The sequence below is a fragment of the Pyrus communis genome, chromosome 6 (genome assembly GCF_963583255.1).
Source record: "Pyrus communis chromosome 6, drPyrComm1.1, whole genome shotgun sequence".
Lineage (NCBI taxonomy): Eukaryota > Viridiplantae > Streptophyta > Magnoliopsida > Rosales > Rosaceae > Pyrus > Pyrus communis.
The window spans coordinates 22,543,269-22,610,970 of NC_084808.1; the positions used below are offsets into that span (position 1 = coordinate 22,543,269).

Genomic DNA, 67,702 nt, shown 5'->3' on the forward strand with positions numbered 1-67,702 from the left:
CCACCCCGAGCCTCCTAGGGACCTCACCAAGCTACCTACAAGCTTGAAATTCCCTAAAACGTGAGAAATCACGTGTGAATGAACAGTACCCAAAATCGGGCATCGTGGGTTCGACGTGAAAACGAAGGTGTTCTTACCTGAAATGGGTATGGTTGGACTCCTACAAGCCTCACGAGTCTGAATATATGCTTGGATTCTTCGATCTGTGAAGGTTTGATGGGTGTGTGGGTGTGTCTGTACGTTTCAAAGGAAATGGGAAGGGAATGGGGACTCGGGACAGATGCAGGGAAAGGGAGAAAACAGTGAGGGAAATGTGTGGTCCACCATTAGCCAGCAACCAACCAAAAATAACCACAAAACGTAAAGAAATCGAACTAGGGGCAATTTTATCTTTTCACACGTACGTTGTAATATTTTTGGGACAGGCTGTCACAGTGAAGGTAACATTCACATGTGTAATTATTACAATGTTAACCTCTCGATCAATCTCTCAAACTATCCAATTTACGGAGAACAAAGGGGACATATATATATATATATATATATATATGTTTTTTTTTTTTTTTTTTCTTATAAGGCCTACCACAATGGTTTATCGAAAAATTTGTTTGCCATTGTAGTGTGAGAATAATAAGGGTAAGCTTTATAATTACCCGAATCAAAGTCATGGTACTTAATTCTTATATATAAACATCAAACCACATAAATCACCGTGGAAGGCTGAAAGACCTCAATTCATGTATGCAAGCCTGCCCTCTGTATAATTACAACTCCAAATAACAAGAGCTAAGATTTTATTAGGCAAACGCACTGATATGTTTGGATAAGGAACTTCCAACTTTAAGATAGTCATTTGCAAATCCCTCTCACATGCTGTTTATAATGCTCATATGGTGCATTTTCTAATTACTCAAATCTCAATTTCTTCATCACCATTTACGTAAATCCTTTGAAATTTAGAAGTTTCTTTGCCAAACATACCTTCAGTTACACGAGTGAAGAGAAAATGAAAAAAATGTTCAGCATTATTGAGCACTCTCTATATGGTTAAGAGAAAAATTACATTAGTATATAAACAGGTGTGCCTCTGAATCTGTTGGAGTACTGAGTTTGTTTTATGTGTTTACATGTTTGGCGTTAGAAAATCTTGAATAGGTACGTATATGAGAACTCGGCAAGTGAGAATGCAGATGTTACTTAACATTAGAAGAAAAAAGCTCATCTATCACAGTGGATGCCCGTGATAAATTGCAGTCTACCACGGGTATTGTGCCCGTTAGTATTCTAGATGTGATAGAAAGTCTTTGTTTCTACTACGGACTATGCACGTTGTTAAATGCAATGTAACCACGGATTGTGCCCGTAGTAGATTGAGATCTAACACCACATGCTATGGCCATTGTGAATTACAAATTGATCACAGCTAATGCTCATTATAAAAAAATTTCCAAAAGTAAAAAAAAATTTTAAAAAAAAAAAAATATATATATATATATATATATAAAGATATTTATATACAAAATTGCAAATTTGACTTTATTAAAATTCATATATTCAAATATTACACTAAAATTAACAACAAAATGAGTAGTTATATTAAGAAATATACCAAATCACCAAAATATGTAGAGACTTTACTTAACACTCTAAAACAAAACTCAAGTCTTAGTTCCAACCTTAGTCCTCCAATGATATTCGTCTTCTCTGCAATCGTTTCTTCAAGAAGACACACATCTCCTGCAAGCCAATCACACTTTAAATTTGTAGGTGGCTGTAAATGTAGTTGATATTTGAGTTATAAACCCTCATGAATTAGACCCACCAACCACCTATGAGACAAACAAGGAAAAATATAAAGCTTAGAAATCAAGACCACCTACACCAAATGAGGACATTTTAATTCCTTCAAATTGTTCATGTAAAAAAAACACAAAATTAAATGAGGGGATCCATACCATAAGACAACGGAAAAACAAAGGGAAAGACTCTTTGTCAATTACTGCAGATCTCCCCATTCTCCCTCGTCCTCGTTCTTCTTTATCTGTGCACAATTACATAAAAACCGTAAATTAGTGGTTCAATTTGCAATTTAAATTAGTGGATAAAATAAAAATAGAATGAGCACCTATTTATCCAAACTTGAAAGTAAATGAACCAAAAACCTAACGCAACTTTTAGGAAGGCTAGGTGGAGGGATAGTCTATAGTTTGCATGCTTTTGTACTTGCAGCGATAAGTAGCATATGAGAAAATATCGAACTTGTAGTGCCACAACTTATCATGATCAATAACTGAACTAAAAAGAATATATATGAAATTATTCTTATAAGATTACAGACTGAATAAGCAGCATATGAAATTATTATGAGCGAGAGTGACAGAAAAGCAACACGTAGGGAGAGAGGAGGGGAGGAAGAATATACCTTTTTGAGAGATATTTGTCATGTTCACGCAACACAATTTTGATTCTAAAAAGCTGTCATGATTCATAAACAAAAAATAAAATCCGAGAATAATTTCAAAAGCACATAAAATTTGTGTAAACAAATTTACTCTCTTGATGACTTTGCTTGCTTTATGTTTCTGCAGTGAACAACAATAAAAAAAATTATAAATAACTTGAGAGAAAAACCCAAATGAAAATTAAACAATACCAGCAGTACTCCCTGCATGCGTTTTCAATCCCTCTACCCTGTTCTTGGATTGCTATGTGGACCATAATTGGGAGAGATAGTAATGGGTATCATTCGCTCCTGATAATTTGAGTAAGAAAAGAACCTGAACTGATGGAAAACTTTGTAGAACGTGGAGGTAGTTTTGGATTTGAATCCCACGATCGGCGGTTATCTCTTTTCTGCAAAACTCCTTCCCTTTACACGCTTAACCCACATGGCTTTAATTCATTTTATTTAGTCTCTTTTTAAAAAATAAAAAAAAAATTTGTTTTTATTTTTTATTTTTTATGACAAAATTACCCATGAGAATTTGATTCTATTATTTTCAGCCAGTTTTGGGTTTTTTTTTTTGTTTAAGGGGCTTTTTAGTCTAATTATTTTTGGTGAAGTCTTGAGACACCAAACTTGATTTCTGGCTTTCTAATATATAATAATATATATATATATATATATATATATTAGAGATTAGAGATACTAGTTGATTAAAAAATAAAAAAATTAAATTACATAGATAACAATTACAGTCTGTCATAAAATTAAAAAGGCATTGTTGTTAAAACTTTTTGCAACCACGGACTTTCCTCGTGTATATATTTAGCTAAATTACAACGGGCTTTAAACATGCGTTGTTATTTTAACCATTTCAACCATAGGTTTGTTTATGCCCATTGTTATAATAATTATTTACAACTAACTTCAAATGTCCGTGGTTAAATTTGACTTTTTATAACCGACTTTATACGTCCGTGATCAATTAGCCGGGGTAGATGTAGTGTTCTGGTGTAGGTATTAGGTAAACGTAAGACAAACCCGATGTGATGACAACTAACCCAATGGGGGCACATGCCCTTCACAAGTCCCCACGTAACTTCATCTTTGTCTATATACACTACGATATACTACGTTAAAGGGTGGAAAAGATAAAGCTAGGCCACATAATATGCGATTCATAATAATGAAGTATTAAATTTCTTATTCAAGTAAGTCGAACTTAAAATTTTTCATTAATAAAGAGGAGGAAGTGTTAGTGGTTAAGACTTCATAAATTTAAGAGTTTTTTTTTTTGTCGTGGACTAAGAGTTCTTTTCACTAAATTTCAAAACACAAGGACCAAATTTTTATGATTCATTAAGAGCAAAATTTATGACTTGAAAGTGACTCTTCTAGTGTAATTATTGCTTTATTTCTGGTTCTTTTTCTCCTCCTTGGTCGCTCCAGATTCATTGCAAAAATTGTATTTCTCGATTGCAGCACATGATTTTCTGTTGTTTTCATATATTTTGAGAATAGAATACTGATAGATTAGTTAATTTAGGGTTTCTCTTGTCTTCATTTGTTTAGCGTGCCGCTCCTCTTATAGGGATCATTTCTTTTCAGCATTCAGATTTCTTAAGCATACTAGCTTACATGCTTGTCTCCCTTTTTAATCTATATTCCCCGTCTTTTTCTCGTATTTAGAAGGAGTAGCTGGACATTTCTTTCAGTGCTTTTTGGCCCCTAAGAGGCCTTATTAATCTATTTGGTCTATCGAAGAAAATAGAAGAAACTATGGTCACAGGTAAGAAGCAGAGTTGAGAACAACGCTAAGTGAGTAACCTACCTACCACCTAGGGAAGTTGGTCCAACTAAAACAGCAGTGGCTAACAAGCGAGCAAGTAACTTCCTCATTCACTCACACTAAGATATAAACAAAATATCCTCATTTTCAAGAGGATAAGGTTTATGAAAAAAAATCACACTTTGAAAGGAATGTATCCAACCTAAACGTAAAGACGGGCCTATAGGCAAAAGCTGTTAACCTAGTAGAAAGCGTGAGGAGGAAGACTTCGATTCGGCCCACTGAATTTGACTATGTCTCCCTCTTTTTATATATTTTGTTTTTTTACTTTATGACGGTATCGTTTATGTCTCTTGACTATGTGTAAATTTTCTCACACCATCGATGTTCTTTAAAATAAAATAAAAAATTACCTAAAAAAAATACATTAAAATAATAATATACCAAACTATTCATGCGACATGTGAAACTTATGTCATTTTATTATCCGAAGCACAACGATAGTGTTCTGGGTACATAAGTTAGTTGTTTTACTAAATCACAATGGTGCAAAACTTAATTACCAAAACAGAAAGATAACAGTAATTAACATGCTAATGCAGACGTCGGCACAGCAAAAAGGTTGACGATGGTGATGCTGATCACTAGTTTAATCGAATAAGCCGCATCCCTTACGATATTTTCTCCGAGACCTTTTAATAATAATTGAGCGTGTCAGCAACTTCCCAAGATAGTAAGAAAGATTTGCTCTTACTCATACATACACTCCGCTTACCATTTACACCCCTTTCCATTTTAGCAACAAAAATAATATAAAAAGGTAAAAAAAAAAATCAGCATCGCGATCAGAAGCCAAAATTGAAAAGCACAAAACACACTCTTCCTTTTGTCATTTCTTGCTCTCATAATTTTCTGCTCCGGAACCTTCAAACTATTTTTTTTCAGATTCTCAAAAGGGTTTTGAAAATCTCTCACAAAGTTTGAAACTTTGAATTTTTCTGCAAAATTTGGAATAGTTTGATACTGGTAGGTAGGAAATTAGGGATTTTGGAAATGGTGAACCCCAAATCTGGAGGTGTAGAGGGGGTGCCCTGCGATTTCTGCAGTGACCAGCCGGCGGTTCTCTACTGCCGGGCAGACTCCGCCAAGCTCTGCTTGTTCTGCGACCAGCACGTGCACTCCGCCAACTTGCTCTCCCGGAAGCACGTGCGCTCTCAGATCTGTGATAATTGCGCTTCCGAGGCCGTCTCCGTACGCTGCTCCACCGACAACCTCGTTCTCTGCCAGGAGTGCGATTGGGACGCCCACGGCAGCTGCTCTGTCACCGCCGCGCACGATCGCACCCCTCTCGAAGGATTCTCCGGCTGCCCCTCGGCGCTCGAGCTCGCGTCTCTTTTGGGTCTGGATCTCCAGGATAAGAGTCTACTGGCTCGACCCGACCCGCAGCTCCAGAACTGGGATATGGGTTTGCCGTCCATGGATTCGTCTTGGAATGGGTTTGGGATGCAGGACTTGATGGTGCCCATCCAGAACGGCGTCGTTGACCTGACTGGTGATATGAAGAGGCAGAATAGTGGGGGCATAAGCGGGAAACAGAAGCAGGGGATACAGAAGCAGCTGTTGGACTTGCTTAAGAGGGACTTGGATGGCAGCGGTGACGGCCGCGGCGGAGGTGGTGGTGGCAGTGAGAATTTAGTGCCAGGGACGCAGACGAGGAATGGTTGGCAGGAGGAGAATGGGAATGGAAATGGGGATGTAGAAGAACTTGCTTCGATTGATGTGAGGAATGAGAAGGGTGGTGTTGGTGGGGTTGCAGCTCGTGCTGCCTCTTTGGAGACGGTGTTGCAGCAACAAACACCCTTTTCGACTCTGCTCAAGATGCCAGAAGAGAATCGTGACGGTGACATGTTGTGGGATAGCAACCCCCATGGTCAGAACACTCAGGTGCTGTCCTGAATTTGCTTTTGGTTTGTTGTCTATTTTACTTCATTACCGAATTGAACTTGGTTAAAACACATCGATAACGAATCAACATTGTTTATTTCATGACAATGGGAACAATGTTTAACCGAGATTTCACCCCTGCGTATTAATATGTGTTACGTGTTTCTCTTCCAGCTTATCACTTTCTTCCTTTTATATTGAACAACTCTCATTCTTACAAGTTCCACTAGTATAGACCACACAGTGTTCCTTATAATTCCTGCATCTATCTACTTCTAACTCGAGAACTTCGTATAGTGGGAATATGAGAGCAAAGAGCAAAGAAAGTATTTCCTTTCGTTGATAGGATTTCAGTTGTGAGCTTGTGCCACTCTGGTTCCCAGTTTGTTTTTGTTTACTTCCTCTGCAAGTTATCTTTAAGCTTTGATAGCGCTGAATTCTTTTCCAGTGTTATGGGTTTTATATGCTAGCTTGCTACTGGCTCGCAGATATGGGATTTTAATTTAGGACGGTTGAGGGATCATGAAGAGTCAGGTCCATTGGAAGTCACATATGGTTCAAACGTTTCGGGATTTATGATTAAAGATTTCAGTGAACTTATGAAAGAACCATCTTTGACTGATACTAAAATGTTAAGAGATATCTACCAGATGAACTGCCCTGTTAGACAAGATGATACAAAATTCAATGTAAGTCCTTTTTGTATTCATTTTTTGTTAAATCAGTTCTTGTTTAAGTTCTCTGAGGCATTGTGTATACATCAGTACCATTTTGTCCTTGTGTGAAACCTGTTGTCATGTTCACGTATCTTGTATGTCAATCAATCTCGACAGTAGTGGTTGTGATTGGAAAATGTTACAAAATCAACATCCTCTAGAACCCCCTGTATGCGATTTTTTGAACCTCACTTTCCGTTTTAGAGATGTATAAATTCCATATGTGGTAATTCCTCTTACTTTTCATGCATCGTAACTAGAAATTTAAAATATTAATGTATCAAGTACGAAACCAACGTTCTATTACTGTGGCACAAAACATTTGATGTTTAATGTAACAAGATGTTTGAGTCTTAACAAAACGGTCAAGATTGTAAACAAAACGCTGTTTGAGTGCTTTGCAAGTGGTTTTTTGATGATTGGAACTCACATATTTGAGACATGGATATCAAAGCATCTGTGACAAGTTTTATGCATAACTTCTCGTATGTAAACTTGGTTCTTGAACTGTGAGGGCTGCAGTTGAATATTGTGATCTTTTTAATTCAAAAATGCAGATCACCTCTAATAACCCAGCAGGCAGTCTGGGTCCAGCAACATCCGAAAGCAACAACATCCCTATTGGACAGCCTTCATCAGGGTCGGTGTTTGGCGATGACAAAGGTTCTGGTGCCTCTAATGACATCAATTTTATGGAACAATCTTTTCTTATGAGGGGTGATGGTATCAGTATGAGAACGTTAGGAACAAAAGCGGACATGGAGTTGCTTGCACAAAATAGAGGCAACGCCATGCTTCGTTACAAAGAGAAGAAGAAAACTCGAAGGTATGTTTCCTTTTTATCTTCTTTTACTTACCCCACCCCACCTTCACTGTATAACAGAACTTGTACCATTTTGTGGATAGATACGATAAGCACATAAGGTACGAGTCGAGGAAGGCAAGAGCTGATACTAGGAAGCGAGTCAAGGGTCGATTTGTGAAGGCTACTACCGAGGCTCCCGATGGTTAGATCCGCGTCGAGTTAGGCTTCTCCTAGCTCTATGTTTGTAAATATTTGTCACTTTCGTCGCAAGGCAAATTTATAATTATGCACTCCCCATGGAATCAGATATTATTGTTTGGTCTATCTGTCTGCGACGTGCATGCGTGCATATAAACAGCTCCGCTGTTCTCCCAAAACAAAAACAATAAGTGGAAAATAATCAAAGCTATCCAATAAAACAATACTTTCTGCAAGGTCAACACTTTGATTCTTGACAAGGAATCGAATGAGAAGGCCGACAATCCAAGTTGTCATGCTAAAGACAGAGACTTCCATTGAACTGGTAAACACCCTCGGAATGTTTACTGGTTTACGGTTTCTATCTGGGGGGTTGGCGGCTTCAGACTAACAAGTCGAAAACTCACGATGCATTATTTCAGAATTATTAAACATTTCTTCGTTCTAAGAATTAAATGAAACGGGGGCATGAGGTGGTGGCGTCCAAAACCTATTGTGGGTCGCCAATCGGGAAAAATTAAAAGATATGGTGACATGTTCTTTTATTTTTTGAACAAAAGATATTATCTATACGAAAAGGTGGGGAGTAGGCTAAGCCTCGCAATGGGTCAGTCATAATAATGTGGTTCAAAATTGTCTTTGTGAGAAGCGAACATAAGACCTTCACTTATAAGTGAAAAGGAATATCACTAAACCGTAGTAATAAGTGGTGACATCATATTTTGGATATCTCCACCTTAAAGTCTCGTTTCATGTGCATCTCTCCCCTTACCCTTAGACTCCAGATTGATTGTGGACTTTTCCTCCGGTCAACCTTCACTCCCGAAGCATCCCGCTGGTCATTTATATAATAATCCTAACAACATCCGGTGCTGTTAAATAATCCCCCATCATTACCATATTATCAATGTCAATGCTGGTTCATCTTCCTTATAAAATCTCAGTTCCTCTGAAAAAAAATAATGATTCAAGCTCTACTCTAACCTTATCATTTAGACTCAACTGATTTGTGCGTAATGAGTTCTCGAGTTCTGCTTGTTTTGCTTCTTGCAGTAGTAGCAATTGCATCAGTGGATTGCAACTCGGAAAGTATGCATATTGACTTTCTATATTCAGGCAAATTCAAGCAAATTTATGCTGGCTAAGGCTTAATTATTTTCAATGATTTAATTCATGAACAGGAGATGCTCTGAATGTCTGGAAACATAGCTTGGTCGACCCAAACAATGCCCTCCAGAGCTGGAATTCAACGTTGCCAAGTCCATGCACCTGGTACCACGTTACTTGCAATTCCGAAAACAGCGTTATAAGGGTGTAAGCAGTTTAAACTCAGTTCATTACTTGTTGCTCCAATTCCTTCAACTAATTAGCCCCCGCTTGGAAGTTTGGTAACTAAATAAGATTCGTCTATATGCATCTGTATATATGAAGGGACCTCGGCGATAATAACCTGTCAGGAATTCTTGTCCCTGAGCTGGGAATCTTGGCCAACCTTGAGTAGTTGTAAGACCATCTTCCCCAATTCTCAAACTACAAACTAGAGTAGTTTTTTTTAGTAGAATAAAATAAGTAGGTAAATATGTTTGTTTTAATTAAATATTTTCACTGCAGGGAGGTATATGGCAATAACCTCTTTGGATCTATTCCAGAGGAAATTGGTAACTTGAAAAAACTCGTCAGCTTGGATCTTTACCAGAATAATCTCACAGGGACAATTCCGACATCTTTGGGACAGCTCAGTTCCTTGAGGTTTATGTAAGTACATATTCCCTTTATAAACAATGTTCTCTGAGTTGTTTGAATTCCATCAAGCCATTTGAATTGAATTTTTAAATGAGCTTTTTCTATGTAAATTATGTATCACTAAACCTGTTAACAACAATTCTGGTACTGTTGGTTTTACTGATGCATGGCTGTATGTTATTTATACTGACAGGAGGTTCTACAACAATCGTCTGACCGGATCTATTTCTCCTAGTCTTGGCAATTTGACATCTTTACAGATCCTGTAAGTTTAAAAATGTCCATCTCATCCATAAGCCTGTGAAATTAAGTAGAGCTGAGTGATTAGAAGCATTTTTATCGGATAATATGTTTTCTTACTCAGTCGTCCATGCTTGATTTCATTTTTAGGGAATTAAACAGTAACTTGCTTACTGGCACTGTACCAGTAGGGGTCATTAATCTCGTTCAGTCTGGCACGTATCTGTGAGTTCACCTGGTCCTTGACTACATTTTAAAGTCTCAAAATTGTGCTTGTTTCCTCATTGATCTAACGATTAAAGATTACATGATTTATCATTTATCTGCAGCAATGTATCGGACAATATGTTGCAAGGGACTGCAGACCGTTCCAATTCAACAAGTAATCGAGCAAACTACTGTTGCGAGTTGTTATTATTTAGGATTAATTTGTTTGTTGCGCTAATATATATTAGCCTGTTTTAGTCTTACTGTAATTAGGTTCCCAGTAATTACTTGTAAAGCACTCATGTAAACCTTATATATACTCCACTTTGGAGAAGAGTAATACAATGAATAAAAAATTCTCCGTATTCAATTTAACTTAGAATCAGAGTAGTTCGCTCTTGGTGACCTGTGTGAGGTGACGTGTCGTGTCGTGCCCTAATTTGTTGAACAATACTGTTTATGCTACATTTGTGCGATTTGTGATGTACTGGACTTGTGAACAATGTTTCTGCTACAGTACACGTGAACAATGTCTCTCGTGAGTGTTCTTTATATACAATTTTGTTGTGTATTTCTTGAAATGGCACCAAGTGCGAGATTTGGTCAAGAAAAAGAAATTGTTCAAATATATTTACTAAATAGAAAAGAAGTATTCTATAACCTATACTAACCCATATTTATATTTTCATTGAAATACTAACCTATATATATAACCTAATTTGTATTCGGAAACCGATGTATATATATAACCTATATGTTGTGTTGGTTTCCGAAAACTTGACCCCAGGATCTAAAACGAACAGCCAGCATAATCGTTGAACTCTGAAGGAAAACTGGATTAAATTGCAGTACTCACAGAGTCATCACATGCATGTCTTATGATCTTAACGTATGATTTATATATGAAGGGACCTTGGCAAGCTGGACTATGGATCGGGAATTACTGTCCCTGAGCCTGGAAACTTGTATGGCCATGAAAATGCATTTGCGTTCATCTTTCTCTCTATTTCTATTTCTATTTCTGACATGAAATTGAGTACTGCTCAAAATATCACTGACCGAACCAATTCCTTCGTCTGTCGGCAAATAAAAAAAATTACAGATCATTTAAGTAGTGTGTACACCTGTTTAGGATAGGTTCTAGAATAACTAAAAGTGTTTTTTTGAGAACCAATAAACGCTTTTAACTACACTTGACACAATAGTTCAAAAACGCTTACATTATGGTTAGGTGAAGGATTTATTGACTAATCTCAATTTGAATTCTAGTGCCTTGTTTACTATACAGGTAAAAAAGAATACCTTCTACATAGTCAACATTCTGGATGAATTGAAAGAGAAGACAATCCTGCTAAGACAAAAGAAACTTCCGTTGAACTGGTAAACACCCCTCGGAGATCTTATCTTCACAATTTTTAGTCACAATTTCTCTGATTCTTTTATTGTTTATGGTCTTATGTCTAGAAGTGGAGTTGCGGCTTTCGAGTCACAAGTCAAAAATTCGTGTAAATTATTTTGGATATAAACTCAGTATAGGACATGAAGTAAAGATGTGTTGTCAGGAGAGACAGTTGAAATAAATGACAATGCATGATCGGTTTAAAATGTCAGGTGTCTCAGACCTATCACTCATTGCCAAGTGGAAAAGTGTTGAAGCACAAGGCGAATGAAATGTAACAGATTTGGGACATAACCAATTTGATATCTCTGTTTCATGTAAGTCTCTCTCCTAAACTTACAAATGATTATGAGTTTTTCCTCCGGTCAACCTTCACTGTTGAAGTATTCTTCTAGTCACGAATTTAATAATCCCAATAACACCTCGTCTTCCTAGACTTTTCCTCCATCTATATCAAAATCACTGTCAATGCTGGTTTATCTTCTCTATAAAATATCAGTTCCTCTGAAAAAAAAAAACAATGATTCGAGTTCTACTCTAACCTTGTCGTTTAGACTCTACTGATTTGTGCGTGATGGGTTCTCGAGTTTTGCTTGTTTTTTATCTTGCAGCAGTAGCTATTGCATCAGTGGAATGCAACTCGGAAGGTATGAAATTGACTTGCTATATTCAGGCAAATTCAAGCAAATTTATGTTGGCCAAGGCTTAATTATTTTCAATGCTTTACTTCATGAACAGGAGATGCTCTGACTGTCTGGAAATCCAGCTTGGTCGACCCAAACAACGTCCTCCAGAGCTGGGATCCAACGTTAGTAAATCCATGCACCTGGTTCCACGTTACTTGCAATTCTGAAAACAGTGTTACAAGGGTGTAAGTGGTCTTTTTATTAACATTGACTCAACTCCTTGCTGCAAATTCCTTCCACTAATTACCCCGGGAAGTTTAGTATTTAAATTGGACTTATCTTTCTGCGTATGTGTATATATGAAGGGACCTCGGTGATGCTAACCTGTCAGGACTTATTGTCCCTGAGCTGGGAATCTTGGCCAACCTTCAGTACTTGTAAGATCGTCTTTCCCATCTCTCGAACTACAAGTCAGAGTAGTTTGAGTAGAATGAAATAACTAGGTAAATATGTCTGTTTTAATTAATTATTTGCACTGCAGGGAGGTATTTGCCAATAACCTCTTTGGATCTATACCAAAGGAAATCGGTAACTTGACAAAACTCGTCAGCTTGGACCTTTACCGGAATAATCTCACAGGGACAATTCCGACATCTTTGGGACACCTCCCTTCCTTGAGGTTTATGTAAGTACATATTCCCTTTATAAAACAATGTTCTTTGAGTTGTTTGAACCATCAAGAAATTTTAATTTTTCAAAGATGAGCTTTTTCTATGTAACTTGTGTGGCACTAAACCTGTTAACAACAATTCTGGTTCTGTTGGTTTTTCTGATACATGGGCTGTATATTAATCCTACTGGCAGGAGGGTCTTTAGCAATAGTCTGACTGGACCTATTCCTCGTAGTCTCGGAAAATTGAAATCGTTACAGATCTTGTAAGTTTATAATGTTCATCTCATGTTGTCATTAAGTACAGCTTAGTGATCATAAGCATTTGTATCAGTTAATAATTTGTTTTCTTACTCGGTCGTCCATGCTTAATTTCTTTTGTTAGGGAATTAAACAGTAACTTGCTCACTGGCACTATACCTGCAGAGCTCCTTTATCTCGTTCGATTTGGCAACTTGAATCTTTTGTGAGTTCACTTGGTCCTTGACTCCATTTTAAAGCCTTAAAAAGGTGTGTGCTTCCTTGTTGATCTAATGATTGGGATATTATGATTTATTTGCAGCAATGTATCAGACAATCTACTGCAAGGGACTGTACACCGTACCAATTCAACAGGTAATCAAGCAAATTATTATTTTATTTTTACCAATTTACTGTGAGGTTTGAACTTAGAACTTAGGAAAGGAGTCTATCATCCTTGTTTAAAATTGATTCTTAATTAAATTCTATTTGAAAATTCAGTAATCCGCTGCTTAATCTTTTTTTTTCTTTTATATTTTTGGTGTTTGCTATGTACAATTTGCAGTTACGACAATAATACAAGATCCACAAGCTCGGAAGTAAGTGAAGATGGGGCAATGAATACAGAATCCCTACATAATATATCTGTGGAGTGCCTATATGTTGTTTACTAAATAAGAATTGTGATTCCTAATTCCTACATCCCAATAAACCTAAACAGATGTTGTATATGTAAAGCTTCATAGATAATCAATAAAGCCTATATATTGTTTTTGTTGATTTCAAACTTTTACGGCAATATTTTCTCCTCCTGTTGCTTGTGTAATACTCAGTTGCAATGCATCCCCATTTAATTAAGGGCAATTGTCTAAAATGATAAAATAAAAAATAAAAAAACCATTGTTAAACTGATTAGACACCCTTGTAAATTAACCCATCATATTAACTTTCATAGACCCATCATATCACCCTTATAGATCCATGATTTTTTTTAATTTGATAATTTAGCAAACAAGTTTTAGTTTTCATTATTTTAATCAATTGCCCTTTAATTAAACTCGCTAATTGCATTGCTCGGAAGTTCGGTTTCCTTGAACAAAAAATTTGTGAGTAATGATTTTGTCTTTTTAAATCTTTTATTTTGGATGGAAGTTCTAATGATGCTCCAAAAAATGACCATATTCCTCCATATTGTGACAAATTTAGAGATCAATACTTACAGATTATTAGTTCACGACTAAATCTCCAATTGGACAAAAATCTTGGAACAATGCTCAATTTTCTTTAATAAGAAAAGAAGTTACCGAATAATCTAATCTAAAACAATTTGTTTTGTTGTTTTCCAAATACTTGAGTCCAAGATCTGAAATGAATAGGCATAGCATAACTAATCCTTCACATACTTGACTCCAAGATCTGAAATGAGTCCAAGATCTGTTTTGGAGTCACTTGGAATCCCTATGCAGTGTTGCTAGCGAGAGTAAGTGGTTTAATTTTTCAGTGGCACTATACCAGGTGAGTGACAGAGGAGAGATCAAGCATTATAAAGTATAGAAATCAAACTTGAGTAGGGAAGGTCAAAAGCAGCGGGAAGCTGTTTGCCTTTTTCATTAGCATGTCACTCAGTCAAATAATGCATTACTATATTTTGAGTGAGTATTATTATTTGAATCATATTTACTAGCGGGAAGCTGTTTGCCTCAAAAATCAAATCCCTACTACCAAACATGTATCTTTACTTTTGAATCGAGTTGATAAATAGCAGACTTATTTGAGTGAGTATTATTATTTGAATCATATTTACTATTGATTACATTTTATACAAGTGAGTTTCACATATATAAATGTAATTCATTTTTAGGGTTTTTATCACAACTGGTCTCTAAAATTTGTCAAGTTTAATCCAATATCCAATATCAAATTCTATCCTAATTGAGTCAAGCTTAAGATGACCGGCTCAATGGTCACCTGTTCAGTCTCTTAGAGCAATGGGAGAAAGCTTTGTGACAATTTAAGGGCTCGTTTGGAAATACTTTTAAAATGACTAAAAGAGTGTTTGATGAAATTGATTTTGGGCTCCAAAGTGCTTCCTAAAAGAAGCACCATATATGTGTTTGCAAGAAGCACTTAAAGTTTTTTTTTTCAGAATTCAGTTAGATTTTTGCTAATGATTGGTTTTAAAAACATTTTCATCAAAAATTCAGTCATTTTAAAACAACTTTCAAACGAGACCTAAAACTTATGTGGTGGTGATCTTATGCGCATAGAAAGCTTTTTCTGTTTGAAGAAGATTAAGTGGATGGCTTTTTCTGTTACTTTGTTCCACCTTTTTCCAATTCTATGATGGAAGTGATAAAAAAGTGGGAGAAGATTTGCGATTTTAAGTGCTTTTGGGTTGGTCAAGTCACTTCTTTCAAGGAGAATGAGGTGACCATGCATGAATCATGTCTAATGTCTATTATACAATAAGGTCTTTGCCTTGCCCCACTCCCTATATATTCTATCTGTATGTAATGAATGGAACCCTACAAAACACACATGCACATGTTGTGGATCAACCAAATGAGATGTCATGGACTCATGAAGATAGATAGAATAAGAACGAAAATTATAGTATGCTCAGAATCTATGTATAGTATCCATAGGAATCTTAAGTTGTTGAATTTTCGATTATTGAATATTTGATAAAAAAAAAAATTAAATCAACGTTTCAATTTCGATATATATGTACTATGTATACTCCAAATCATATACTAAAAATTTATAGGATAAGACTACTAAATTTAGACTAGAAGATGGACCCCTATTTATAATATTACACTAGCCAATCCATTAAAAGACTAGTCTCACATGCATGCATGCCTACTGCAATCACCACACCTTTCTAATAATTCTTAGTCGTATATAGTGGACCTGATGGTCCATATATAATTACTAACTCCAAAACAAATTACTGCCCACTGTGAATCTGTGATCACATAAATGAATCGAAAACTAATCCATGTATATATGGGGTCTTTCTCTAACAGTGGATATTGGCTCAAAACTCAATCATCAATATTGTCATTGTTAGAATAGTTAGCAAGTTGGGTTTTTTTAGGGTCGATCTATGTGTATAACCATTGTTTCAATTAGCATTTCTCTTTTTTTTCGGTCACTGACTAGAGCTTCTATAGGATCTACCGTTTTGTATAAAGCAATGTTTTTTGTGTTATGTGGACATTTGCGAGATGTAGTGTTTCATTATGTTGATGTGTTGCATGTGACTGATTGTTCCAGTTGTTTCAGTGCACCTTTGTTGGATTTCTTTTTCTTTCTTAAGTGTAATTTAGATTAGAGTTATCGTTTTTAATTGAAAGAAATTATGTTGATGTCTTGTCAATATGGTCTTCTCCTTTCATTTCATTTAATAGAATATATATAAGAATCCCAACTCACAAATCAATTTTCATGATTCCTCTTTCTTTTAAGTTGTTTACAGTCACATTATTCTAACACCTTTTGCATACTTGAGAATCGAAACAGCTTCTACTAGAGTCGAAGATGGATCGAGGTCTTGGTGCAATTTGGTTGACTTTGGTAAAGCTAATGGAACTCAGTTCCTTTAAAAGCAGGCCTCTCAATGCCGAATCTAAGTATAAATATTATATGTTTTTATATTCATCCAAATTTGCAATATATATAGTCTCTGTATAGAGGTATTCCCGACCACCACAGCTTTCCAAGTTGCATTATTCCCAATGCTTATACATATGCTGTTTATAATTGTCCCTATCTATGCTTTAACCTCGGGGAATGAAACAAAAATCAAATCAAAATTCAAATTACAAGATTAATACTTGTTTAAACAACAGAAATTAATAATTAAAGCTGTATAGAAAATTAGAAATGTATTAAGTATCAGTTTGTAACAAGTCTCCTGGTGCGGCATTAGTAATCTTAGATTCTTATTGATATTGATGCAACATATCCTTCAATACAATTATGCACTGCACTACTGTGAACAGTGTTTGTAACTTTATGGGGACGTCCCTGCAATTTTGTTGTTTGAGTCCGTCCTACAAGTGTTAAGCCCTTTCGTTTGGCTCCGACAGAGGTTCAAAAGATATGTCTGGATCCTCCCACCATCTCTCTTTTCAAAGCTGCCATGCACGCAAACCTCTACCCTAATATTTGTCCATTTTTATCGTCAGGTTTCATCGTAAAAAAAATAAGAAACAAAATTGAAGACATTGGGAGGGAATGGTCCGAGACTCCGAATGGAACAAAATCATTTCGGGACACCTTTTTCTTATGCCACTTTTGCTATGCTACTTTCATTTATTCAATTCAAAAGTTAGAAATAAAGAAAGTGTGTAGGAAAAAAAAATCTTTAAAAATCATTTTTCATAGAATTTTGTATGTGACAAACATAGATTTATAATATAGTATTATACGTTTTTGGTTGTGCCACCACAATGAGTTGTCCATAAAAAAAGGTATCTAACTCATCATACCTTACATTTGAATGCAACTATCACTAGATCAATAGTCTTTTGTCATCTTTAGTATAAGCAATATTTTCGAAATTGCATATATCACTTTTTAGTTTGGAAAGACACTTAGAAATTATGCGACATACAACACTTGATTATAGAAAATTAGAAATAAGTGATCAATTTCGATTGCAAAATTGTGGCAAATGGGATAGGACAGAAGATTAGCTCCAAAATAAAACAAAAAAGGAAAAATGAGATGGGCAGATCTGTCTTATTGAGAAAAAGATACTAAGATACGGGTAATGGACAATACGAGCAAGAATATAAAGCATTACAGAATAAAAAAGGGAAACCCAAACACAGTCCCACGCCATTTAGCTTTGGTAATTACCGTTTTCCTGCACAAGGAGAAGGGCAACAATCTTTTTATGGGCTCTATAAATTCCCCCACCAAATTTTGATTCCTTGCTTCTTTGCTTTGGAGAAAGAAGTAAAAACTCACTCTCTCATACATCAGAACTCTCTCTCTCTCTCTCTCTCTCTCTCTCTCTCTCTCTCTCTCTCTTTCTGAATCTTTTTAGGTCCACTAAGCTCAGCTTTTAAGTTTCAACCCCAACTCTCAAATAATAAGCTTCTCTGTTGCAAATGGCGATCTGGGTTTTGCTGTTTCATCTTGTTACTGTTGCTCTTGTTCTACTGTCACCCACAACTGCAAACCTAGAAGGTAAACATGCAAAACAAATTTAACTGTTTAAGTCTACTGTCACCCACAACTGCAAACCTAGAAGGTAAACATGCAAAACAAATTTAACTGTTTAAGTTTAAGTTAATAACTTTCTTAAACACATGTTTTTAGACTATATATTCAGTATATATATATATACATACATATATATATATATATATATATATATATATATATATATTATGTTAACTACTAATTAATGTGTTAATACCTTTGTAATGGAATGATCAGGAGATGCTTTGTTTGCTTTGAGACAAGCAGTGAAGGATCCGAATAGTGTTCTGCAGAGCTGGGATCCGACCTTGGTTGATCCCTGCACTTGGTTTCATGTCACCTGCGACGGCGACAATCGGGTTACTCGACTGTAATCTACTCAATTACTTTTATTTTTTTCATTTATTTGTAACATTTGGTTCAAATTTTTTAATTAATTATTTATGTTGTGTACTTTTTCTTGTATCTGCTTGTTAGATTCTCTAAAGATTTCTTCTTGTTTTGCATTAACTGTGTTGCATTCTTTGCTTTTTCCTTTTCTATTTAAAATAATTATTATTATTATGTTGGTTTGTATTCAAATTAGCATGAACTTGTTAAGCTTAATTTCTTGGTTACTTGAAATTTTTGCTTGGTTGTTGAAACTTTTGTTAGTACTTTAATCATGTAATTACTATATAAATGAATTAGTATAAAATAATGTGTTGCAGAGACCTTGGAAATGCGAACCTGTCGGGCAGTCTCGTACCCGAGTTGGGGAAGCTCGAGCGCCTTCAGTATCTGTGAGTCTCACAATTTTATTCAGAAATTGCTTTTCTTAAATTTCTTGTTTCTTTGGAAGTGACTGAGTCTGTATGGACTCGGGAGTGTGGACCTGGTGAAGGTTGGATTGATTAATAAAAAGATGAATGCTAGCTGGACTCGCTCAAATAAAAAACTTGATATGAGGTTGCTGATCAATGTCACCAACCCCACCAGCCATACAGACAGTCCACCACCGTCGGATCGTGGACCATCATCATGCATCTAGTTTTTGTGACTCATAGAAAGTATTGGTTGGTGTGTCTCTGATGTATGTATTAATATTATAGGGAATTGTACATGAACAACTTGATGGGATCTCTACCAAAACAGCTTGGAGGATTGAAGAGCCTTGTGAGCTTGGATCTCTACCACAATAACTTCTCTGGGACCATCCCACCCTCCCTCTCCAACCTCTCCAATCTCAAATTCTTGTAAGCAATAATTCACCGAGGCAATGCCCTGGTCAGTTGCCCATGCGTGAGTGTGCGTTTAGGTTATTCCAATTGTTGATCAACGGCTGGAATATCCACTCTTAGGTGGACAACTGCCCGTATCGAAAGATACACCTTTACTTAGTAGCTCATGTCAGTAAGTTCAATGCAGGAGACTGAATGGTAACAGACTGACTGGAAGAATACCTAGAGAGCTTACCAAACTTCAAAGCCTCAAGATACTGTGAGTCATCTGTCTATACAATCGCCACATTACCCCTTGACTACTTTCCTTCTCTTCTCCCTCTAACCTCATTAGGGTTACATTAAATTAAATGACTTGTGCAGTGATGTATCCAACAACGATTTGTGTGGTACTTTCCCAACCTCAGGCTCCTTCTCCCAGTTATCTGAAGAAAGGTGATTAATTAACACATAAACTTGATTAATTAAAGTTAAAAACTCTGTTTTTCTTTGTTTGTTTGGACTTTGGAGGTTAGTGGGGTTTGTGTCTTCATTGTTTGTTTGGATGCAGTTTCAAGAATAACCCAAGATTGGAAGGACCAGAACTGATGGGATTTGTGAGATATGATAGTACCAGAGGAAGCTGCAAATGATGTGAACTACTAGTACAACCAGTCTACTACTACCCAAAAGGCAACAAAAGCTTGCCATTTACCAATTAGGAAATCTCCACTTGTATTTAGATAAATCCATTTTTCTATGGAAAGGATTTTTGTGTTCCACTAATCAATGTCATTACTACAACTTAATTACTACATCAAGAGAGTCTTCACACTAATTAAGCACCAATATTCTCCGTTCTCCACTCTCCAATCTCCAAGTTTGGGTTCAATTCTTACTTGTTGAAGTGGTTCGATTTGAGCCTGATTACTTTTGTTGATGACTATTTTTACTCGTAGAAAGATGAAACCGTTTTAATCAAGTTAGTCATATTCGGAATTCTCACCCCTACGATATTCTCCATTCTCCACTCTCCGATATCCAAGTTTGGGTTTAATTTTTACTTGTAGAAGCAGTTCGATTTGAGCCTGATGACTTTTGTTTATGGCTATTTTTCACTCGTTGAAAAATGAAACCATGTTAATCAAGTTAGTCATGTTCGAAATTCTCACCTCTACTATAATCTCCATTCTCCACTCTCTGATCTCTAAGTTTGGATTTAATCCTTACTTGTTGAAGTGGTTCAGTTTGAGCCTGACACTTTGGTTGATAGTTATTTTTTACTCGTTTAAAAATAAAACCGTGTTGATCAAGTTAGTTAGGTTCGGAATTCTCACTCCTTCTGATAATTGTGTTAGTAGTGTCTAAAATTATCACCCCTATTGCGGTCAAATACAGATCATTCTCAATCTACGATTATCTAAAAAGTGACCAGATAGGGTTTCACTCGATCTACAATTACATAAAAAAAATGAGTATAAGTATTAATTGCTGGGGATGAATTACAAAATTCCTCAGATGATCGAACAAGATTGGCAATTGTATTGCAATTTTATGCCATGTGCCCCAATAACACAAAATAACTAGCTACTAAAACTGACAAATAAACAAATTAACGAAAATCATCAACAGAGATATATTTACATCTGTGCACCTCTACATGTGGAAGAGAACGCAATCTTTTGAACCTCCCCACAAGAGTTTGTTGCCTACTTAGAAAACAGTTTGTTGCCTACTTAGAAACAAATGTCGCCCAACGGTGAACTTAATCAATCTCCGCCTGCATTCAACGAATATGCTTCTGACTTAGAAACAAGTAAATTCGATGCCACAAAAAACAGTAAAGAGAAGAACAAGTTGCAAGATAAATTGATATATATGTATATACATTTAGTCCCCAGAGGTTGCTTTTCAGTCATGGTGTCAGTCTTACTAGAACACAACCTCAGCATTCATATTTGACGATATAAAAAAGAAAGGGTATACGAACATTCAAATTACCTCTGAATTGAACAGCCAGTGTGACAATCTCAGAGCTGGGTGACGGTGGCTTGGCTGTGTTAGGTAAGGTTATTGGCGTCAAAGGAGGTGAATTGTCTGGCACTTCAGGAATGGGGGAAGCTTCCTGTGGTTCAGTTACATGGAACTCCATCGCTGTATGATCCCTTGTAGGTATAGAGTAACTACGAGCAAGGACCCGAGGAGGTTTGGGCAGAGGAGCTGCTTTCGGTGACACCACTGGTTTATTTGTCGCAGATTGCATTTTAAGTCTGGGCACCAAGGGAGCTGAATGACCAACTAGACCCGCAGGTCTTGAAGCCTTGGAGGCTACAGGTGGCCTAGGAAGCTCATGAAGTTCACTTATTTTAGGAGAGGACATAAAAGTAGGCGAAGCATTTGGAGATACTTTAGGTGAAGTTGACAGAGGTTGAGACCCTGGATTTCGCAAAATAGGTCCAGAAAACATTGGGTGATGGTCCGAGGGGACAGGTTTAGAAGCCCAAGGCTTACTTGTCAATGGACCTGAGAATGCTTGCCTTTTTATTTTTTTAAAGTCAGTAGCAACCAGTGGATCCTGCCCCGAAAACAAAACCTGACCTGTGAGAGGAGGGGGTAATCGATGTGGTGCAATATTATTGTTGCTCTCTTTGAGTACTGACTGCACATCTATAAAATTGGTTCCAGCAATTTTCTTCTCTCCCGTCTTTTGATTCCCCGGTCTCAAGGGTGACGAATGCCACAAATTCTGTGTTCGCTCACTTAAAGTTGTCTGTACAGTGTGGGGCACTGGCATACCTGATCCAGTAGAAACTGGACTCTTATCAATTGGTGTCGGTAGTACATATGAGTGGAACTTCCGTGAAAATGATGTCTGCCTATGTCTCATTTTATCGGCTCGACCTAAATTAGTTTCAGGAAACAGCGGAGCTGATTGGCTGACTCCTCTACCCTGAAATGAAAACGAATTCCTGCGGAGTCTGTCCTGGAAATAGGCAAAACGATGCGAGACATGTAAGCTACAACAAATTAGAAACGTGATGCATCTTCAAGATAAATTAATAAATAAATAGATAAAAAGTCATCCACATCGGAATTTACCTTCATGCAATCAATCAAAAGGATACGACAGAGAGATTGATTCCAAGTACAGTTTTATTTTTTATTAGGCCAACTTACAAAGTGCAGACCAGAATGTGCATTACACAAACCTGCAATATTTGTGAACAGATGAATTGATAACAGAGCAGATGTTTACCTTGAGAGCTTCCACCTGCGGTAATCTGGGAAAGGTAATGTCTGCCTGATCCAACTGCATTACAGATAAGTTTCATGTCAAAATAACATAATAATCATGACAAAATGTTTCAGAAAGAAACTTGAAAGCAGAACATGACAACAAGGTCACTACGTCCACAATAATAACTGCCAAATTGGGTTGGGAGTGAGATCTTTCTAGCTTACACCAATAGAAGCATTCATCATGACAAAAGACCAAAAAGAAAATCAAACTCTGGTTATTCCTTGTACCCTTTCCTTCCATATTCATCTGGATCATACACCATTATTTGCACGAATATACTTTGTAAAACTGCCTGTGAAATCACCGTTTTGCACAAAATATATAAGACCAATTTTTTGCACAATACACTTTAACAGTCCATGAGATATATAATTTTCCCTTCTTTTAGTTTCACATTAGTTTTAGTGGTTAAGAGTTTCTGCACACTTTGGTGAATATGACAGAGATATATGTCTGTGTCTTGCTTTTGAGTTGTAAGCATGTACAGCTGGTTCTACAAGCTCTATTTTGTATTCTATTTTAAATGCCTTTCAAGGGAGCAAATGCGGTTTATCATAAGTAAATTCCACTGGAGTAATACCTCCATTGAGTTTCTTGAAGTAGAAACATCTTGATCTTGATCCTGTTGTCCAAAGTCAAAGCTCAATTCTCCATCATCATTCACATCAATGCTATCATCGTCATCATTCTCATCGTCATCATTGTCACCATCCCCTTCATCATGTAGCCCATGGAACTCGTAATCAATATGCTTCTTCTCAGTTACCAGTTTCACATGTGGTTCTACTGACTCAACAGACCTAAGTGCTTTCTTGAAGAAGGACAACTGTCTCAGGAGGAAAATAAAAGGAGTACGAACAGTTTAACGATGATGAACAACAATAAAACATGCAACAACCAATAAAAACAAAGCCTTTTCCCACTAAGTGGGGTCGGCTGTATGAATCCTAGAATAACAATAAAACATGGAAGAAAAAAAAACCTGAGCAGCATGATGGCGAGCTGCCTGCGTGAGAAGACTACGAGATTGTCCTTGCTTCAGAGATTTCAACCGGAAAACAAATAATGTAGCCTCCTCATCATATTCATCGCGAGCCAATTGTATTTGCTGCATAGAAAAGCTCTCTCTCTTCCCACCACCTCTTGACCTCCCTTTTTCTTTGTATCTCTTTATCATAAAATCATATACATCCCTGTAGATCATGAGCCATATGAGAAGACATTCGTCTAAAATCAGATATGCAAATGTAATCGTTTGGAAACATATAGTGTTTGGAATACCTTTTTTCATCACATTGTTGCTTCATCTCCTGCATCAACATGAAAGAACAAACATCACTTTAACATTACGCGATAATATGTGAACACAAAAGCAATAACCCGTGTAAAATTGTTAATTAAAATATAGATTGGTAACACTTGTGCAGAATTTGTGCATGAGAAATGCATACACAACACTTCCTATGAGCTTATCAAATGACCGAGTCCAAGCAAACACACCTCAACTGTTTGAAGTTCATTCAGAAGAGATTCTGATGGAACTGCAATTGTCTGGAATATATGAGAGCGCTGCAGCATGCACAACAATGAATATATTAGTAAAGCAAACTCAATGAAAGGTTTCTTAAAATTATTTACATAAACGATAAAGCCTCACATAGCTATCAACGAGTTTATGGAGTTCATATTGCAGTTTCCCTAGCTTCAGCAGAACTGAACCTGCAAGAGAATTGACAGGTTAAAAAGGGTTAGTTACGTTTCCTCAAATTTATATAATGCCAAACAAACTTTTGATCTTACCACTTTCTTCATCATCATTTAGTGCAGTTTTCTGAAGAAGACAAGAACCCATTTCCCGCAGCGACTCCGAAAACTCTATAAACAAATTTGAAAGGTATAAGAATACTATTCTCGAAATTAGCATTATAAGAATGAAATTTAGAAACTCAATCAGAAGAATGTAGACACAATAATTATCAGCTAAAACTAATAAATGACTCAGTTTTCATAAAGAATACAAGGCATACAAATAAGTTAAACAATAACTAACAATATATCAAAACGAATAGGAAAAAAAAAAAAATATTGAAATACCATAAGCGCTATTAGCCGTGGCGGCAGCGGCAGAAAGTAAGCTGTCATAGCAGTCCCTCATATCGTGCATATCCTGCAATCAAAAACCCAATTTTCAGCAACCAATTTCAGATTACGTCAACCCTCAGATCCACCACGAACTCTCAAACCCTAATTAACCAATTCTGCCCTTTTTCCAAACCATAGAATTCCAAATTCGATGAAATTTGGGGGGTTTACGCGTCGATCGTCGTAAAGTCGGAAGCTTGCTTTGGTTTTGGGTCGTCGTAAAATCTCCGAGCAAAGAAAGAGGAGGAGGACGGCGGCGTACCTGAGAAGCCTGGGCGAGCTCGTCCAATTGCGGCAGCGGGCGGAGATCTCTCCGGTCCTTGGCATCGTGCTTGTGAAGGGCGAAACCTCGCAGCCTTCTGAGAGAGGTTTTCATTTGCCCTTCCTCACCTCTCTGCGTCAATTCACGGAATTAAAATCACCCGAACCACCCAAAAAGCTTTCCAAAAGCTCTGTGCTTTTCTTGCAAGTGCTTTTTCTGCGAATTCAATTCTACAGCCGATGGGAAGAAGAAGAAGAAGAAGAAGAAGATGAAGGCTAAAATGTTGATCTGGCAAGTTCATAAATACACTTGAGGATTGTAATTGGGTTATGATTAATTTAATTAAATGTGAAAATTAGAATATTTTATTGGTCAATTCATGAAATTAGACCAACGGAAAGAAGGAAAAGGTCGGTCAAGTTGGTCAATTTGCAGAGAGCAATTAGAGGTGGCGGTAAATTAACTGCTAATCCGAAAATTAAGCAAGGTTGACCGTCTTTTCGTTGACTCGCCATCTTCTACAGTAGAATTAATCAAACCGGCATGGAATTTTGGCGACCAGATTGAATCCTTGGGCGTCAGCATTTGCGTTAGCTTTTGTTTTCTTCTTGTTTTTTCGTCGAGACACGATTTCAATTGATACGGCAACGTCCAATTATTAATGCACCGTGGTATTTGAACACTCACTCTTTTTACGGCCATTGAGGTTTAGCTAAGTTGATCGGAATATTTTAAATTAATATCGATGGTATGAAAAAAAAATGTATAAGTAATTGTATTAAGCTAACAGCACTATAATATAGTGGTATGTGACGTAATTTTCTTACTTTTTTAGTTTTTCACGTATTCTTTTTTATTCTGATCATGAATTTATTAAATTAGACATGATTACACAAGGGTGTGTAGGAAAGAAAGAAGGGTGTGTCCTTATTATTTTTTAATAGTATTTATCTGCGCTTGTAGGTGATAAGTTTCATATTCAACTCACATTGATAACGAGTTCGATAAATATAATTATTATATAATGATCATTTTGACTTAACATAAATTCTCAAACCCTAGAATGGAATACAAATGTTATCTCACATAAGTATAAAACCTTCTCGATTGAAACTTAGTGTGTGTGTGTGTGTGTGTGTATATTTTTTTGGGAGTTGCTAAGAAAAACATGAATTTATTTGTAGCATCTTTTCTTGATGAGGGTAAAATATTGTGCGTGTTTGACAGCTACCCGAATAGCGGTGTCAAAGGTGGTGGGGGTCACTCCGTATGACTCCGCTACCGAGTCGAGGACGAAAAGCCAAATGGAAAGGAATCGGTGGTCGAATTTGGAAATACAGACAAAGACCTTGTTTGGGTCAACTGTTACACATACATATATATGTGTGTGTGTCTATATATATATATATATATATATATATATATATATGCGCGCGTTTCGTAAGGGGCAGGTCTCAAGTCTCTCGGTGTGTGTGTGGGTGTGTGTGTGTATATATATATATATATGTGCGCGTTTCTTAAGGGGCAGGTCTCAAGTGGATTTGCATCCTCTTCTGAGCCAATAGAGAGGATTTTCCTGACCAATCATTGTAAGTCGTTGAATTTTTATTTAACGATTATAATTATTATAACTTTAAAGGAATTTCCTGTTTGTAACTGTTAGATAAAAATCCAATGACCCACAATAGTTGGTCAGGAGAATCCTCTTCATTGGCTCAAGAGAGGATCTAAATCCGTCTCAAGTCTCTCAGTGTGTGTGTCTAAATATATATATATATATATATATATATATATATATATGTCTCAAGTCTCTCAGTGTGTGTGTCTAAATATATATATATATATATATATATATATATATATATATATATATATACATGTCTCAAGTCTCTCAGTGTGTGTCTATATATATATATATGTGCGCGCGTTTCTTATGGGGCAGGTCTCAAGTCTCTGGACCATCTCATCGTTCCATGCATGGTTTTGACGACGTGCTAAAAATTCTCCAGTCATGATGTTGATGCCATGCACCTTCATACGAAACAACAAAATCAATCATTATTTGTTGGGTTTTTGGCTATGTAGTACTAGGGAGATAATTGAATTGTGAATCACCCATATATATACGCGTCCGTGAAAATTATTTTTAAACAGCAAGTCTCAAGTTCGACTCTCATTATGAGTAACAAGTTTGATATACCTAGCTAATTTTGGTGATCTAGCTCAAACTCTCACATCATTGCCAATCTATCAAAAGAGTAATGTTAGGTCGACTAACCTTTTAAACCAAATTTGTAAATCATGTAATGTGTCACTAATAAGAAATAAGCTTGTTAATGAACACTTAAATAATAATATAATTATCAATAATCACGTTATATAATTTATAAAATTTAGTTTAGACAATTAGTTTCCCTAATATTACACATTAAATTTAGCGGTTGGTGTGTACTTACTAGGCTACATCTCCGCCGCGCCGAAAAATCATCTAGGTCTGTCGCTGAGCATTGTAGTCAGATTTTCACGCAACTATTATGATTTCCACACTGTTTTGGTAGGAATTCTGGGTCCAATTGAAAATTAATCATCACATTCTTTATAGACAAACGAAAAACCAGCCTTGACGAAATTCATTTGCATGATGCAGTCTCGCAGAGCAGCTGGGAATGAAGCTATCAGGTACAGAAAGTCATCGTGGGAATTTAATAAAGCAAATTAAGACATTTCACGTAGAAATTTCACTTTTTCAAACCTATGAATCACGTAACATCTCTCCGCATGATAGATTTTCTCCCCTATTGAGAGTATTTCTCACTTTTTTGTGTGAAGTTTTCAATTTTGAGCAAATTCGGGGAATTGGACCCTAGCTTCGGTTGAGATCGGTCGTTGTTCCTGTTCCCCTTTTCTTCCCCTTTCTTCTCTTTTCCTTGCTTCTATTGTTTTTTTCCCTTGCGTAACATCCCAATCTGTTCTCTTCTTCTCACCCACTGGTATCCCTTCTCCTTATCCATCCATATTCTGATTTTCAGCCATGCATCGGTATTTCCACTAGATCAAATGATTTCACTGGCTCGGGTGTTTCCAACACCACCACCTTCTTTATGTTGTCTGCTTGTACTAGCCGTGTTACTCGTGGGTTTACACGTGCTTCATCTTGATAGATGGCTTCTTTGTTTAGTTGTTGGCTATCCTTACTTTGTGGTTATGCTCAAGGAGCAAATCGGGGTTAGATGTTGCGATTGATGAGGCATTGCTCGGTTGTGGGCGTGGAATTGGACGGATCGAGAAACATTACAGTAGCAGGGGTAGCAGTAGATTTTTTTGGTTTTTGTAGTTTTGTTTTTGTTTTTTGGGCCTCAACTGTTGGTCGGCCTCTTTCAAAAACACTTAAAAGCGCTCTCTAAAAGAGTTACCAGTTATATATTTTTTATAGGAAACACTTAAAATATTTTTCCACATATCTTATTAAAAGTCAAATAGATAATTTGTGAAAGAGAAAAGTCAATCAAATAGATAATTTGCGAAAGAGAAAAATCAAGTAGATTATTTGAATCCTTAAAAGAATCAAACAGAGAATAATCAAGCAGAGAATCCTCACTACAATCTATATCAGCAATGCATGCAGTAGCCAGCCTTTTTTTTTTCTTTTTTTTTTTAACAAACGATATTATCGATATTAAGGAAGAGAGGATAGGCTTAACCTCACAATGAACTAGCAATAATGTGGTTCAAATTCGTTTTTGGTGAGAATCGAATCTAAGACCTCTCACTTATAAGTAAAGAAAAATATCACTAAATCGTAGTATTAAGGAGCCAGCCATTTTGAATTCTTACATCACCCACCACCCTTTTTAATTAAGTGGGATATTGTTTTGTAAGTTAATTTGTAGCCAACACGGTACCTATATTAATTAATTAATTAATAATCAATAAATAAACAGAATTGTCTTGCATTTGGGAATTGATAGAGAGAATCTTTAGACTGCGTTTCTTTTGGATCTAACGACCAAATTCAATACATACAAATAGAAGGTCTAGTAATATTCTTCTTCACTTGTAAATGAAAAGTCTTAAATTCAATTCTTGCCAAAGATAAATTTGAACTGCATTATTGCTTGTCCATCATGAGACTAAACCCACCTAATCCCCCTTCGTATAGATAATATCGTTTGTTCAAATAAAAAAAAAATACTAACAGACCTCTTTATTTTTTACAGTGATGCATCAGTTAAAAAGCTAAAATATAGGTGTTATTGCTTAAATAGTGTGATCTTAGTTTACTCTAATCATACTAGTCCGACTACGGAACGGACGTCCTGCACAGAATTTCTGCCAATTCTATAGCCATTGGCATCGTGTTTCTACAAAAAAAATCAATCATAATAACTGACCGATTAACTTCAAAATTCAAATATTTCCTTCTCCTTTCTAATATTTTTTTATCCAAATGATTCGTTTCGGTTCTAACAATCATAAACCTCTGCAGTGTACATCGATCACGCATAGTTAAACTGAAATTCACCAATTGGGACCAAAACCACAGGAAGGAAGGAGAAGACTGAAGCAGGTCATTGACGTTTCCGGAAATCAAGTACATGAAACCCAGAAAATGGCTTCCAAAACACAAAAGGTTTAATGCGGACAGCGAAAAATAATAAACGACAAAAGTCAAAAAAATTCTCGCCCTTGTCTATGTTCTCCCAAGTTATTTGACAAGCAGTTCTTCCCCGCACGGGATGATCTACCAGTTATTTGACAAGCAGTTCCTCCCAACACGCGATGAGGAGAGAAATAATTTACAATTTCTACAACTCCTGAAAGAAAAAATAAACAACAAACTCACACACATAAGAAACTGGCATAAACTTAGAAGTCAAAAGGTTCTATGAATCATACCATAACCTAAAACGTAAGTGAAGAACGTCGGTAAAGATATGTAGCGCAGATAAAGTACCTGTGGCATCAAATCATTCTATGAAACATAAAATAACTTATAACTAACCTCAATCCGGGGAAATTTCTGCATTGAAGTGGTAAAAATTAAGCACTTGCAGCCAATGAGGAAGATTTGTAGCACGCTCTCTTTGCTGCACGCACAATATCTTCGACCTGTAAAAACAGTTAACCAAGATGTTATTGGCATACCAACCTATAGCCGAGTTAATGGGAAGAAGCCAGCAACTGAATAACTTTTACTGACCAACTACACGGCACTTATTGACCAAACAATAAAAATCTGAAGGGAAACTCACCTGAGGAACAGCCAATCGCTCCAAATTGGCTGCATAAGGCATGGGAACATCAGCCCCAGAAATTCTCTCAACCGGTGCATCAAGATAACCAAAGCTATCCTCAACAACAGATGCGCTGTTAAGAAGTAAACAATGTTAGCATACGTGGTGTCTGAAAACCACTCAGCAGGGAACATTTAAGAGTAAAGAGACAGACCAGATTTCAGCGCCGACACCATGCTGAGGAAACCCTTCTTCAACTGTCACCAGTCTGTTGGTTTTCCTGACTGAATCATTGATGGTTTTCCTATCGAGAGGACGAATTGACCGCAAATTTATGACCTACAATATCACAAATGGTCAAACCGTCTCTATTACTAAAGTACTAACAAGATTGTGCTGTTACACAAATTTACCTCAGCACTGATTCCTTCCTTAGCGAGTATCTCAGCAGCCTGAATACCAAATAACAGAATAAATCCACTATTATAATGAAGGGAGAGAGATTCTGACTGACATCCAAAGACTATAAACAATTTTGCAAAAGTGGCTAGAGAAAATACATTTTATAACATCCCTCTTAGGACTTTTTTTTTCTTGGTCCGTGCCAAAGAAAATGTAAAAATAAAAGGAAAGTGTGGGACAAATCAAGATCCCCATTATTCATGTATTAATGGCAATATATTTAAAAAGATGAGAAATAGGCAGGCAAAAGACTAATGCAATGATGACCAAAAATAAGTAACAAACACAACCACTTGACCAATACAAAAACAAAGTTTTCACAGTTAACTCAAACAATCCAGTGACCCAGGACAATTGCACATTGATAAAGTCGCAACAACTTTGGTTGGAAAACAAGTATCCTCTATGGAAGCCCAAGCATGAGATCATTGGGCCAACTCTAAAGCTAAAGCCTTTTGGATCTAGAGAAAAGGTATGGATAGTTGCAAAGAGTCAAAATCAAGGTTTATTAAGAGTATTATCAAGTATCTAGTTAATTGGGTCTTAGGAAAATGCAACGCCTTTGAGTGGTTTTTTGTACACCAATTTTTATCTTTGGACAACCTATCTTCTTCTCTCTTCTTCCAAATTCCTCTCCTCTTCCCCGTTTGACTAGAGATTACAGCAACCACAACCTGCTTTGTTCTCTAAATATCCTATTTCTTCAAATTTCTATCATTATAAGCCCACCATACGTATATCCTGATCACCCACCCCTACTTTGACTCGCATCACATAGTCACAGCAGCAGATAAGCCTTTATTCTCAAAGCCATGATCAAGTTTCCATGCAAGATCCATTTCAATTTTTTTCCATCAGTGTATCAAGTATCAATGAGCATGAATTTGTCATATGTCAATCCATCCTGGCAGCAGAGGGAGGTATAGTAAACAAACCTGTAGAGAATAGCCAACCATTTTTGAAAAAGCTGTAATAGTGACATCCTTTCCTTCTCTCTCAATCTGTGTTATATTATATAATAATTAGAAGGCAATCATCAATGATGGATAACATAAAAAGTTGGAAATCTGAGTGGAATTAACAATCATTTTCCTATAGAATTCCATTAGCTGATGATCACCTTAGCTTTTCCAATTGGGAGGCAAAAACTGGAATCAAGAACTTCAGCTGAAACAGGAAATGACTCGCCATATCTGAAACAGAAAATTACATCAAGACATTAACGTTTTACTTGATAACAAACATAAGCATCACAATATCCTTGCAGTGGATTACTTACAACAACTCATTTTCAAGGAAAACAACAGGATCAGGGTCCCTAATGGCAGCTTTTAAGAGTCCACGAGCATCTTCAGATGAATAAGGAGTCAAAACTTTCAACCCAGGGCAGGCTGCATACCATGCTGCATAACACTAGACCAACAAGCATATCATAAAATTGTAAAAATTCATTCACTACTCACATAGAAACGAAGGCTAAATATGCTGTGGATGTGGGTAAATGGTAGATCAGGAATAAACAAAAGGTAACATATGAAAGATTGCAATGCAACAAAGTAGTAAAGAGACTTAAAAGAAGGGGCGTGGGGAACAGTACTTGAGAATGCTGGGCACCAACACCAGCAGCCGCACCATTTGGTCCTCTGAAAACAATGGGCACATTTATTTGGCCAGCAGACATATAATTTGATTTTGCAGCAGAATTGATGATGTGGTCAATTGCCTGCAATAAACACCAGAACAGAATCCTTTAATGAAAAATAAATTGGACCAACTGATCTAGAAGGATGATAAGAATCTTTCAGTTAGCATTTAGATAGCAATAGCTTCAGAGAATCGGAAAGAATATTGAGTGTCAAGACATCAACTATTAGTTATAACATTAAGACTCCAGTATAAAAGTCAATAACAGAAAAAAAAAATAAAAAAATAAAAAAATCCTCCAAACCTGCATTGAGAAGTTAAAGGTCATGAACTCTATAACAGGTCTCAAACCATAGTAAGCAGCACCAACTCCAATCCCAGTAAACCCAGCCTGCAAAAAAAATTTCCAAATAAATAAGGTCAGCCAGCTACTATCACTAATGTATATAAACGAATTGGCCCACATAGCCTCAAATTTAGGAGACAGGGAGAAAAAAGGGAAGAACGTTAACGATGTTACTGAAATGCGGAAGTAAACAAAAGAGAAGTAGCACGGCACGTCAAGTAATAGGACTAACCTCTGTGATTGGGGTATCAAGAACCCTGTCAGGACCATACTTGTCCAGAAGTCCTTTTGTTATCTATATACAATGGAGAACAAAGGGCAACTGTTAAAGACGTCAATGTTCACATGGGTTCTTGATAAAACGAAAAAAATGAAGTTTCAGTAAATAATTCTAACCTTGTAAGCACCTTGATATTCCCCAACCTGCATAACAGAATGAGCAACGATCAATGTTACGGAAATAAATTCTGTTGGTTTCTCAAATCATAAAAAATACAACCTACCCATGCATCCTCACCTCTTCACCCATCAAAAACACTTTTGGGTCCGCGGACATTTCTTCATCGAGCGCAGAGTTTAGAGCATCCCTCACTGTCATCTGTGGGCATAATTTCATTGTCAAAAAATATCACGTGCCTCTGGAATTCACAATATTCCACTGAGAACAGATACGAATATGAAAATAGCATGAATGCAACAAACATGTAGAGAAAACCAATCCCCAAAAACTGGGAGTCTAATAATACAGGTTTTTTATGAAGCATATGAACAATACGAACAAGTGGAAATCCAGAACCAACATTACCTCTTTCGCAGAAGATGCGAAACCCCTCAATGCCGAAGCGGCGGGGCAGATCCTCTGCCCCAAAATCTGAATCATCACAAATATTAGCCAATAACTCACATAAAAAATAAATTAATCAATTGTTTTACATAACTCAAATCGTAAATTGCAGAAGTATTAGGGTGTACCATAGCTGACGAGCTTCCAGCTCCCACTTTCTGCCTTAAAATCCCCAACATCTTCGTTTCTTGCCCAAAATATCACACTGAACGCCGATTTCAGTGAGGGACTGAGAAAGATGAGGAGGAAGAACAAACGATTTACTGGAAATATAGAAATAAAAAAATCAGATCAAAATTCATACGGAAATAAATCGTAGGGATTTGGGAGGAGGGCGAACCTGTTTGGCGGATTGGAGCGTGGATCGGATCGGCGATGCGATGTGTAAACAAATGAGCGTTGAGGGAGCAGCAGCAGCAGCAACCACTTTCTTTCAATTACCTAATATTCTCTATTTTTTCGACTTTTTATTTCTCTGATTTTTCTGTTTTTCATTATTCCCGCAATTCAACCAAGTACTGCGGGTTATAATATTAAGAGGACAAGGATGGTCAACTTTCTCATTTTCGATGTTCTCTTATGCTTTTCTGTTTTGTGTGTTCAACATTATATATTGTTTTTTTATCAAAATAATAAGATAAAAAATAAAAAATAATATGAAATATTAACATAGCTTAACATCACACAAACAAATGGTACGAAAGGGCACTGGAATCCTTGTCCATATTAAGAGGGATAGTGCAATTTATTTGATTTTCCTTGCTGGCACCAAAATTAATTTTAAAAGGGTAAAGGCGTAATTGTGTAGGAATGCAGGATCATATACGGAAGATAATTCAGGGTTGGCGGGCAGTTTTGGAACCCGACGCTTGGAGGCGCGGACGGCCGTGAAAAGCACATGGACACTTACAAATGATTTGTTATGTCGAGGCACATTGTACGTGTCATATTAATTAATAAGTTAATTTAGTTGAATATTGATTATATGTGTTAATTGTCACATTACATGGTACATGAATGTAATCAGAAAGTAATTTTTCTAGCATCAATTTTCTTTTATAAATTAAATAAATGAATAACAACCAAATTAATCGAACAATGTTACTTATACAACATGCGGTCACAACTTTGCTTATCACCTTTCTCATACATTGGAATTTATATACGAGATTTGTTTTGTATTAAATATGTAATCAGCAATATAATTAATAAAAATGATTCAAATTATGGCAGCACTCAAATAAATATAACGCACATAACTAGTTAACATAGCGGAACTCTTTTTACTTAATTAGAGGAGTTCTAAGTCTCATATTAGTTTTAAAAGATTGTTTGAAGAATATGCTACTTTTCTCTTTAAAAAAAGGGACAAATTAAATTGCAATGTAGGGTAGGTTGAGCTCATTTGCTAAAGGAAAATGAAGGTAGGTAGGGCGTGGATTCAACTACCAAAGGAAGCAAAGTGTTTGGTAATAAAAAAAAATCAAAAGGGTTTTTTTTTTTCCTTTCCTTTTTCTTGTTTTGAAACACGGGGCTAAAAACAAATAGCTCAACCAAACTTATTCAATAATAAATTTAAACCAGGACATATTAAGTCGATCTTCACGAATAAAATTAATTGAACAAGAAGAATAAGTATCAGAATTAAAATTACTTAAATCTAAATTAAGACTACAGATAACTAAACTGTCCATCTTAAAAAAAAATTTATCAACAAACATGTTGATTTCCCCTTTACCAACCTCTTAAAAGCAATTATCGATATGCCAAAATAAGAGGACCTAAAGAATCTTTTTGTGGAGCGAATCGATTGGGAATTCAACATCACCTAGTTGTCGTTTGTTTGGCTCTAACGATTAGTACGGTGCAATAGAAGTCCAAATTTGACTTGCAAAAGTGGGGCCCTTTGTATTTCTCAACCAAGGGCGTGCAAAGAACGTCATTTTCATGTATATTAATATTTGAAGTGACAAATTGACCCTTTTGCTAAGATGAGGAAGTCAATTTTATGTTCCTCAAAATCGGTACGCAATTTGCATTTTATCACAACGTTTGGGTCTAAAAACTAAATAAAAACAATTTGTGTCTTAAAATCATTTCAATTAATCGATCGACTTACACCACAAATATCCATTGCAGAAGGACAATAATAACTCTTGAAGAAATGATTACTAAACTCCAAATTTGGACTAAATATGTTTTTCATTTTGATACATCATATCCACTAGATCGTGATGTTAAAGCAAAATATTAACAAATATAGGTTTAGGAACCGCACAATATCTCTTCTTGCACATACCGACCCACGCCACAAGAATGGCTCTCAAAGATGTCACAACCAATTTCCAAGCTTGAATCTAGCATGAGTACAGTGATTTATGTATAAATTTGCAAAATCGACAAAAAAACCGTGAGTGTTAATCCACGTTTTTGTAAAAAAAATGCACATTTTTTATTTTCTCGAAACATTTTCCATGAGCATTAAGAAAATCTTTAAAATGTTTTTCGAAGCGGATTTGCGATTTATTGACCAACAAGTGTATATTTAGTAGAATATTTAAGCCCAAAAGTAATTAATGAAATAGGTGAAAAATATAGAGATGTTAAAATGTATATTTAGTGTATATTTTTTTTAATTAGAGATGTTAAAATCACCTGTAGGTGAGGCTTCAACAAAGAAACTGTTTTTAGTAGAATATCCAAGCTTGAACCTATTTTTCGTGAGAAACGCATCATTCGAAGAAAGAAACTGTTTGATGAGAGTGCTGGTGATGCGGTAAAACAATTAGCTATTGAAACTTCTAAAGTTGATTACTTTCTTTATATAATTGATCAAGCTCGTACTTCACTTGATAACAGATTTGAACAATTTCAGAAAAATGAAGAAACTTTTGGGCTTTTGTTTAACTTGAAGAAGTTAAAAGCTGCAGAGAATGATAGCTTGAGGAGTTTTTGTATCAATCTTGAAGAATTTTTGAAACATGGTAAGCATTCTGATATTGATGGAAAAACTTATTTCTAGAGCTAAGAATCTTGAGAGAGACTTTACCGAATGATAGTCAGGCAATGGAAGTGTTGGACTATTTGAGACAAATGGATGGTTGTTTCCTGAATGCATGGGTTGCTTATAGAATTTTGTTAACCATACCAGTTACAGTTGCGTATGCTGAAAGAAGTTTTTCAAAATTAAAGTTGATCAAATCTTATCTTCGATCAACTATGTCACAAGAACGGTTAAACAACTTAGCTATTTTATCAATTGAAAAAAAATTGGTTGAAAAATTAGATTATGTAAACTTAATTGGTGCATTTGCGTCTAAAAACGCGAGACGTGTAATATTTAAGTAATGTTTGTATTTCTTCTTTTGATATTAATTTCTAATGGTATTTGATGTTGAAATATATATATATATATATATATATATATATATATATATTGTGTATTTAGCAAATTTCTTTTTTTTATATATCAATGTACAAAAAGTCATGGGTTAGAAACCTTAAGGCCTTATCTTGAAAGCTCGCCTAGGGGCCTTAAATTCTCAGGGCCGACTATGCGTCTTGTATGCTTTTGTTTGCCTCGTTCTGCATGTATAGTGTTTGCATCGTTTTGCATGCCAGAAGCCTGCCCCTTTTTTTAGTCCTCGAAGCCCGCACCATTTTGGCGTGCACTGAACCAGTCTTGTTTTCTGTGCCCACCACGATTTATGCACCTTATAGCACCTCATTTTTCATGCACAGAGCTCGTGCTCGTTTTGTATGCTAGAAGCCTGCCCCGTTTTCTGTGTGCGGAGCCCTCCTTATTTTTCGTGTCATGGTTCTCCTTGTTCTACGCAAGCTTAGTTGGCATCATTTTGTGTGTGGCGAGCCCGCCTAACACCCACGTTTTTTTGACAAAAATTCAAATTTTTTATTATCTCAAAATATTTTTCCTAAGCATTAAGTTAAACATTTTAAGGAATTTAGAAGCAGTTTTACGGTGTATTGAGCAACAAATATATATTTAGTAGAATATTGAAGTAGGAAACTAAAAAAATTATTGAAAAATATAGTAGTGAGGCCCAGAACATTGTCAAATGGGGTTCTACACTCAAGGATCTCAACGGAAAGTCTCACCTCAATTTTTTAAACTTCACAGTAAGGCAAAGGTTAAAACAAAAAGATTGAACCATGATTTTTGTACGAATTTGCAAAACCGACTGAAAACCATAAGTGTTAATTCACGTTTATTGAAAAAAATGCACATTTTTTTATTTTCCCGAAATTTTTTCCGTAAGCATTAAGAAAATCTTTATAATGTTTTTGGAAGTGGATTTAAGATTTATTGACCACCAAGTGTACATTTAGTAGAATATTTAAGCCCAAAAATAATGAAATAAGTGAAAAATATAAAGATGTTAAAATGTACATTGACACATCCCGACCCAGAAAGTCTACTTGGATCCTGAATCGAGCTGTGCTGGCCGACACCTGGAAGGTGACAAAGCCATAAAATGTGATAGTGCATAAAAAGTGAATAAATTTGAATCTAAAAGTGTCTAAGTACCAGAGTGCGCTATGAGTGGGAGCAAACCCATTTCACACGCGATGTCAGAGCATAAGTAAGGTACAGTAGTGTGGGTAAGAATCATACCCTTAAAAGTAGCCACCAATACTAAGATTAGCTATATATCCTCGTCGATACGAACCCAGCAGTTAAAACCTGAAGGGGTACAAAACAGAAAGTGTGAGTAAGCAGTAAAACCAATCTTCCCAAAACTATTACCTTTCTAACAATAATAACCCTTCACTGTAATTCCCTTATCGTTTTCTATAGGACAGTACAACATATATACATATATCCAAACCATACTTAGAAATGACCAAAACCACGGTTTGCCATCAACTCTATCATACATTAATAAGTAAGCCAAATGAATTTAATCAATACAAAGTGATATATCAATCAGAGTCATCTAAAATGACATGTACAACTTATCCATATATCATCAATCATGGCTAGCATATAAGTCGGAGTCACCTATAGTGACCTGTACGACTGATCCATATCTCATCAATCCTGGCTAGCATATAAGTCGGAGTCACCTATAGTGACCTGTACGACTTATCCAGATCTCATCAATCCTGGCTAGCAAATAGCTCAATAAGTATACCTGCACAAGAGTCGGAACCACCTAAAGTGGTCTGTACGACAAGACTGGGTGTAAATAAATACACTCTCAAGTGCTACGATCACGTGAAGATTGAGCGAATAATCGCGGGTCACCTACGAGTCAGAACCACCTAAAGTGGTATGTACGACAGGACTGTGCACCTACCTTGGATCCAAGGTGAGCGTAAGGTGCGGGAGGTGAACATCACGTGAAGGATTGTGCCCTAGCCACGGGCGGGAGCACTAACACCGGGGCGCAGGTTTATGAGCTCTCAATGCATCTCAATATAACATGTGGAACTCATGGCAACCAGTACGACAACATCGAAGTTGCCTAACACATAACTGTAGTCATGCTATAACTCAATCGATTCAACTAATACCATAAACTCACCTGAACTTACCTGGGTGTCCTGAGTTCACCTTTGCACTTGAAAGCATTCCCAATAATTATATGCAAGTAATATACATATGGATATACCATGATGCAATCTAATACTCAACCATGTCATAGCATTTTCAATTATAAACAATACGGTGAGATGTGTACAATCAATAACGCCCTACTCCCAAACTACTTATTTTCAGGGATAATTATCCATGACAACCCAATTAACACTAATTTAGCTAACTAATTCATAAAACTAAAACTTGCCTTTACCAATTTCCTTCGCATTACTCAATTTCCCAAGCAAGGCTTTTGTCTCAAATATTTTATGGATGCATCTAACGTCTCGTTAGACTGCCTACGTACCCTAAACAGGGATCAAGCCATTCGTAGTTCATATAGTACTTCAAGCATTCACAATAATTATATATGAAAGTAATATGCCTAATCAATTTAAAAGTGTCGATAGAACTCTCAATAATATGAACGATAAAAAGGAAAATACGCACTCACCTGGAGTCCACGCTATGATTCTCTAGCGCACGCATCGAGGCGTCCTGAATGATTGGTCCCTGTGACCAATTATCAAATCACATCTCAGAACTCTTATCCGTAGAATATGTAATTCACATAAAACACAACCTCAACGACATTCTAAAATAGTTTGAGACCCATTGACCACAAGTCAACAGTCGATCAAAGATCGACGGTAGGGTTTACAACCCTGTATAACTTGACCCGGAAGATCCACATATCAGATTTCCAATCCGCAACTCCCAACGATCCACAATATGTTTCTAGAATAACATATTAAAATTTCATTACGATCCAACGGTTGGATCTCCGCCATTTGCCCAAAACCAAGTGGACGTGAACATTTATTTTACTAACTTACAAATTCAATTCGGGAAGATCCGTACATCGGATTCCCGATCCATAAATTCCTATGATCTTTAAATATTACGTATTATAATGTACCCAAGTTTGGTGACGATCCAACGGTCGGATCGTCGATTCACATTTTCATCAAGCAATGTATCGTAACGAATTTAGGTTCCAACGATTAACCTATGTCATTCAAATAACAAAACTGAATTCAAGACATTCGATATAGCCTAAAAGTAGCATTGGCGGCCCACTGGCCACGCGACGCCGCAGGTAGCGGTCGGCCGCCCCGACTCGCCGGAAAATCCAACTATTTCCAAAAATTCTCAAACTTCACAGAAATGAAGATCTCAGTGAGTGGAGCAACTTTCATACCTGCCACGAAGTCCAAAAGTGGACGGAAGATGGTCAATTTTGCCCACAAAGTCGACCGGTGCCTAAAACTTCCCGACGTCGATTCGTCGTCTACGGTGGTCCAACGGGGTCAAGGTTGGTTGGGTTTTGCTCCTGTGATGATGGGGTACAAAGCCCAAGTGGTGGCATCGGCCATCGCTTTGCCGATTTGCCGGAAAATCGAAAAGGGTGGCTGGAGCACCATTGATTTTCGTCAACTTTCGTGGCCTCAAACCGCCACATACCATGGTTAATCAAGGTGGTTCTTAGGTGGGTTTTGTAGAGGGGAATGAGAGCTTCAAGATGGTGGTGGTGGCATCGAAAAACTTCACCGGAGTTGGTCGGAATCGGCCTTGAAAAATGGGAACTCGTGGTGGGTGCGATGGACGGGAAGCCACTTTCTTTTTTTTTTTTTTCCTTTTCTTTTCCTCCATTTCTGATTGGGCTTCACCTTAAATAACCAATTTCTGATTGGGGATTTAATTTAATTAACACTAAACCTTGAATAACCAATTTCGAACGTCCGTAACTATACCGTTATAATCCGGACTCACAAACGGCTTCCGCCTATGCGTTCACATACACGAGTATTAATAGAATATGTTAAAAGAATAAGTCATACGTCTCTCTAGACGATGGTCAACAGAAGTCAAAGTCCTTGCCTCTAGGGCAATTTCGTAAATTCACGCTTTTAAAATAAAATAAAAACGTAAAATTTGGAACGGGTTGTCACATACATTTAGTGTATATTTTTTGAATTAGATATGTTAAAATCACATGTAGGTGAGGTTTCAACAAAAAATAGCAAAATTTTGTTTTGTTAAATAGGTTTTCACCCTCTTTTGGTTGACAAAGAGGGTTCTATTAATATGTAGTTCATATTTAGATAAAAGAAAAATTAACAAAAAGACAAAATGTCCAAATCTCTATAAATTTAGGTTTTAAATCGTTGATAACAAGTGTTTAAATATGAATTATAATAGATTTTGGCGTAAAAATATATTTTGAAGAATATGAATACAATAGTTTGTTGTAATGGTAAAAGAAATAAAAGAAAAAGTAACAAAAATGATTCAAATTCTTAGGGTGCGGTAAAAGAAAAATTAACAAAATTGATTCAAATTCTTATGGCACCCTAAGAATTTGAATCATTTTTGTTAATTTTTCTTTTATTTCTTTTACCATTACAACAAACTATTGTATTCATATTCTACAAAATATATTTTTTCGTGCGTGGAGCCATACTCGTTTCCCGAGCACCCAAGAGCTTGCCTTGTTCTGCGTGCACGGAGCCTGTCTCGTCTTGTGTGCCTTGTTTCACCTTGTTCTGCATGTGTGGTGTATGCATCGTTTTGCATGCTGGAAGCCCGCCTTTTTTTTTAGTCCACGGAGCCTGCGTAATTTTTGCGTGCACAGAACCAACCTTGTTTTCCTTGTGCACCTCGATTTATGCGCCTTATCCCGCCTCATTTTTCATGCACGAAGCTCACGCTCGTTTTGTATGCCAGAAGGCCGCCTCGTTTTCTGTGAGTCGAGCTCGCCTTATTAGTCGTGCCATGATTCGCCTGCGCGAGCTGAGTTTGAATCGTTTTGCATGCAGTGAGCCCGCCTAACACCCATGTTTTTGGACAAAAATTCAAATTTTTTATTTTCGCAAAATATTTTTCCTAAGCGTTAAGTTAAACTTTTTAAGGAATTTGGAAGCAGATTTACTGTTTATTGAGAAACAAGTATATATTTAGTTGAATATTTAAGCCGGAAACTAAAAAAAAAAGTGAAAAATATAGTAGTGAGGCTCAGAACATTGTCCAATGGGGTTCTACACTCAAGGATCTCAACGGAAAATCTCACCTTAATTTTTAAAACTTCACAGGGAGGCAAAGGTGAAAATAAAAAGATTAAATCGTGATTTCTGTATGAATTTGCAAAACTAACTGAAAACCGTGAGTTAACACGTTCACGTTTTTTGTAAAAAAATACACATTTTTTTATTTTCTCGAAATATTTTCTGAGAGCATTAAGGAAATATTTATAATGTTTTTGGAAGTGGATTTACGATTTAATGACCGACAAGGGTATATTTAGTAAAATATTTAAGCCCAACAGTAATGTAATAAGTGAAAATTATAGAGATGTTAAAATGTATATATATATTTTTTTTAAATTAGAGATGTTAAAATCACCTGTAGATGAGAATTTAAAAAAAAATAGCAAAATTTTGTTTTGTTAAATAATCTTTCACCATCTTTTGGTTGACAAAGAGGGTTCTATTAATATGTAGTTCATATTTATATAAAAGAAAAAAGGTCCAAATCTCTATAAATTTAGGTTTTAAATTGTTGATAACAAGTGTTTAAATACGAATTACAATAGTTTTGGGCGGAAAAATATATTTTGAAGAATATGAATATGATAATTTGTTGTAGTGGTAAGAAAAATAAAAGAAAAATTAACAAAAATGATTCAAATTCTTGAGGGTGCTAGAAAGTTTTCAAAATATATGTTTTTGTGCGTGGAGCCCGACTCGTTTTCCAAGCACCCAAGAGTTTGCCGTGTTCTTCATGCGAGAAGCCCGCCTCGTCTTGTGTGCCTTGGTTCGACTTGTTCTACATATGTGGTGTCCGCATCGTTTTGCGTGTCAAAAGCCCGCCCATTTTTTAGGTCCATGGAGCCCGTGTCGTTTTGGTATGCACGGAGCAAGCCTTGTTTTCTGGGTGCACCTCAATTTATGCGCCTTATCCCGCCTAATTTTTTGTGCGCGAAGCTCGCGCTCGTTTTGTGTGCCAGAAGCCCGTCCCATTATCTGTAGGTGAGGCTTCAACAAAAAAATAGCAAATTTTTGTTTTGTTAAATAGTCTTTCACCCTCTTTTGGTTGACAAAGAGGGTTCTACTAATATGTAGTTCATATTTAGATAAAAGAAAAATTAACAAAAAGAAAAAAGGTCCAAATCTCTACAAATCTAGGTTTTAAATTGTTGATAACAAGTGGTCAAATACGAATTATAATAGATTTTGAAGAACATGAATACGATAATTTGTTGTAGTGGTAAGAGAAATAAAAGAAAAATTAATAAAAATGATTCAAATTCTTGAGGGTGCCAGAAAGTCTGACACTCTGGGAATTTGAACTATTTTTGTTAATTTTTCTTTTATTTCTCTTACCACTACAACAAAACTATCGTATTCATGTTCTTCAAAATATATTTTTTGTGCGTGAAGCCTAACTTGTTTTCTGAACACTTGGGAGTTCGCCTTGTTTTACGTGCGCAGAGCTTGCCTTGTCTTGTGTGCTTGGGTTCGCCTCATTTTGCATGTGAGATGTTTGCATCATTTTGCGTGCCAGAAGCCTGCCATTGTTTTGCGTCCACAGAGCCCACATAGTTTTGGCGTGCACAGAGACATCCTCGTTTTCTGTGTGCAAAAGTAATAAAATAAGTGAAAAATAAAGAGATGTTAAAATTTATATTTAGTGTATATTTTTTTTTTATTAATTAGAAATGTTAAAATCACTTGTAGTTGAGGCTTAAACAAAAAAATAGCAAAATTTTGTTTTGTTAAATAGTCTTTCATCCTCTTTTGATTGACAAAGAATGTTCTATTAATATGTACATCCCAACCTTATCGGTGGAGACACACCCTTATTGGAGTGGTTGTAGTTCACCCTGTGGATTATCTTAACTCCGCCCTTGATTGTAACTTATACATTACATTTTGCAAATATATAAATAATTATTAAACATGAAAAAACCTTAGAGGAAGGAAAAATTACATGTATAAGGACATTTTTTAATAATTATTTCGTTTTTTGTTTTAATATTATGTAATGATATAGAACAAAAGTATGTGAGAAAATTGGAGAAGGGTGAAGGATATATGGTGAAATAAATGAAAAATAAATGTTAATAGAATGACACGCAAAATGAAATTTTAAAACCCTAAACCCTTTATCATATATTTTTCGTCTATATAAAACATCAACTATAAAAATTAAATACTAAAAACGAAATGTTTACCGACTAAACCCGAATTAAACCTAGCAATAATAAGCGATGTGGGCTCATACGTGCAATTGATGAGTAGTTTCAAACTCGTGTCACAAAAGCCCATCACCCCAGAGCCCAACGAGTCAACTTAAAATCCGTTAACAATTTTCAAACAAATTATTAAAACTTATAAAATAATTAGGTGAATTATTTCAAGAGACGGTTTGGCCGAGTGGTCTAAGGCGCCAGATTTAGGCTCTGGTCCGAAAGGGCGTGGGTTCAAATCCCACAGCCGTCAAATTAAAATTTTTTAAACCATGGACTTTTTTAACTAAAGAAAACAATCACCACCCAACTTTTAGCACAAGTAAGTTTTGGATGGAATAAATTTTTTTAAACCATGGACTTTTTTAACTAAAGAAAACAATCACCACCCAACTTTTAGCACAAGTAAGTTTTGGATGGAATGATGAAGTGGTAATTTGAAGTCCAAATTATACCTTTAATAAAAATTGACGCTCATACACCTCGTTGCATCTAATTAAGAAAGAGTAATTTGTAGTTAAACGACATAAGCAAAATTTTTTTTTTTTTTTTTTTTTTCTTTGACACAAAAAATATATATTTCGAATTAAATTGGTTGAAGTGATATTTTCAATTAAATGGGCTAAAGTGATATTTCATTAGTGATCCTGCTAGAGTCGTTGCTTCTCACATGAATCAGAATTTTATCCTTTGGTGGAAAACTAATTTTTGCACACCATTTTTTCATCCCATACAAAAAACCCAACCTAAATGGGCCAGTTGAACAAATTGGGCCCAAAATCGAAAGAGTAAATAAGCCCTGTAAAAACCCACCGAATCCAATAGGAGATCCAAACAGAGAACAAAAGGGGCGAGAGAGAGAGAGAGAGAGAGAGAGAGAGAGAGATGGCGGGTGCGTTTTGGGGGACGCGAGTGCTGGAGATAGTGAAGAAGCACGACTCCGGCGGTCTCGTTTGGAAGAGAATAAAGCTGACCACCACCCGTAAAGCCAACGCCAAGAAGCGTCTCCTTCGCGTTTGGCAGGTTCTCTTCTCCCCCCTTTTACTGTTTCATATCATTTCTGATTTCCCACTCTCTGATGAGGGTTTTAGGGTTAGGGTTTTACTGAATTGTCGAAATTTCGTAGTTATTAGTTGCTCGAAATCGGATTATTCCACGTTAAATGTGATTTGGTGTGTACATAGAAGCCAGGCAGTAGTGCATTGCTTCACTTGAAAGTCGAACTGTGCGTAAACCTCAGCATATGTGAAGGGATGTTGAGTCTTTTGGCAAATGAAAACTGAGAAATTCCCATTTGGGTTTGCTCAATCATTGTTTCAAGAGATAATTAACATGAAGAATGATTAATTTTGGTCACTTTGGTATCGGAAAATGGCGAAACAGCATTGTGTTGGATTGATTAGAAAAGGGTATCTTTCCGTCTTATTCATGTGATCATAATTTGTGGTCAATTAACCAGGTCTATTAGTTGAAATGCCTTATGAAGGAAACTACACGATGTATTTACAAAAGCTTGTTTCTGTGGTTGTCATTGGGCTTAAACATGATTACCATCTAATGTGGTCCCAATTCGGAAATAAATACCAGACTGATTGTTTTTCATTTGAATTCTATTTTCTTCAATCATGGTTTAGACCCTAATTATCAATGATGGAATCAGTCTAATTATATTGTGGTGTGCTTGGAGGGAATTTCAAGTACCAAAGACTTATGCTACGTTAGTAACAAATGCACTGCAAAACATTTGATAGAGGGAATCGAAATGACTAGATGCAGGATTTATGTGTGACTACTTGAAAGCACCACTGTTATATTGATATTGCAATGTACTTATGGAGTGTATGTTATACTTGCACACTCAAAACTGTGTGTTGGGATTTATTTTGTGTCGCAAAATTTGGTGATCTTCTGTTAAACTGATGTTGAACTCCTGGAATGCCACTTTCCTTGCAGAATGAAGCTGTCCTGAGGGCATGTGCAGAAACACCTTCACAGTCATTGGGTGCTGCCACTGATGGATTTTCTGAGAAAGATAACGCAAGTAGCCAATAATGAGTAAGAATGACTTAGATGCATTAGTTCAGGATAGCAATGCTATAAATGTCAACTGTTTGTTATAAACTTCAACTGAATGCCGTCCTGAACTTCCATTTTGATCTTTCTATTTCTTGAGTTGAGCGTTTTAAGTCCTGGACCAAAAACGATCATAATCTTGTGTAACGTGGATTATTCTGATGGCCAATAAGACTTTTAAGAATTGCTTGCTGTCGATGTGTATCTTGAATATGAAGCTTATTGGTTTTATAGTACCTGTATTGCCCTTTAGGATTGTGTTTGTGAGCTGAGCAGGCCGTAAGAGATTGGCTGTTGGATTTCAGGACATCTTAAGTTATGTTACTTTTAAAACTCATCAGATGACCATTCTTTATGGTGGAAATATCTCTAGGCCTATTGTAATATTTACTTCTAAATATTGTTTGAAGAATTAAGAGTTTTATAGTCGAAAGGGGTCGTTTAATGAAATTCCATCAGCAAGTTATCATTGCTCATGAAAAGTCTCGTCTTGGTTTGAAGGGCTGCTGGAATTAGATTTTCTTTTAAATAGGGAATCTTTGCACTCGCAAACATAGGATAATACTGAGTTTTGTCATAGAATCTTGTGTGGTCCATGTGTAGTTTATAAGATTATTGATCTATTTTCTTATCAAATGTGAACACAAAAACCGCCGAAAGACGGGTTGAAAACTTCCTTCTCCTTCCCAACCCCTTCTAGAGGATCTAATACTGATTTTGACACCGGAAAACTTAAATAAATTAGTCTATTTTTCATTGCCTGCATATGTCGCTATTAACTCATAGAATATGAAGAGAGATGCTTGAGGCCATTCATTGACGATGAGTTTATGGTGTTACACGCAACCTTATGTGATTTATGCAAGATTTTATGCTCCTCCATGGAAAATCTTGTGAGTGTTCAACCTCATATGTACGTCTTTGTCTTATATTTATATAAGATTTATGTGGCAGGGAAATTTAATATTTTTGACAAGTTATTGCATCTGTGATGTTGAAATGTCTCACTTTGTACTGCAAAAAAGATGGAAAATTAATCATCTTTTAGCACAGGGAAAAAAAGGTAGGAAACTAGTCAGCCATCATGGAGGTTGTTGCCGTCCCTTATTGCTTGTCAATGAGCTCATCATCTCTAAATCCTTCAATGCTTTAGGAAAGAGAAATAATTTTCGCCCGTCCTGGTTTTTTTGCACACCCATGTTTATTTCTTCTTCTAATAGGAGCGCAGGGGAGGGGTGTGGAGAAGTTACTTCCCGTTGGAAAATCTTTTGGGGAGAAGAACTTTAGTAGGGGTGCTTTTTTCTGCATGTATTTTTCAGAAGGCCTAAAGTGTATGATCGACCCCCATTTAATTGAATTAGGCAACATAATTTTACATCTTGTGCAACGGTTGGAAGGGTGAGCTGTGGGAAATAGCTGCCGTGTGGGGAGGTGTTTCCTTATGCCATAGGGCACCTAACCACTTATTAAATGCATTAAATATAGCAAAAAAAAAAAAAAAAAAAAAAAAAAAATCCAACCCACCCTCGTGAGATTCTCAAGCATTGGATTCCCTTTTAGCTTAGGGCTGAAATTTTCTGAACCGAATACTGAAACCGAACCAAAATTTATCGAACTGAAATTGAAAGTTCCGAAAGCAAAAATTACCGAACTTGGACTCACATGAATGTTAGGATACTATACATTGTGAGGGTTTAATTACACATGATTTTTGTAGTTTACTCGGTTTTTCACTTATGCCTCTATAATATATGATACAGGTATAGTTTTGTTGCGGGTGAATTATCTCGTCGCATGTGATAAAAATACCTTGAGCTTTACCCTTCCCGCCATCCTAATTATGTAAGTTAAGTTGAGGTTTACAATAATTAAGATTTAACTTTACATAATCATCTTGCTCACTTGGCATGGAGTTGTTGAGAACCTCCATTTAAATTTCACAAACGGCATTAATTTAATGTGGGAGATTAATATTTGATTAGTGTTTGATTTGACCATGTCATTAGAAGTGGTATAAAAATTGGAGATGTCTTTGTTGCATAGATCCTAAGCAACCCCCTTAAATAAAACTTTAATTTTCTCCTTAAACATGAAAAATAATATAAAAGTGGATGGTTCTGGAACCGGTCAACAAACGTTAAATACATTCCCCGTCTGCTTGGTAATGTTCTTCAAAATGTCAGAATTGCCCTTCCTCATCCCCTCAATTCATGTATGTCTTCCGGACGTGAGATCAACTTTCATATCACGGTATATCGTTACCGTATCATTTCGTGCCATTGTATGGTGCAATACTATTTATATAAATTGTTTTCAACAAGGCGTATTATTCACGAAATATTATAGAGTAGATGAACCCGTTCCATGACAAGCTAATCGGTTTGTGGCTATAGTGTGTACTGTGTAGTCTACCATGACGGCCTGCCCCCGTGATTGACAATTTGAGAACCCAAGTCAGCATTTCACAATCCAATCCCTTCCCCCCTCTCTCTTTCTCTTACATACACACACAAATTTTATTTTAATTTATTTTATTTTTTGTGTGATGAAAACGAAAGAAATATATAGAAAAAGTGACGTGAAGAACTCCAAAAGCAAAATAGGTGATTCAAAACCAGTGTCACAATAAACTTTGGTCGGCATATATTTATTTCTTTATTTTCCTAAAATTGGCAAATTACTCTCTTAATTATGCATTAATCAGAGTGTTAATCAAAGGTTTAATCTCATTATTTATGCCGTCCTTAGTCCACCTGGTGTCCACTTGGCACTCTCTCATGGGTTCGTGGCCCATCCTCTTCAAACCTATCCAACCTATTGTAATTTGTATCATCATCATCCATGCCTCAATGTTTGTATAGGACAACAACCTTCCTTGTAGGTTTTGTTCCTTCATTTTTTAACAATTTTTGTCTCTTAATCTTAGCATTAATCATGTTTATAAATTGACCTTTCAACTTCAATGAAAGAAGCAAAATTCAGAGAATTAAAGCTCGTTTTAGCTCCCTCTTTGCACTTCCGAATAGAAAATTAGATGCGTGAGGGATTTATACTTCTAGATGATTACTAAGTTAGCAGTTTTTAGTAACTTAGGTCAGATATTGTATCTACACTCCATTTTTTTCTTTTTAGTACAACATGCCAATAACAAAGAGTATTAAACGTGACGATAAATAAGACACTGTCGAAGAAAATAATTAATGATCATAGAATTATATGTAATTATCATTAACTATGAATAGTTGTCTGTACTTACATTCACAATATTTTACGGATGATTTTTATGGTTAGTAATACTTTACGAGTATTGCTACACTTATCATCTATTTGTACTATCGTTTATATCATATCTGTAATAGAGGTAGGGTTCACTAACGCATGTGAGTCTTATCTGTATTAAAAATATGATACAAAAAGATGATAAGAGTAGCATGTTTGAGTCAATTATATCAGGCTCGTGGCCCTTGCATGTGCTACACGTGTGCAAAACATGCAGTCAATATAATTTGTAATTAAAAGAGAAATAATTGGGAGCTAATTAATGATAAAACTATCAAAACTTAATGCGGGTCAATGTTGCAGAGTGGTTGGAAGATTGCATTAGTGGGACAAACCTTGCCTCTAATCTGGGTTAATTTGTTGTCTAGCAAAAACTCATATCAGAGTTATAACACTGTCTGGATTAAGAAAAAGAGGTATCGTTTACGTAAACTCGCAGGAATAAATGTGCAAGAAATCATATGCTTTTAGGAAATTTAAGGTGATGGGTCGATGGATCAGTTTTCAAAACTCGGGGCCCTCCCAGACCCTCCCTACTGGCCGAATCCCATTTTTTCTTTTCAATTTGCAGCTGGTCCCTGCCAAGCAAATATTCCACTGTATTTATAGTCCCCTTCCCTACTTTCACCAACTGGTCCTTTAGATTCAATATTTAGTTAACCCTGTTTCCCTACATCACCAAACTCACTTTCGTACGTGAGAAACTTCAGTAAGACTGTTTGATTAGAGAAATTTTGGTAGGGTTGCTTTACCATGACAGCTCTCGCAACGGGCGAGATTAGCAGAGCATGCTAGAACCACCGAAATAGAGAGGCTATGTTTTGTGAAAGTGATTAGAAAGAGATAGTATCTGACTGCTCTATACAAGTTTTTCTTGGGGCTCCGGTTTCTTGTAAGACACTACAAATAGTACAAAATGGCAATATAGGTCAGAATGTCTGTTTTTTGGGAATAAGATTCTGGGATTTAATCTTGCACGATGCAGATTGGAGTGCATTTGAAGATTTGAGAGAGAGAGAGAGAGAGAGAGAGAGAGCCGATTTGGGATGAATTCGATCCATTTGAAAACAATGTTTCGGAATTGGGTTCCTTTTGAGTGTGAGTTTTTAACTTTCCACAAAGGGAGAAATGGAACCTCGTGCGAAGGTGACGATCCTTGCAAAGACAACAATTATTCCCCTAGGAAAATCTCACGTTACATTTTTTTACACTTTCACTTTGCTTTTTACTCCTCTTTAGGTCACTTTTCAACACCTATTCCCTTGGAAATACCATGCCTTTCTATAAAGAAATTCTGCTGCATGATATGGAGTAGAACATGTTCAGATTATGAGCATTTTTTTACGATATCTCAGAGTATCTCATACTGCGAAGCGTTTTAGAATTTTAGAATTATAAATTGTAAAAGAAAATTCATATTCAAATGTGGTTACTCCAAATCGTTCTAACAACTGGAACAAACAGGGAAAATAGAGAGTGGTAAATATGCGAGCATGTCGCTGTTAGAGCTAAAATAAGGTCCAAACAAATGGAAATAAAGTGTAAAGACATCAGATATTAGAAAATTTGGGATTTGATTACATAAGGGCACACCATCCATTGCTCTCGAAATTACCGACTACAAGTAACTGCCGATTTTCTTCCTAAACTTGGATTTTTCTCAGATGATTATTCTGATAAAGCAACCAGAAGAGCCCAATTACTGGAACATAAGCGAACTAATTTAAGGGGATTATAAATTAATTAACTAAAACCGCTACTGTTTTCTTCTAATTAAACCTAAACTATTGCAACTACTGCTTTCTCCGTGATCATTGTCTACTTGCTCACTAGAAACCACATCTGTGATTCCACTCGATCCTGAGGAGGAAGAACAAGGCGCGAGGCTCAAATTTTCCCGGTCTTTTGTCATGAAATCGTAGAAAACAGGCCTCAAATTCTTCGGTTTTCGAACATTGAAGGAGGGCTGTTGAACTTGCTCCTCCTCATTTTTGCCTCCCCTTTTCTTCAAAAATATGCGGCAGAGAACCCAATTGTCCATTGGCACCACAGGGCTCTGCAACAGCAAAATAAAAAAAATCAAAATGTGTTCTTTGTGGTTTGTCGAGCATAATTGAAGAAATTCTCACATGGGTTGAATTCTTTTCCGGTGGGGCAATGGAGGCCGGAGTTTCGGGCAAAACAAGGCGGTATTCGTGCATAATCCAATCGGTCCTAGTGCCATGGGGAGGCTTTCCCCTATAAAACACCAGAGTTTTCTTCATCCCCACGACTTGGCCACCCCTGCAAGTCACAATCTGCTTGTCCAATCCGGTCGCCTTCCAGTAACCGGAGCAGGTCGCTCTGTTCGATCTGTTCCCATTGGGGTACTTGGCCTCCCTAGTGCTGAAGAAGTACCTCTCTTGCTCACAATCACCTAAACCAAAACAAAACAAACCAATTGAGTCTTTCAATTCTCCATCTAATTTCTTCATAGCGGCGATTTCGCGCTCCATTTCAAGCCATCTGCGCTCCAAACTGAATACTTTACAATTTCCGCACTCACAGAACGAGTGCAGAAGCCGGGAAATGGGAGATTCGAGACCATTTCCGTCTAAAATACGATTTGGGTTTTGGTTGGTAGGCATTTGGCATTGTAGTTTGGCCAAACCAAACCAAAGAAAGAAAAAAAATCACTTCAATTGAAGAAGTGAATTGTACGGAAATGTGAAAAACGAACCTGGCAAATCCCAAGGGTCGGCCTTGCAGACATCGACCTCCGGGATGATGGAGGCAGGCAAAGGGCAGGAGTAAGCCTTGCGCCGCAAGTACTGCAGAACAAGCTCCTCGTCGGTCGGGTGGAATCGAAAACCGGGAGGCAGTCTCAGCACACCATTCTTCACAAAACTAATCCTCTCCATGTCCGAGAAAATCCCAATGGACTGAAAAGCTAGAGTCTTTCAGTCCAATCCGAACTGAGAAATCTAATCCTAAGCAAACACAGTCGTGACAAGGTCTTATAGTCCGTTGGGGATTGGATAATACAAACAAAGTAGGAGATTAGACAAGAACGGGAGGGAACAAGAACAAGAAGGAAAGAAGAGTCCCAATGGAAACAAAAGCGTGGAGAGGTGGATGGTGGGGGGGGTTTCAAGGAGAGAGTGTGGCTTCTTTTATAGTAATGGGTGTTTGAGACAATGCGAGGAGAGAGAGAGACGAGGACGACCCATTTGTTGGCGTAAACAAGACTCAATCTCCTTTTCCTTTGACACAATTTTTACAAAACGTCGAGGGCTCTGCGAAAAGGTTAAAGTTTTTGACAATTAAACGAAACCCAAATTCGTAGAGAGAGAGAGAGAGAGAGAGAGAGAGATCTTTCTGGTTCTGTTCGACCTTTGTGTGTGGAAATAACCGAATCTCAAATTTCAATTGGATTATGGTCTTGCTTTGTCCTTTACCTAAATTGCCATTTTAAACCTTGCCCTCCAAGTTGGAAACTCGCATATGTTTTGGACGGTGGGGAGATGCATTGTGGTCTTCTCATAAAACAATCACATTGTGTATGTTAACCACCGATTCGCTCCTTACTTGCAATGGGTTATTTTAGAATCACGAAAAACAAAAACTGTTTTCGCATGGTCAATTTGTGATTGATTTGCAAGTGTTTTATGCAGATGATATTGTTGTTGTACTCCAAAGCAATCGCATATTGATATGTAGGAAATCTTAAATGCAAGTCAATGGTTGATAGATTTGAGACACCGCGACATTAGCAATATCATTTTAACTAGGTTTCTTCCATAGCATTTAGGAATCGAACAATGTTTGGCTTCTTACTTGCAATGAGATGCATGAAGGTTAATATCTACTTCCTGACTTGCACCATCTACCATACCGCTGCACAAAAGATGGATGAGCTATTCCATTCGCTTCCTCTGGAAACAAGTAAACTCACTTTATGACTACCCAAGAATTATGTTTTCATTCATTTATTTTTCACATCCGAAAGTTGAAATGAGGCATAAAAACAACATATATCATCTCCAAATCATAATCTAATATGCAGGGTTGGTCTAGAGATTTTTGAGGCTCAGAGCGATGTTAAAAAATGTCCCCTCACTTTATATAAGAAAATTATTTGTTTTCACATGTAAGACATCAATAAAATTATACTTTGAAAAACACTTCAAATTTAATAATTTAGAAACACGAAAAAACTAATTTATTTTGTATTGTGGGAAGGAAACAAAAAAACTCCGGGTTTACAAGTAGATAGATTTGAGTTTTGTTTTCCATCTGAACTTTTAAAGTGTTTTTGTATAAATCGGGGTGTTTTTTCTTATTTACTAACCTTGTCAATATGGGACTAAAAAAATAATGATGTTTTTGAGTCTTTAATTGATATGTATAAGTAATAAATGGGTACTAAATTAAACTTTTGATGACACGTCATATGCTTTGCAAATTTGGTCTAAAAATTTGGTCACGCATTACTCTTTTTTGAAGATTAGACTTGAATTGGAACAAATGTTTAAAAATAACAACCCGCATAGCTACTAGTTACTAATTAAAAATAAATTAACCAAACAAAAATTCGTAATAATTGAAAAGAATAAACATGCACTTAGCATTTCGAACTTAGGACCTCTCGTTAATTTTACACAACAAAAACCATTGGTTCTAATTAAACTTTTTAATCATTTAGCCAAATTTTATATATTTATACTTTTATGATAAGAAATTTGTAAAAATTGATAATTAAAGAAACACATATGGTGTTTTGAACCCAAGACCTCCTCAGTAATTTCAAACAACAAAACCACCAGTTTTAGCTAAATTTCTTTGTCGTTGAATCAAACTTTATAAATTTATACTCTTATGAAAACATATATAAATATATCATCCTAATAATTTTGGTGCCCCTAATTATTTTGGGTCCCGGATGATCGCTCTGCCCGCACTGGACCTAGACCGGCCCTGCTAATATGTGCATTTTTTTTCTTATATGATACTGTAGCATACATGCCGTCATGTGCGAAGTTTAAAATAAATATCAGCATACGATCGATTTAGAATAACACCTAAGTAACCCCCTAGAAGGGAATACTCGAAGGGTATTATGGTCCTTCTACCGGATTTTGATGAGCAAAGGCTGCAAAGACCAAGTACGAAAGGCATAAGGTAGTAGTTGCAGCGAAGGGTTTACGGCCTCGTAGGAATGAAGTCACGTTATGTCATGCTGACAGCTGCACTTGACTAAAAGCATTTAAAATTTGAAGTCAGTGGGGGTGAAATTACGGTTGTAGCCTCTTCTCAGCAAGTGAAAAAAGTACGGACAAACGGAATATATTTGGAAGAACCAAAAGTGCCTAAACTTGTTGAGAAATGAGAATTTTGGACTTTTATTTTGTAGTTTTTTTTCAAGGCAGTTTTGTTACTTGTGTGTTACACAATTAAATATATTTTGTTTTTATAAATTATAATTAGGCATTTCAAATGTTTAGTATGTATGATGGCAATGGAGACCTTAAAATTAGGTGATTTGACACCTCAAGAGTCAAGATTCCTTATTAATATGTCTTGCTTAATGTTAGATATTACCAACTTCATGTCAAAACACTATTTAACTAAATTCACACGCTAGTGTCTCATTGACAAAAAAAATCCTAAATTTGTAATAATCATTTTTAACAACAACAATTACAACTCGTCTTTGCTCAATGGATACAAAATACCCATGCTTTAGCACCCAATGTAACGGCCCTTGGTTGAGTCATTCTTCACTCCTGTTACAAGGTAGACCTCTCTTTGCATACCAACCCTCTAGTGAGTTCCACTTCTAGGGATAAGCTGAGAACTTGATGCGTTCATTTTGAACAACAAGGGGCGATTAATTAAGTTAGACAACGAGTTTTTCAGCAAGGAATTTTTTATTTTTTTTAACCCGAGTCAATAACATAATAGGACATCTTCCCATTGTTTCATAGAGATTCGTGATAAAGAGATTCTCTCAAAAGTGAGGCTCTCCATGGATTATCCGCCACCTAATGTTTTTGGCATAATTCTCGTGTCAACATTATAACATGTTGTGCCAAAAATGTGACGTTGCAGAGAATCCATGTAGAGTTCCACTTTAAGAGAATCTCCTTAACATTTATCTTTAGTTTTTTAGGTTAACCAATACTTTAATGAGCACTTAGAAGTGTTATTCTTTTGTTTCAAACAATCTCTATTGTTACATTTTTTTAGGTGATACAGTAGCGTTTCATTGATAAGGGAACTCTCTCAAAAGTGAGACTTTCTATAGATTTTATGTGACCTCATGATTTTTGCACAATATTTTATAATGTTGATACGGACATTAACGTTTCTACTTTTTGGGAGAGTCCACTTAGCATTTCTTAAATTTGCATTACTAATATCAAAGCTAGTAATCTTTTGAATTTTGATATCTTAACTAAAATAGATGGATTAAAAGAATGTTCCAAATATTTGATTGATGAGCTAACTAAGTTACTTGCAAAAATAGATCAAACCACGAATAATTGACTTATAAAAATTAAAAAAAAAAATAGAATCATATTATGCATGGAATATTTGGAAATTGATTTTCCTTATTATTCCCCTTTTCAAAAATTGAGTCAAAGATATATTTGTTATATGGGATTGTACATTGTAGGGTGCACGCATAGGGAATTAGGGATGCGTGTAAAGCTAACTTGAATATTTCGTATAACACATGAAAAAAGATGCTCCTTGCGGTTGGATGGATGGATAATGCTTATTGGGCCCTAGCCCATGGGCCCATGTTGCCCCACTACCTTTGGAATTTATTTTAGTTTAGGATAAAAAGGAAAATTAAGGGTTGAATTTTAGAAGGGTATTATGGTAATTGGGATGATGATATGGCTCGCGGCCCGTTGGGGTGGGTGAGAGTTCAGGGACCTACTTGCCACCAAAACGACGGCCAACCACGTCGGATTTATGGTAACTGACAAAAATGCCACCTTCAATCAAAGACCCATTTCAAGATTTCCTCAATCTTCTTGTCTCACTATTTTCGATCAGATGAAGATTTGATAGAAATCATAACAATCTCTTTTCTGGAAAAGACACTCCTCTCCTTCTACCCATAGATTTTTTATTTTTTGATAATCTGGAGCGAACACCTCCAAAAAGTTAAAACACTATAATATTTGAGAAGTACAAACTGAACGGTTCCTAACAATTCTTAAAATATCATCATATAAAAGATCACCGATCCAAACAAGAAGTTCTTCGAGACAAAAACCCAAATCAAGGTCGCAGCTCCAATTGACTAAGTGGTTTCTACCCATAGAGTTACTCTATAACCCTTTAGTTAGAGGTTGTAGTTGACAATGGCAGAATCGTAGTAAACAGGACTCTCCAGAGGTAGTTTTGGAATAATAAAAACTGGAGTGTGGGTAACGTGGGCGGGTTGAACCGGAGCCTCAAAGATTGACAAATGAAAGAGAGGCCCGACTCCGTAGGGAGAACGGAAGCCTCTTATCACAAAATTTAAACAATTTGTGGGCAGAATTATAAAATAAAATAAAAAAAGGGCGCTTTTTGTAATAAGAAAAACCATATCCAGTTAATCAGAAAAATATAAAAGTAAAGAGAATATCACAAGCAAATGAAGCAAAATGCGATTCTCAGCCCACTTGTAAAAATAAATTATAAAAAATTATTGGAAGGAATAGTTTGAGTTGGGTTTCGTAAGACAAATTGCGGCTGTGTTTTTTTTTCTTCTATTTAATTCTTTATCTTTTTAATTAATTAATTAGTTTATTTAGGTATTGTTTTTGTTTAGGGTGAGGGTCAAAGGAGGTTGCGTGTGGGTGTTAAAGAGAGTTACAAGGAGAAAAGAGAGAAACGTCAAAGCCTGCAATTATTGTTTTTTTAAGTAAAATATGTTGTCCAGTGGAAAATGCCTTTCTCTACTTCCACCTCTTTCTATAATCCAATCATGTTTCCAATTACTCTAATAATTTTATTTATTTATAAAAGAGATCCGTTGATAATTTTATCATGTCAGTCCACATTTTTAAGAGTCAGAAAAACTTATAAAGATATTTTAGTCTTTTTTTCGTTACTATCGTGTGATTCATTAGTGCAATAAATTAAACCTAGAACATGTCACGTAGAATACGGACTTGAAATTCGTCGTCAACTACTACTAATCTTTCAAGCAAATACTTTTTTATTTTTGGATGTTGGGGGGTTGGCTTGGTTTTTCTTCCCTTCCTCACTCCTTTTACTTTTAATGGGAACTCATCTTTTCAGGGTTGCCCCCATCACAAGCATCCTAATGGCTAATACACACTACTTCATCCGCAACATGACACGAAAAAAAAAAATAGGCATATAAACCATCTTTTGAAATTTGAGTTGGAGTAACCAATAAATAGGGCTACTCAGATGGAAAAACTAACTCCTCCTACATGTGAATTCAGAGAATATTTGCACAGATTCACTGTCATATGATATTACTATATTAATTTTACTATTATTATATACATAGATGGTAAATTTGAAATATGTTATGAACCAAAGATATAGTGCTAATGATTTGTTATACTTTATAATATGAATGGATTAGTACGAGTACTTATGGAACGATGACATTGACCCGTCTTATGAAGTGTTCATCTTTGCAATAAAATAGTGGCACAGTAGCTTTCTAAAGGCCTGCACTCTAATCTAATTAATAGTATAATCAATGAATAATTGACAACGAAACAAACAGTATTAGCAACACATTATATTAATTAGGGTTTAATTATTAGCTGGAAAGAGAGATCGCCACCAAGTAGAAGGGCAGTTTGACGTGGAAGAATAAAATAGTGCCCACTCTCCTTTTATGTCAATGATTTAAGTATTGTTTGTGCTCTTTTTCTTTGAAGGGCATCATTTCGCATTTTCTTAGTGTCGTCTAATTATTCATTACAACAACAGACTTCACTTGTATATGTGTCACAAGTTTATTTAACATTTTAGGGTTTCGTGAGGTTCAAATTCATTGAGCTTGATAATTAATATATAGTTTTGTCCCTGAAGAAAAATGGATGAGTGATATCATATCATGCTATTTAAAATATTTGCAAGCAATCTCTTGTTACATATACATTTAACATATATAAATATAGTGAGTTTGACGGATTTTTTAAATAAGTTTACGTTACATTGTCTAATTTTTGGTATGAACAATCTATATTGTTTGGATCATTGAACAAAGTTAATGGATGAAATCCATATAGAAGATGTGTGTGCGTGCGTGCACACACACACACAAACATACATATATATATATACACACACACACACACACTCAAACATGGCTACAAGTAAATGCATGTGTGTGTGTATATATATACATACATACATACATACATTTACTTGTAGCCATGTTTGAGTGTATATGTGTGTGTGTGTGTGTGTGAGACTCACCAGCAAGTAAACAAAAAATATCCACTGGGAGTGGAATATCTAGAACAAATTAAGGGTTAGTGATAGAATTTTTACCACCTGTAAAGGTACAGATAAAAACACTTAAAAATACTTGCAAGAGAACAAGGTTGTCGTAGTATAACGGCTCAAGTAAGGTCGTTTTCCACAGTGATTGAATGAATAATTTGTGTTTAAAACCAACTCTTAATTAATTATTTAAAACAAAGTTTGGAAAATGTTGATTTTAGAATTTAATATAATAAAAACGAATTTTAAAATAAAACAATTAAAGAAATTAACTAGAGAACAATTTAAAGAAAATCGATTTGTAAAGGCCTAGGGTTCCTGTCACATCCCAGCCCGGGGGGGACCACTTCCCGGGCCCGCTCCACCACTGTAGCACGATATTGTCCGCTTTGGGCCCCGACCACGCCCTCACGGTTTTGTTTCTGGGAACTCACACGAGAACTTCCCAGTGGGTCACCCATCCTGGGAGTGCTCTTGCACGCTACTCGCTTAACTTCGGAGTTCCGATGGAACCTGAAGCCAGTGAGCTCCCAAAAGGCCTCATGCTAGGTAGGGATGAGAATATACATATAAGGATCACTCTCCTGGGCGATGTGGGATCTTACAATCCACCCCCCTTAGGGGCCCGACGTCCTCGTCGGCACACACGCGGCCAGGGTTAGGCTCTGATACCAAATTATCACATCCCGGCCCGGGGGGGGGGGGACCACTTGCCAGGCTCGCTCCACCACCGTAACACGATATTGTCTGCTTTGGGCCCCGACCACGCCCTCACGATTTTGTTTCTGGGAACTCACATGAGAACTTCCCAGTGAGTCACCCATCCTGAGAGTGCTCTCGCGTGCTACTCGCTTAACTTCGGAGTTCCGATGGAACCCGAAGCCAGTGAGCTCCCAAAAGACCTCGTGCTAGGTAGGGATGAGAATATACATATAAGGATCACTCCCCTGGGCGATGTAGGATCTTACAGTTCTGCCGTCCCCTTAACAATCCTATGCAATTTTACCAATTACTTATGAATTTCTACATACATGCGTTGAATGTTAGGTTTTTCTAATACATATTTTCCTCGTGATGTTCAAGCGAAAACGTATATCTAACGTGCAACCCGTCTGTGATGTTCAGATCAAATATAAACATGCAAGACTTATTAAGCTTTGTGAAAACTCTTTGAAAAACCATGCAACCCTTAAGAGCGTGATGTTCGCCTTAAGTGAACTTACAATTACTAATCACTAGAAGCCCTCTTCAATTTTAGGGTGATGTTCCAACATAAATTGCATCAAATTACTTGTCTAAAAACCCTAATGGTCGCGAATCACTAAGACAATTAGATAGTTTAATCACGGTGATTAATAATTCAAAGCAAGCATGCATCCATTCATAAGATAACTAGGAAATAAAAGGTTTCCTATTTGAATTAAAATTCGGACTTCTCAGAAAATTAGTTTTTACCAACCAAATCAACTCCGATTTGATCCAAAAAGGTCTCTTTTGAAAGCTTGAGACGTCCCCTACAAATCCTCAGAAGGAATCTTCCTCAAAATATGACATCTTGACCTCCAAAATACCCAAAACATCCATAAACGTCAATCTGGGAAAGCTGTGCGCTGGGTCTTTATTTCATCACCACGGTCAAATGGCTTGGTAGAAAAATCTGAAACTTTGATACAATCATCTTTAAAGGGGCACGAACATCCTTCAATTAGAATCATTCCAAAATTCATCCGTTTGATCAGGTTTTGCTCCAGAGGAAGTCGAATGTCTTACATTGAAAATATATAACAAAGTATCAAAATTATACCAAAATAACCAATAAACTATAACTAAGAATATGGTAAAATATAGGGAACTTTAATGAAAAGCTCTCGGTATTGTTCACTTTAACGAAAAACCACATTTTTACACTAAAAAGTCAATCTTGGTACTATTCACTTTACCATTTATTTTGTCCTTATCGTTAAAACTTAAAGTTTTCAAATTCTTTTTCATTAGTTTTTCTTAAAATATATGGTATAATATAGACTCATCAGTTAGGGACAAAGAAATTAAAAAATTGCCATTGATTCAAAGTTGACCAAGCTATTGTTTATGCTGGTGATGTAGATACCTTCCAGAGGTTATTACCTGTTACACATGCATTGCGTACACAGCGATCGATTCAGCTCGTTTTCTTCATTGTCAAGCTAAAATATATTTTGTCAACCAGCCTGAAGCAAGCTATCAGATTAATGTCTGCAAAGACATAGATGTAAGCATCAAATTAATGGAAAAAGAACACTACCTGATAGAATTAATAGCTGTCTTTCTTCACTTATAGGCAAACACGACCTTACCAACAACATACATTCTTTGTATACAAGTAGCCGTCAGTCGAATTGATGTCTTGAACACATAAATATAACTTAATAGGATAATCATGAGCCGATCTTAGATTTTATGTGTGACTAAAATCACACGAAGAGAAAAACAAACAGAAAGATAAGCAATGTGAAAAGTTGAGCTATTGAAATTTTAAGACGGAACTTCAACTTCTTTCACATCGTGCTCGTGACGTTGAAGTTTGACAACCGAAGCCTCGTAAACATGCATGGGGTTTCGTTTCAACCATAGAGTATACGTGGGCTGCATGCAAATCCACCGCAGGTCACAAAGTACAAGTTCTATTTTGCTTTTGTTGGGTTGATTTTTAGCTTACTTGTGAATATCACCAATTGATTTATACGGTAGATAAACTAGTAGACTAGTAATACTAAAATATATACTAATGATTACATAGTATAGGAATACGATAAAATTATAGAAAAGTTGAACGAAGTTTTTGAGATGATCATGATTAGATGATAATGATATATCAATGATAATCCCTCACCTGCTATTTCAGAGTCGTGATTACCTAATTAGACATATTACATTTTGGGTATTATTCACATAATACAGGCTCGTATTTCACATAATACATTCTGGGTTCGAATCATGACATTGGTGAATCATACAGTGGTGACGTGAATAAAGCTAAAATGCATCTGTGAGTCTTCCTCACCCTAATTAGACATATTACATTGTTGCACTGACTTGTCTACTTGCTTTTGATGCTTGTACATATAAAATAGGAAACTTTAACGAAAAGCTCTTGGTATTATTCACTTTAACGAAAAACCACATTTTTACACTAAAAATTCAATCTTGGTATTATTCATTTTACTCTTTATTTTATTCTTATTGTTAAAACTCAAAATTTTCAAACTCTTTTCATTAGTTATTTTTATTTATTTATTTTATAAAATAACGTACAATAACCATACTTTTCTTGCTTTTGTAGAAGTACTTTTAAGTGCCTACTTTCGAATCAATGCTTTACAGTGCACGCTTGAGAGAAACTTCCTCTCCTACCCAAAAGGCCCATCAAATGCTAACAAAAAGATGGGTATCTTTGGGCATGTGGGCAAATTGGCCCTCTTTGATGATATGTGTATATATCACCTTCATTGTAAAGTCGCATTTTTTTTTTTTGACCTCATTCCATGAAATTTACAAGGTATTTATATTCTTGTTTAGGAGCAAATTACATCGTCACTTTTAACTTTGTTCTGATCTTTTGGGGCTTCTAGGATAAGTAGGTTTCAACTGTAATATTTGAAGGAACAAAGAGGCTAAAACTTTGAGGCATATTGGTAAATGAGACATTTCATAACAATTTCGTTTTTAGTTTTTTGAATGAATGAAACTAAAAACTAAAAACTTGAAATGAGCCTTGATTATGTCATTTTGGTCTGAATACATAGTTAATCAGTAGACCAAATAGAACATATTGTTATTTACATTTCAAAAGAATCATCCTACATTTAGAACTCGTTTGGAAATGCTTCTAAAATGATTGGAAGTGCTTTTAAAATGCTTTTAGCATATAACTAGTGCTTCTTGCATGAAGCACTTCAAACGCTTTTGAAATCCAAAAACATTTAAAAAAAAAAAACTTTTAGCTATTTTAAAAACACTTCCAAATGATTTCAACTAAACCCTATATACGAAGAAACAAAAACCTTCTCGGTACCCTCTTCTTCTTCTTTAAAAAAGCACTTCTAAACAATTTCTTGTATGGTTCACCCTAAATTACTTTTTTGGGATAGGTAGTCAGGCAAACAAGCAACATGGACCTCTCCCGATAGTATCTGGTAGACAGACTTGTCGAAGCTGTGTGTCTCGATCTAGGTGACTACTTTCTACATTAAATAGTATTCTCATAGTTGTTTATTTATTTTAGGGAGTTTTAACGAAAATGGCTTGAGCTAACTTTTATTTAATGGAAAAACCACCCTAAACTATGATTTAATAAAAATGTTTTAATCATAAGGACACAACACTTTTATCTCAGGCCCTACAAAAACTAAAACACACGAGCTCAACAAAAACCCCAAACCCCAAACCGCATAACAATTAATATTCCAAAATTGCCCCTAACGGAGCCTAACCCAGGCCTGTTAGCCAAAGTTGCAGTTACTAAAATTCATCATTCCTCCAACGCCATTAATGTTCACCAACCCCTTCGCACCGTGCCAAAAAATCGAAACCTCCATTGCTCGAAATGTCAAAATCTCAAGGTATTTTCAAGTTCGATTCAAGTTTTCAAACAATAATCTACACATCAAATCAGGAATTTCTCAACCCAAAAACTCCATTTGAAGATGAAAAATTGAAAACATTTGAACTGTATATTTGCCGAGTCGAAATCGGACAAACACATGTATAAACCTATAAATTTTGATATTCTTGATGATTTATTACTTTAATTTACTAAATGTGTACATTTGCTTGTTTGAGATTCTAAAAAATGAATTATGTTTATAGTTCAGAGTATTCTGATTTGCATCTAAACGAAAACGGACAAAAAAAAAAGGGAAATAAAAGCAACAGAGAAGAAATAGAGCTACATACCACAAAATTTCTGATATTCTTGGTGATTTTACAGTAATATGTAAGTTTGCATGCTTCAAATTCATTGAATGAGCAATGTTTATGCAAAATGGTATATTTTTACTTCACTTTGATAACTGCTCGTTTTCTTATAACCTTTAAATAGTATGTTCTTGCCCTCATATGTTGGTTGCTTTGCTTAAATAACTTAAATATAATCAACATTCTATTACGGTGGGATTTTAGTTTTTAATAAACAGTGTTTACGAAATAATTCACAATTTTAAGTTTAATAAACAGTATTTACGAAATAGTTTACAATTTGCTTCGTTTGTAAAACAGAATTGAAATGTACGGAAATAGTAAAATCTGGGATGCATTCACAAACAAGTATAAACATATATATGCTATTACACGAACTAGTGTGATTCTCTGTTAATAATTTGTACATTCAACAAACAGTATAGTTTGATAAATAGTGTAGTTTTTTTGTTTCTGTTTCATAAACAGTATGGATCCAGAATCAATGAGGTGTTTTAGTTCATTTTACTAAATAGCGTGCCCTATTCCGATGTAAATCCATCAATACTACAGTATTTTAAGTTAAGTTTTGTGAGTACTTTGAGTTATTTTGATTGATAAATTGGCCATGTTATCCAGAATCAGTGTGGTTTTCTAGTTGTGGTTTATTCAAATATAGATCAATAAATAGTTCAGTTTTCTAGTAAAAAAAGTATGGTTTTCTAGTTCACTTTGATAAATAATTCACTTGTATAACAACTTTACATGAAACCTTGTTATGTCCCGAACATCCACACCTGCTACAAGTCACAGTCTTCTCACTCCCACTGATTTCCCCAGTAAATTTAATCCTAGTTTTCTTTGGTCTTCCAAATGGAATCTTTGTAATTGGAGGCCTCACCATTTATGATAGCATCAACATTCGGCTTTTCCAAATCTGAAAATGGATGCATGACAAATTGATATCTTTTTTGATAAAAGCTTGTTTTCCAGTAATCATCAACGTAATAAAAAAACATCATGATTATCATGTTGCAACACCTGCAAAGCATGAGAACATGGAAAACAATTATACTGCCATTGCACACAAGAACATGTCCTATCATCCAGACAAACAACAAACCGATTCCACTCCGTCCTAACTTCAAAAACATCTGCATTAGAACGACTAATCCTCCAATGCATGCCCTCCTTCAACATCAACTTCATCTCATTTTCTTTCTTTGGACACAAAATCGTATGAATATTTTGACCAAATATTCTCTTCTCAGCCATACTACCCATCAATCGAACTCTAATGTCTTCAAGAAGATCCATAAGTGGCATACAACGACTATTTGACATCATGGCGTTAAAAGATTCTGAAAGTGCATTGCTCATCGATCCTCATCTTTTACCAGGAAAATGGGCAATAGCATTGTTCTCTTTTGGCAAATCACACAAAAAATTCTTCACATGCCCTTGCCCATTATCCTTGAATTCCGTCATGCAATCATCAAAATCAAATGGAGTACATGCGTACGCATAATTTGCCAACAAATTCATCATTTTCTTCTTTAGTCATTCACCAGCAGCATTTGGAAATAAAGTACTCACATTCTGTTTCAAATGAACAATATAAAATGAATGTGGACACTTAGGAAAGAATTCTCGAATGCTCTTCAAAATATCATCATATCTATCCAACATAAATGTGATCACCATCCCTTGAGGCCTCAATATACCAGATAATATTGCCAATAACCCTCTACAATTTGCTATTGTTTCTAAATCAACAATAGCATAAGCAATCTCAAAAATCTTTGCACAACATAAGTGAAAATGCATTGTCAAATGTCAACTACTTCTGAAACTGTAATTGAACTATTTATTAAAATATGTTTGAACTACTTCTGCAACATTTTTCCTTTATTTGAACATAAAATCAAAACCAATGCACAACAAAAAGAAACAAATACAGTCAAGTATCACCTATTTATGAGACTGATTGAACTATTTCTTAAACAGTTCTTCAACTAGTTACAGATATATTTTCTTTGCACAGTAAGAAAACAGAAACAAATAATATCCAATATAAAAGTTTGAAATTATTAACTCACTATTGTTGTCCTTTTTTTGCACAACAAGATAGAAGTGTTCTCTTGTACTTGCTCTTGATAAAAGTATCATCAATGAATAACATCGGGTGACAAAATATGAAACCTTTTATCCATGCATCATAAGTAATAAACAAATAAAGAAATCTATTGCTCTCCGGTACAACTTCAAGCTCAAAAATAGATTCAGGATTGCTTGAATGAGCAGATTTAACATATCACGGCAAGAACTTGTAAGCATCAACATCATCACCATTTAACTCAAAAACTGTCATATGTTTGCCAAAGTATGCAGTAGAATAATCAATCCATAAAATTGTTTTAAGTTTGAAATGATCTCATTCGGTTTAATAAGAAGATTTGACTGAACCTTATCCTTGATGAGAAAAACAACAAACTGTCATCCAACAACTTTGTTTTTCTTCTTTTGAATCATACCCTTGCATGTATGCAGATTATGCAAATTTCGAATAACAAAAAAGTCATTAATATCACACTTGGATGCATACACACGTTAAAGACAACCATCAGATTCCTTCCTAGAACACTCCGCATTAATGCGATTTTTATCATTCTTCAAATACTTCAAATCAAAACCACATTCAATAGAAAACTTCTTCAACTTATCTTGGAAATCAACACAGCCTCCCCTAAAGACTTGCCCCTCATATTCTATGTAACTATTCCATTCACATGACATATAATTATACACACCATGAGAACCATACTTCCCTAAATGATCATTTTCACTAGCAACAATTATAGAGTCTGATGTACGGTAAGAAGAAGATGTGTTTTCCGTAGGTAACTGAACTATGGAACCATCACATTTATCCATAACCAATATTTCTACAATGGATTTCTCAACAACATAAAAAATCATCAACATGTTTAGAACATCGGCATCACAATCTAACACACAATTAGGATCTTCATTCAAACCATATCGCAACTCAAACCAACCAACTCTCCAACCCTTAAACCTAGAACACATATCAATGCAAATCTGATTGAAGGTAGAAGTTGATGAAATAGAACTAACAACGCATAAACCACCATAAGTAAATCGAGCTAGTTTACAATTCTCCATAACTATTGAATAAAAACAAAAAAACAAAACAATTCAAATCAATACACAATCTTTTATGCACATAACAATAAACAACAACAAAATGTAAAAACAACAACAACCGTTTATTAATCTGTTGCAAGTCTAAATTCCAATTTTTGTAAAACAAATCAATACCTATTAGTTAAACAATATGCATATAAAGGGAACAAAAATAACACTATTTATACAACACAACAATCACAAAAACAAAAA

At 35.9% G+C, this 67,702-nt stretch overlaps 7 protein-coding genes, 1 non-coding gene and 2 pseudogenes across 9 annotated transcripts; 7 read left to right on the plus strand and 3 right to left on the minus strand.

Annotated features, from left to right (window-relative positions):
- The first annotated feature begins 5,051 nt into the window (after positions 1 to 5,051).
- On the plus strand, positions 5,052 to 8,156 carry LOC137737106 (zinc finger protein CONSTANS-LIKE 15-like). Its single transcript, XM_068476482.1, has 4 exons — positions 5,052 to 6,176; positions 6,665 to 6,865; positions 7,450 to 7,718; positions 7,799 to 8,156. Exons 1-4 carry the CDS (start codon positions 5,286 to 5,288, stop codon positions 7,902 to 7,904), a joined length of 1,467 nt encoding a protein of 488 aa, XP_068332583.1. The 5' UTR covers positions 5,052 to 5,285; the 3' UTR covers positions 7,905 to 8,156.
- A 674-nt stretch (positions 8,157 to 8,830) lies between these two features.
- LOC137736252 (leucine-rich repeat protein 1-like) lies at positions 8,831 to 11,755 on the plus strand (annotated as a pseudogene).
- Positions 11,756 to 11,997: 242 nt separating this feature from the next.
- Positions 11,998 to 13,842, plus strand: LOC137738350 (leucine-rich repeat protein 1-like). The gene is made up of 8 exons (XM_068477987.1): positions 11,998 to 12,131; positions 12,223 to 12,355; positions 12,476 to 12,547; positions 12,652 to 12,795; positions 12,975 to 13,046; positions 13,166 to 13,246; positions 13,343 to 13,395; positions 13,586 to 13,842. The coding sequence occupies exons 1-8, from the start codon at positions 12,059 to 12,061 to the stop codon at positions 13,621 to 13,623; spliced, it is 666 nt and encodes a 221-aa protein (XP_068334088.1). The 5' UTR covers positions 11,998 to 12,058; the 3' UTR covers positions 13,624 to 13,842.
- Positions 13,843 to 17,871: 4,029 nt separating this feature from the next.
- On the plus strand, positions 17,872 to 20,251 carry LOC137737004 (leucine-rich repeat protein 1-like). 2 transcript variants are annotated; one of them, XM_068476344.1, is made up of 7 exons: positions 17,872 to 18,222; positions 18,475 to 18,607; positions 18,948 to 19,019; positions 19,329 to 19,472; positions 19,645 to 19,716; positions 19,821 to 19,892; positions 20,008 to 20,251. In XM_068476344.1, exons 1-7 carry the CDS (start codon positions 18,144 to 18,146, stop codon positions 20,087 to 20,089), a joined length of 654 nt encoding a protein of 217 aa, XP_068332445.1. In that variant the 5' UTR covers positions 17,872 to 18,143; the 3' UTR covers positions 20,090 to 20,251. The 2 variants fall into 2 exon arrangements, with proteins under 2 accessions (XP_068332445.1, XP_068332446.1); XM_068476345.1 differs by having other exon boundaries at positions 18,203 to 18,286.
- A 431-nt stretch (positions 20,252 to 20,682) lies between these two features.
- On the minus strand, positions 20,683 to 25,462 carry LOC137737003 (uncharacterized protein At2g33490-like). Its single transcript, XM_068476343.1, has 11 exons — positions 25,142 to 25,462; positions 24,832 to 24,904; positions 24,538 to 24,612; positions 24,395 to 24,456; positions 24,238 to 24,306; positions 24,019 to 24,047; positions 23,720 to 23,930; positions 23,318 to 23,563; positions 22,693 to 22,746; positions 21,438 to 22,419; positions 20,683 to 21,216 (listed from the first exon to the last, which is right to left on the minus strand). Exons 1-11 carry the CDS (start codon positions 25,253 to 25,255, stop codon positions 21,206 to 21,208), a joined length of 1,926 nt encoding a protein of 641 aa, XP_068332444.1. The 5' UTR covers positions 25,256 to 25,462; the 3' UTR covers positions 20,683 to 21,205.
- Positions 25,463 to 29,540: 4,078 nt separating this feature from the next.
- On the minus strand, positions 29,541 to 34,158 carry LOC137737393 (pyruvate dehydrogenase E1 component subunit beta-1, mitochondrial). The gene is made up of 16 exons (XM_068476852.1): positions 34,012 to 34,158; positions 33,800 to 33,934; positions 33,633 to 33,698; positions 33,345 to 33,425; positions 33,224 to 33,250; positions 33,060 to 33,122; positions 32,786 to 32,872; positions 32,435 to 32,560; positions 32,117 to 32,250; positions 31,958 to 32,030; positions 31,773 to 31,838; positions 30,789 to 30,827; positions 30,590 to 30,714; positions 30,394 to 30,508; positions 30,144 to 30,250; positions 29,541 to 29,955 (listed from the first exon to the last, which is right to left on the minus strand). Exons 2-15 carry the CDS (start codon positions 33,848 to 33,850, stop codon positions 30,182 to 30,184), a joined length of 1,122 nt encoding a protein of 373 aa, XP_068332953.1. The 5' UTR covers positions 33,851 to 33,934; positions 34,012 to 34,158; the 3' UTR covers positions 29,541 to 29,955; positions 30,144 to 30,181.
- A 2,155-nt stretch (positions 34,159 to 36,313) lies between these two features.
- Positions 36,314 to 37,019, plus strand: LOC137736253 (uncharacterized; annotated as a pseudogene).
- A 7,672-nt stretch (positions 37,020 to 44,691) lies between these two features.
- TRNAL-UAG (transfer RNA leucine (anticodon UAG)) lies at positions 44,692 to 44,771 on the plus strand. Its single transcript has one exon. It is a non-coding gene; the product is annotated as a tRNA-Leu (tRNA).
- Positions 44,772 to 45,360: 589 nt separating this feature from the next.
- On the plus strand, positions 45,361 to 46,787 carry LOC137737992 (uncharacterized). The gene is made up of 2 exons (XM_068477585.1): positions 45,361 to 45,541; positions 46,472 to 46,787. Exons 1-2 carry the CDS (start codon positions 45,404 to 45,406, stop codon positions 46,568 to 46,570), a joined length of 237 nt encoding a protein of 78 aa, XP_068333686.1. The 5' UTR covers positions 45,361 to 45,403; the 3' UTR covers positions 46,571 to 46,787.
- Positions 46,788 to 51,399: 4,612 nt separating this feature from the next.
- Positions 51,400 to 53,109, minus strand: LOC137737386 (NAC domain-containing protein 83-like). Its single transcript, XM_068476841.1, has 3 exons — positions 52,590 to 53,109; positions 52,000 to 52,286; positions 51,400 to 51,926 (listed from the first exon to the last, which is right to left on the minus strand). The coding sequence occupies exons 1-3, from the start codon at positions 52,768 to 52,770 to the stop codon at positions 51,627 to 51,629; spliced, it is 768 nt and encodes a 255-aa protein (XP_068332942.1). The 5' UTR covers positions 52,771 to 53,109; the 3' UTR covers positions 51,400 to 51,626.
- Between the last annotated feature and the right edge of the window lie 14,593 nt (positions 53,110 to 67,702).

What these genes read in the sequence shown, in the direction of transcription:
- LOC137737386 (XM_068476841.1), bottom strand. Translation starts at nt 52,770, where the DNA reads ATGGAGAGGATTAGTTTTGTGAAGAATGGTGTGCTGAGACTGCCTCCC. An exon ending in CGACCCTTGGGATTTGCCAG is followed by an intron (nt 52,287 to 52,589) that starts GTTCGTTTTTCA and finishes GTTTTGGTTTAG; the next exon opens with GTGATTGTGAGCAAGAGAGG. An exon ending in CGGAAAAGAATTCAACCCAT is followed by an intron (nt 51,927 to 51,999) that starts GTGAGAATTTCT and finishes TTGCTGTTGCAG; the next exon opens with AGCCCTGTGGTGCCAATGGA.
- LOC137737003 (XM_068476343.1), bottom strand. Translation starts at nt 25,255, where the DNA reads ATGAAAACCTCTCTCAGAAGGCTGCGAGGTTTCGCCCTTCACAAGCAC. An exon ending in CACGGCTAATAGCGCTTATG is followed by an intron (nt 24,613 to 24,831) that starts GTATTTCAATAT and finishes ATTTGTTTATAG; the next exon opens with AGTTTTCGGAGTCGCTGCGG. An exon ending in CGCAGGTGGAAGCTCTCAAG is followed by an intron (nt 22,420 to 22,692) that starts GTAAACATCTGC and finishes GCCTATTTCCAG; the next exon opens with GACAGACTCCGCAGGAATTC.
- LOC137738350 (XM_068477987.1), top strand. Translation starts at nt 12,059, where the DNA reads ATGGGTTCTCGAGTTTTGCTTGTTTTTTATCTTGCAGCAGTAGCTATT. An exon ending in TTGAAATCGTTACAGATCTT is followed by an intron (nt 13,047 to 13,165) that starts GTAAGTTTATAA and finishes TTCTTTTGTTAG; the next exon opens with GGAATTAAACAGTAACTTGC. An exon ending in ACACCGTACCAATTCAACAG is followed by an intron (nt 13,396 to 13,585) that starts GTAATCAAGCAA and finishes TACAATTTGCAG; the next exon opens with TTACGACAATAATACAAGAT.
- LOC137737393 (XM_068476852.1), bottom strand. Translation starts at nt 33,850, where the DNA reads ATGTTGGGGATTTTAAGGCAGAAAGTGGGAGCTGGAAGCTCGTCAGCT. An exon ending in TGGTTGGCTATTCTCTACAG is followed by an intron (nt 30,828 to 31,772) that starts GTTTGTTTACTA and finishes TTTGGTATTCAG; the next exon opens with GCTGCTGAGATACTCGCTAA. An exon ending in AGGAAGGAATCAGTGCTGAG is followed by an intron (nt 30,715 to 30,788) that starts GTAAATTTGTGT and finishes GTGATATTGTAG; the next exon opens with GTCATAAATTTGCGGTCAAT.
- LOC137737106 (XM_068476482.1), top strand. Translation starts at nt 5,286, where the DNA reads ATGGTGAACCCCAAATCTGGAGGTGTAGAGGGGGTGCCCTGCGATTTC. An exon ending in CCCATGGTCAGAACACTCAG is followed by an intron (nt 6,177 to 6,664) that starts GTGCTGTCCTGA and finishes ACTGGCTCGCAG; the next exon opens with ATATGGGATTTTAATTTAGG. An exon ending in GAGAAGAAGAAAACTCGAAG is followed by an intron (nt 7,719 to 7,798) that starts GTATGTTTCCTT and finishes TTTTGTGGATAG; the next exon opens with ATACGATAAGCACATAAGGT.
- LOC137737004 (XM_068476344.1), top strand. Translation starts at nt 18,144, where the DNA reads ATGGCGATCTGGGTTTTGCTGTTTCATCTTGTTACTGTTGCTCTTGTT. An exon ending in CACAACTGCAAACCTAGAAG is followed by an intron (nt 18,223 to 18,474) that starts GTAAACATGCAA and finishes TGGAATGATCAG; the next exon opens with GAGATGCTTTGTTTGCTTTG. An exon ending in CTCTCCAATCTCAAATTCTT is followed by an intron (nt 19,473 to 19,644) that starts GTAAGCAATAAT and finishes AGTTCAATGCAG; the next exon opens with GAGACTGAATGGTAACAGAC.
- LOC137737992 (XM_068477585.1), top strand. Translation starts at nt 45,404, where the DNA reads ATGGCGGGTGCGTTTTGGGGGACGCGAGTGCTGGAGATAGTGAAGAAG. An exon ending in GTCTCCTTCGCGTTTGGCAG is followed by an intron (nt 45,542 to 46,471) that starts GTTCTCTTCTCC and finishes CTTTCCTTGCAG; the next exon opens with AATGAAGCTGTCCTGAGGGC.